The sequence below is a fragment of the Staurois parvus genome, unplaced genomic scaffold, assembly GCF_062004578.1.
Source record: "Staurois parvus isolate SC_StPar_1 unplaced genomic scaffold, SC_StPar_1.0 ptg000423l, whole genome shotgun sequence".
NCBI classification, from domain to species: Eukaryota; Metazoa; Chordata; class Amphibia; order Anura; family Ranidae; genus Staurois; species Staurois parvus.
In genome coordinates, this window is record NW_028318219.1 from 3,554,014 (window position 1) to 3,619,109 (window position 65,096).

The 65,096-nt window shown below is 44.8% G+C and overlaps 1 protein-coding gene across 1 annotated transcript; it reads right to left on the reverse strand.

Moving 5' to 3' along the window:
* Window positions 1-47,299: 47,299 nt before the first annotated feature.
* LOC149454577 (zinc finger protein 574-like) lies at window positions 47,300-59,247 on the reverse strand. Its single transcript, XM_089687355.1, has 3 exons — window positions 59,192-59,247; window positions 52,372-52,460; window positions 47,300-50,122 (listed from the first exon to the last, which is right to left on the reverse strand). The coding sequence occupies exon 3, from the start codon at window positions 50,103-50,105 to the stop codon at window positions 47,511-47,513; it is 2,595 nt and encodes an 864-aa protein (XP_089543481.1). The 5' UTR covers window positions 50,106-50,122; window positions 52,372-52,460; window positions 59,192-59,247; the 3' UTR covers window positions 47,300-47,510.
* Between the last annotated feature and the right edge of the window lie 5,849 nt (window positions 59,248-65,096).

The following is a 65,096-nucleotide window of genomic DNA, read 5'->3' on the forward strand; positions in this document are numbered from 1 at the left end:
TAAAAGATAAATAAAAATAATAAACCAGTGTCAATTTCCAAAGCAGTGTCCATATTCACCCTGAGTTCATCACAGAGGACAAGGGGGCACTCTTTACGTCTGGAGGAAAAGAGATTTAATCTCCAAACACGGAAAGGTTTCTTCACAGGTGGTTTTGGCCAGCTCAGTAGATTGCTTCAAAAAAAGTCTTGGATTCTTTCCTAGATACACAGAATATAACTGAATACTAACATTTATAGGTAAAGTAGATCCAGGGAATATCCGATTGCCTCTCGGGGATCAGGAAGGAATTTTTTCCCCTGCAGGAGAAAATTGGATCATGCTGTGCTGGGTTTTTTTGCCTTCCTCTGGATCAACTGTGGGTATAGGATTATAACCTTTTTTTTTTTTTTCTTCTTTTTTTTTTTTTATGGTTGAACTGGATGGACTTTTGTCTTTTTTTTCAGCCAGACTAACTTGTAACTATATAATTATCAAAAATTTCCATATATAAGATTTCTTCAGACTTGCATAGTTCTTTAAAATATAATAACCCGTTATTCTGAAATAAAATGTTTTGTGCGGAAAAACTTGCAAGGATGTGCTCCCCCACCGGTTGTGCTCTCACCTCAAGTATATGACCAAATCGTTAAGTAAAGGTCATCTAACGCTTGTGTCCCTTTAAATGGGTCAGAGTATGGATGAGATGATATCTTGCTGTTTGGGGTCCTTCTCCACTCCCATGATAATCTTCCCTTCCACGGTGGTTAATTAGAGGAATAGATCAAATCATAGTGTATTATCCTTTTTAAAAACCATTTTGTTAAAACAAGTAATGCACTCACATATACTCTGTATATAAACTGCTTTGTTCACAAAATGTGTCCTCCAGATCTTTTTTTTATGGTGAAAAACCTAAAAATTACCAGCTGGTGTCAGTATGGAACCATCGAGCGTCGTGACATCAGAGCCCCTCCACTACGCGTTACGCCACCGGTCACGTGGCTTCATCAGTGGGAAAATCTAGGCATAGATCACATGGTCTTTCTTGCTGTTTGTCTCCCTTGTGAGTGTTTCACATCATTAGAGATCCCTTGTGAGTGTTTCACATCATTAGAGACTGCAGATGGTCTGTTGTTTTGGAATTAGACAGAAGTGTCTCGTAGATTTAGAGCGGGGGTGCACCATCTTTTGAAGAGTGAGGGCCACTTAAGTGACTTGGTAATCAGTTGCTGGCCACAATGAAATGAAATGCTTCAGAATTTTTCAAAATTTTTAATTTTGAAGAGCATAATGAGCATTTTTCCTCTTGCAGCCGCTGAATGCCACCGGGAGGGAAAGGAGGAGAGGCCGACTTTCAGCGGTTTCAGGATGAAAATGGAGAAGATTGGTTCCTGTATATGCCACACCCGCTGCCCCTCCTATCCAAGTGAAAAAACAGAATGTCCCATATAGAAGAAAAATATATTTGAAAAATATTATTTCCAAATATATTGACATATATTTGAAATGCTACAATTTTGGCCATATTCAATATATTTCAATAAATATATATATATATATACATATACCAGATGCCGACCAGCCACAGTACATATACTGCGCCAGGGTGGCACCGCTGCGCAAAATCACATGTGTATATATATGTGATTTTGCATATCGGGTAGGGGGCGCGCGCAACCGCCCTACCCGCGCCGCTGATCACGGTGTCAATCACCGGGTCCCAGCTGGTCATTACCCACCGGGTCCCGTCGATTGCCGGCAAACAGTGACACAGAGCACAGCTGCATTGTTTTCAATGCAGCTCTGCTCCCAGTCAGTATCCAGCACAGTATTCCGGAGTGCAGAGCTTCTCTTTCTGGGACAGTCTGTAACCATGAAGTACACACCCCCTGCCTACTAGTAAAACACTCCCCTCACACAGTTAACCCTTTGATTGCCTAAAAAAAATTAACCCCTTCCTCCCCAGTGCCATTAGTACAATGATAGTGTTTTTTTGGTTTTTTTTGCACTGATCACTGTATTAGTGTCACTCGGGATGTCAGTGGCCCCAAGTCAGTTCCACCCCCAGTGACAGAATGTCTGCCATAAGTTGCTGATCGCCGCCATTATTAGCATAGAAGAAAAAAAAATTCCAGTATCTATACTGCCATTTGTAAACGCTATAACTTTCACGTAAACCAATTAATTTACACATAATGGAATTTTGACTGGCAAAGACATGTAGCGGAATACATTTTGGCTGAAATTTATGACGAAATTTGATTTTTAAATTTTTTTACTGGACATGTTTTATAGCAAAAAGTCCAAAATATTTTTTTTCTCAAAATTGTATTTTTTTTTTATAGTGCAAAAAATAAAAAATGCACAGGCGATCAAATACCACCGAAAGAAAGCTCAATTCATGGGGAAAAAAAGATGTAAATTTCATTTTGTTGCAGCATTGCACAACCGCGCAATTGTCAGTTAAATTAACACAGCGCCGTAACATAAACCGCTTCTGTAACCGCTTCCTGACTGCCCTATAGCAGAAATACTGCTACAGGGCGACACAGGTGTGCAAAATCACACATATATATATACGTGATTCGCGCTCCCATGGTTTTCACGCCCCTCCCAGATAGCGCCAGATTGCCCGTCAGTACAACAGTCATCACATTTACCCCCTTGATTGCCAGAAGGATGCTCATGCACAATAAACCTCCATTGCTAGTATAGTGTCTGTATCAATAGTAGTAGTTGTAGTAGATAGTATCAATATCTTTAATCCGATCAGCACTATACCAGCGTTCACATTAGTATAGCGTCCCCAAAAAATGCAGCATTAGCGGGATCAGCCCCTGCACCTGTCAGCACCTGCGTTTAGCCCCTACGCTTACCCCCCACTTCTCCCCCAACAAGTGCAGTGTCAGTAGGTCACTGTCACTTGATACATTGCACACAAAACCGCAATGTTGGCAGCATAGGGCCTGATCTCTGTTAGCACTTGCCGGTAAATTTTGATGACTCTCATATGCAGCAGAGTGCCAGTACTAGTGCTGCTCTACCTTTTGGTGAACTGGCGAGCACCAGCGGTCTAGTACATCCTGGTCTTTTACATACCTCTTAGATTGTAAGCTCCCAGGATCAGGCCCTCCTAACCCTCTTGTATTGAACTGTATTGTTCTGTATTGTCTCCCATTATATTGTAAAGCGCAGAGCAAACGGTTGGCTCTATATAAATCCTTCATAATAATAATAATACCAGCACTGCAGTATGATTTGGAGACGTGGCAAGTCCTATAAGTGTAGTACAAGCTGGTGCGGTGGTGAGCACAAGTATTGTTCGGATTTACGAGGTAAAAGATGATAGTCACGTGGCACCCCCTAGATGCCCAGACTACATGGGGAGTAGTGGCAAGATAGTTTAGGACTTGGTGTCATCCTTCTCCATATGGGGTACCACTTATACGTGGACAATTTTTATTCAAGCGTGCCACTATTTAGACATTTGTACAATCTTGGAACTGGCGCAGGTGGCAAAGTGTGACCTAATGTGTGCCCACCATTAGAAGTGGGTGGATGAATGGCAGTCTAATCTAATGGTGGGCATACCACACACTTTTTCTGGCAGAGATTTCTTTTTTTTTTTTTTCAAAAAAAGAACATATCATATACAGTAATATCTCGGTTTACGAATGCCTCTGTTAACGTAATTTTCGGTTTACAAATGAAAATCCATTGAAAATAATGCCTCAGTTTACCAATTTTTTACCAATTTTTTGCACAATACTAAGTGTATGTCAGTGCTGATTTTTAAATGCAATTGCCATCTTTTTTTTTTTTTTCTTCACTTTATCTCACAACATTAGCTGTCAGTTTCCCGGAGCTAAAGGATACTTTGTATCTTTTAAGAAACTGAAAGGAAACATTGTATCTTTTAACTTGGGGAAATAAACTAAGAGAAACTTTCTCTCTTTCAGCGGGAGGGGGAAAGTGACTGCTGAATTCCTGAACTACTGTATAGTGAAGGGAAAAAAAAAATAAAAACGGTAATTACATTTAAAAACTGGCACCTGACAGCTGAGTGAATTGCCTGCAATTTATTTATTTATTTATTTTAATTACCAGCAATTCTTTTACATTCAGCTGTCAGTGGGGAACCCCTCTGACAGCTGAAATATTAACACATGGTTGTCACTACTAAAATACCGCATGAGATAATAAAATAACTCATGCGGTATTTTAGTAGCGTTTACTCTTTTTCTGAGCTTCGGAATGCATTAATTGGTTTTCATTGCATTCCTATGGGAAACAGTGTTTCGGTTTACGAATTTTTCGCTATATGAAATGTCCTGCAGGACAAATTAAATTTGTAAACCTGGGTACTGTTACATCACTGGACTTTGAATGGTTATACCAGGATGATGCCTACAGCTGCAGCTGGCGATCGGCTTTCATGTAAAAGCAATCCTAGTGGCTAATTAGCTGCAGGATTGCTTTTACAAGCAACGGAAGATGATGCCCCCCTCCCCCACTGCCTTCCACGGCCTTCTCGGGCAGTCCCGTGCCATCAGGGGAACCTGATGTTCGGACAGATTTCAGTGAGTTATTCCTAAAAATTACAGGTCTACAATAAAAAAAATACATATTTCCATGCAAAAAAATGTGCCGCTTTCAGCACAGAAAAATGGACATAATCAGACCGCTAAGGAGGTTAAAAAGCAAATGAAATGATGAAGCACTTTCAAACAACATTTTGTCGAGTCATCAAATGTATTGAGAATGTTGGTATGTACATTTGTCCAAAAAATCTACATTTGATCTTAGCCAAAAGGCTGAGAAGTGATGTGCAAAAATCTGCTATTGTATGGCCAGCTTTAGTCTGCTACACTAGTTAACATAACACATTCATTTTTTGTACCAAAATGCGCGGTTTCAGTAACTATCGGTGTGTTCATGTTCAGTGACAGAATCAGCAGTGACAGTGACAGCAATACTAGAGAAGAGGGAAACATGGATACACAGCCTCCAGGCAATCGTGATTCATGAACTGTATGATTCTGCATGCATATATTCCAGGGAATCAAAAAAATGTGCAAATCATCAGCTTGCCTGGTTTTCAAGATGATTTACTTATCAGCAACCGCAGGTGAACAAAACCTGGAAAACGTGCAAAAAAGGACACGATCCCAGCTGATGATGAAAATCATTGTAAGACGGAGCAAAACAGGGAAAGCTTGTCAGCGACAGAAAAATGGAAAGTCACATATGGATGTTATGATATTGCGCTTTGACTGTCACAGGTTTTAATGAGATGAATAAGCAGTAAGTCAACACTTCCCTTTCCTGGAGAAAGTGCTGCTTCAGGTTCCCTTCAGTTCTGCTCATAGAAGCAGGGCAACAAGGCATTTGCCTAGGGTGGCATTTTTAAGGGGGGCAGCAGCCGCCCCCTGAAAGAAGGGATGGAAGAAGGGGGACACACAGCATGGGGACCAGGTGGGATCTAAAAGAGGCTGCGGGCTGCTTGATGGTGTATGCAGAGCCTGACTCTTGTTCCCGGGGATGTCTGGAGCTGTGAAGGTGAGTGTCTTATCTCTTCCTGGGGTGGGGGGTTGCCAGTGTATGGGGGGGCGGAGGTAGTGGAAGGCTCTCTCAGGTGGGGGGCTAGGGTGTTGTTGGTCATCTCAGGCTCTCTTCATGGGGGAGGGAGGTGTTGGTTGGTGTCAGGGTGTGTTGCCTAGGGCAGCACGAAACCTAAATACACCACTGCATGGAAGCCTAGGTATTTGGTATAACGCACACTGGGAGTTTTGATAATGCTGGTAACATTAGCTCTGTAAAGTGGTTTTAAAAATGTTTTCAGCTTTTTTTTTTTTTTTAGCGTTTTTTGCATTAGCGATTAGCGTCTTTTTTCCGCTTTTGCAGTTTTTAGCATTTTTTTTTTAGCGTTTTTCAAAAACACTAGTTTGCGGCAATTTACCACATTTTGCTGAAGTAGAGCATTTTTGCAGCTAAAAAACTCCTCTAGAAACCCACTAGTCCTGGGGGGGGTTTTCCAGTCAAAAAACATTGATTACAGTCTGTGCGCACGGACACATAGGAGAACATTAAATACATAAAAGTGCAGCACAAAAAGTTTTCTTTTCTTATGATTATTTGCAACTTTTTAAGCTCTGCACTTTTATGTATTTATTGTTGATTGCCTAGTATCAGGGTTTTTGTGTTCTTATTAGTGCAGGTCTCTCTCTCTCTCTCTCTCTCTCTCTCTCTCCCTCCCCCGCTCTCTCTCTCTCTCTCTCTCTCTCTCTCTCTCTCGCCCCCTCCCCCCCCCCTCTCTCCCCCCCTCTCCCCCTCTCTCTATCTAATTTTTTATTTTTTTTTTACCATAGGATAACATGCTGGGGGGTTTACTAGCTGTAGAAAAAAACCATCAAAAGCCAAAAAAAGCAGCTGTAAAAACATCAAGTGTGCATGAGGACTAATGATCTTTGCTGTAGGCGAGGTGCAATCAATGTGAACTCTCATTTTACTATTCAATGCTTCAGCTTTTGTACATGTCATCCGCGCTGGAGGAAACTTCAAGACATAGTCCACTTTTTGCAACAATGTAATAAATGCACCCACATTAATAAAATAAAAATTTACACCTATTAAAATGTTTGCAGAGCTTTGCAACTGTGAGCTTCATGCCATTGGAGGGTATCATCCCTTTTGAAACAATAATCGTAAGGAAACACCAAATGCTGGCACTTTAAATACCCCTCCAAGGGTCAAATATACACTTACCAACCTTATTACAAATATTGTACAGCACTTTGTTCCACTGATATGAAAACATGATTACATTAAAAATATTAGCAATATAGGATGTAGAAACTGTCCCTCATCTCCCACATATAGTGGTGGAGGGACTGTTACGTTGGAGTCCTATGGATATCTGTAGGTCGACGCATTTCGCGGGGTAATCCGCTTCCTCTGGAACTTAGATCTCAAAGAAGTAGGGTAATCACTACAATAATATTGAAAATATGAACAAATGAGATCATTCCAGTAATTACACACATAATGAACTTTATTACATAGCTAATCCCAAAAGAAAACAAGAAAGAAGGGAGTAAAAGGAGGGAGGGGGGGGGAGAGAGAAAAAATAGTTTATCCAACATTCTAACTGCTCTGTTAAGTATGTCCAGGCATTTCTTAAATGTCAATCAAGGCTTCCTACTCCCCATTATAGACTGTGTCTGTTATTTTTTGTTTTATTTATTTCACTAGCAAGAAACCGCTTTTATTTCTCCCTCTGTTGCCATTACCATACTTGTAAAACTCCTGCAGAGGCAGCTGCTGGGAGCTCATTTGCTAGGCACCTCCTTCCCCAGAACTATATCTCCCAAAAGCTCTTTACCTAACAGTGTGTGAGCAGGCTCTTGAGAGTCAGAGCAGTTGCATTATTTTGCAAGGAAAAAACTCAGTGGGATGGGTTTACCAAAGGCAAATAGACTGTGCACTTTGAAGTTGCTCAGGAGCTTAGTAAGAAGTTTTGCTGACTTCCATCATCTGATGTGCAAGCAAAAGTCCTGTTGTTTTTTTTTTGTTTTTTTTTAGTTTCCTTGCAAGTGATTAGGAGATGCTTCACTTAGCAAGTGCAGCTGATCCAAAACGTAGTAAATTGGGCATTCTTTGCAAAGTGCAAGTCTAATTGCCTTTAGTACATCAACCCCAATGCAATCATATGCAGTAGGAAACAGAGGGGTGGGAGATAGATGGAGTTCTGTAGTCCAGCTGACAACACTGCTTGGGATTTCAGTGCAGCAAAGGCAGTGTTCTCCCAAATAAGTTGAGAGCTGACTGGATTTCTAGCTAGATGAAGGCATTTTTCTGTATTTGCAGCACCTTTTAAGACATAAACATGGGGATATGTAGAAATGCCCTGCTGTTCATTTTAATGCTCACTTAAACCCTTTCGCTGACAATGACATGCACCAGACATCACTACAATGAAAGTGTTAGCCAAGGTTCCCATGCTCTCCTGCTCCCACTGGGAGTTCAGAACCAGAAAAAGAACTGTCATTGTATCCGTTTCGCAATGTAATTTGCAAAATGTGAACATGGAAGTGCTCAGCTTTGAGTACTTCCAGGTTCAGAGCTGTCACAATCCCAATGTAAACAGCAGATCAAGCACAACTGCTGCTCAGTCCTCTGGATCAGCAGACTGGGGAGACATTGGGATTTTTTTAGATCGCTGATGTCTCCATAAAAATATACCTGCCACCCACCCAATCCTGTTCACACAGCCCTTGCAGTAGGAATAAAGTATAGTAAAATAAAAAGCATTACAGAGTTAAAATAGACTAATATAAATACAAAATGTAAATACATTTAAAAGCACCCCTCACTACCCTGTGCAAACACATACAAATGTAAACTTGTACTTATACAAAGGATGGCTGCACAACTCAAATACCATGCATAATGGGGTCAGCCAGATAATTCTAGGCCCCTTCATTACTATGTAGTGTGAATATGCTGCATTCCCGAAATCCCAACATTGCAGTGTAGATGGAAAATGGCCTGAGCCTCGGTTCCGCCCAAGCCACACCCCTGGTGTATTTCGCTGTGCCTCTGGGGCTTAGTGATATGGATCATTCCCAGGGCGGGGTGAAACGCGTCAATGGACGTGGCTTGGGGGGAGCCAAGGCTGAGGCCATCTTCCATCTACACTACACTGTGGGCTGTCGGGAGTGCTGCGTCTTCGCACCACATAGATTCTTGTGACTCTTTGATGAATGTCATGGATGCCGGCACCCCTCATTAGCGTGGATCACCAGAGGCCATATGTAGGTGCTTTGAGCAGCGCTCTAAGCAATAGAACGGGTCCCTCCTTTACTCTGAACTCTAAACTGATACATTGTAAAGGCATTTCAACTTTGGGTTACGGAATTTTTCACCATTTTGCGGGTGTATGCAGTTTTTAGAGCAGCACTTCTTCACCTAATTCAGTCCAGGGCCCACTAGATTCTTTCAAAACCTTTTATACTCAGACAATAAAAGTATGGAATACAAAATATGTATTGAAGTTCTGAATGGGGCTGGGTGTTACAGTGGGGGGATGGGGGTTGTGAAGTCCCCTAGACTCTGCAGCAGACATGGTGCCCCATAAGAGATGAGGTTGCTTGAGGGAGTTGGGGGCAATTGTAGGATTTGTCTCTGGAAGGGGCTGGGGGTCTCTTTAAGAGGGTGCCGATTTTGTAGTGGCATTGTGCACCGGAACTGCGGGTATAAGATTATAACTTTTTTTTTTTTTTTTTTTTAATGGTTGAACTGGATGGACTTTTGTCTTTTTTTCAGCCAGACTAACTATGTAACTGTTGGAGGCTGGATGGCACAGCAGGGGCTGGGGAGCACTATGTGACACGCTTGGAGGTTAGGGCACTATGGGGGTCTGGAGGCTCTACTGCATGCTAGGGGGCTGTAGGGCACTGTGTATGAAGTCGGATGGCACTGTGCAGATTGAGGACTCAGAAGCCGCCTAGGGGCACTGTGGGAGGTTGAGTGGCACCATGGCCCACTATGGAAGGTCAGGGGCACCATGAAAGCGGGGAGGCACTATGGCGGGTTACAGGACCTGCAGCTGCCTTGAGGTTCGGAAAGAGGGAGGCCATGGCCCAGCAGTTGAGAACCCCCTGTTTAGAGACTTGACATTTGGTACCTCTTTATGGCCTTACAAACACATATCTTTTAAATTGTACAAATAAATTTGGGGAATATATAGTGGGGGTTTTTTGTGCATATCATTTTTTTTTTTTCTTGCTATAAACCTAATTTTTATAAGTCTTTTTATTGTGCAGGGGCTCCAGTTCCAGAAAATATGTTTTTGGGATTTACAGGTCCAAAATGCAAATTTTAACATGTATGCGATAAATGATAGAAATTGGTCTGGTATCAAAAATGTTATTGGTGGAAATCCTCATTAACGATTCCAATGAAAATCAAAGTAGTTAGCTGCAGAAAATGGTGTCCTCCTATGTAGCTAGTCAAATATTAGCATTTGTTTTCTAACATGTCTTAGGGAAATGTCAACCTGACTGGTAGATGAGCTTTTCTTCTTTTTTCAATTGTTTTTTTTACTTCAGCTTGGTCCCCAAATGTATTTTACATTCAGTGTACCAGATTATCAGTGTTGCTATGCAAAGCAGTCGGAAATCTCAGAGAGGTTTTCATTTGAACTAAAAATCCTTTAAAAAAATTGCAAACTACAAGTAAATACTAGACAATTACCGCCTGCGAAATCGCTGTGCCACAATTAGCTCGCATGTGCCATCATGTGGCCACATAAGGAAGTAACAGGCTCCTGTCTACAAGTTAATTGGCAATGACTTTTTTCATATATTTGTTCAGTACAAGTCATGCCTACAGCAAATAAAGATTTTTTTTTTTTCGCATAGAGCTGGACAAAGGCAATTGTGGACACCTGCAGGTTTATTGAATAAGATGGTGTAAAGAGCAGGAAGAAAGTTTAAAGTCCATTCAACAATCCTGAAACAAGTCTGCTATATCGGGGATTGATTTACTAAAACTGGAAAGTGCAGCTCTGCGTAGATACCAATCGGCTTCCAGGTTTTATGGTCATGGGCATAGCTCCCGACTGCTCCTCATTGGATTCTAAATCTATCATTCCTCCTCAGATGTCTCTCCTTTTTGTTCAGATGTAGATAGCTGTATAAAAAAATGTACCATTTGACTGCCAAAGTTGTTTCCATTACACCAAACTTTCCACAGTGTTGCAATGTTAGTATAAAGGAACGAAAAAAAATCCTCAGTAAACTGAAACGTCATGAAAGCAAACATTGTCAAAATACATTCATCATGTATATCCTTCCTTGAATCTTTGTGTTTTGAGTAGATCTTTGTAGCATTCCCTTCATTCAGTAGAGCTACAAACTGTGTTGGAGATTCAAGTCAAGGTCCGAAAGGCCAGGGAAGGTACAAGGCAGAAGGCAGAAAGTGAAGTCCAGGAGACAAGCAGGTCACAACAGGTAGGCAGAAAGTCCAAAAGCAGGTCGCAAGGCAAGCCGGGTCATACACGGGAAGGCAGAAGTAGCAGGTCAGATTACAGGTAAACAGAGCCTAGGTGAAGAACACTCTGCAATCTCCCCTTACAGTGCTACAGTTTATAGAAGTGCCAAGACCAGTTCACAAGTGCATGTGCACTAATGCTCACCCTGCAGATACACTATCTAAAGGGCCATGTATATGGCACCCCAATAGTATGCCTGCCAATTTCTGGCCTTTGGGGTACCAATTCTCCCACTAATACCAATGATAAGGCATAATTTTTTCCACTCACACAAACAGTGGGGCACTATTATTATTATTATTATAATACAGTATTTATAAAGCGCCAATAGTTCGCTCAGCGCTGTACATTACAATGGGGGACAGAACATGTGACAGAACAATACCAATACAATGCAAAACATGAGGGGATCGAGGGCCCTGCTCTTTCAAGCTTACAATCTAGGAGGGAGGGGATGGTGGCACAGGAGGAGATAGCTGTGGGGGATGGAGTGGTAGGAAGAGTGGAGGAGGTCGGCAAGTTAGCAGGGGGTGGGGTAGGCTTCCCTGAAGAGATGGGTTTTCAGGGTGCGCCTAAAGGAGAGGAGAGTAGGTGATAATCTGATGGGTTGGGGCAGGGAGTTCCAGAGGATGGGTGACACCCTGGAGAAGTCCTGGAGGCGGGCATGGGAGGAGGAGACCAGGGAACTAGAGAGAAGGAGGTCTTGTGAGGAGCGGAGTGTGCGTGCTGGGCGGTACTTGGATATTAGGTCAGTGATGTAGTTCGGGGCAGTATGGTGGACAGCTTTGTACGTCAGCGTTAGGATTTTGAATTTGATCCGTTGCGCAATCGGAAGCCAGTAGTGGGATTGGCAGAGGGGGGTGGCGGAGATGGAGCGGTTGGAAAGGTGAATGAGTCTGGCAGCTGTATTCAGGATCGACTGAAGCGGGGATAGCCAGCGGCGAGGCAGGCCAGTGAGGAGGGAGTTGCAGTAATCGAGTTGTGATATGATGAGGGAGTGGATGAGCTGTTTAGTGGTTTCTGGGGTTAGGAACGTGCAGATTTTGGCGATGTTGAGGAGGTGGAGTCTGCACGAGTTTGTTAAAGATTGGACTTGGGGTTGAAAGGATAGGTTGGAGTCCAGAATTACACCAAGTACTCTGGCCTGCAGGGCGGGTTTGATGGTACCGTTGTTGGATGTGATGGAGAAATCAATGGGGGCTGGTGTCCGGGCTGGGGGGAAGACAAGAAACCCGGTTTTGGAGAGGTTCAATTTAAGGAAGTGGAGTGACATCCAGTCTGATATGTCGCTCAGTAGGTGTGTGATTCGGGCTGAGACCAAGGGGGTGAGGTGGGGGGTTGAGAGATAGATTTGTGTGTCGTCGGCATAGAGGTGGTAGTTGAAGCCGTGAGAGTGTATGAGTTGGCCAAGGGAGGAGGTATAGATGGAGAAGAGAAGGGGCCCGAGGACAGAGCCTTGAGGGACCCCAACAGAGAGGGGGAGTGAGGGGGAGGTGGTAGCATTATAGGTAACGCTGAAGGAGCGTTGTGACAGGTAGGATGAGAGCGAGGAGAGAGCAGAATCTCTGAGGCCGAGGGAGTGTAGTATTTTGAGGAGGAGGGGGTGGTCGACTGTGTCGAAGGCAGCAGAGAGGTCAAGGAGTAGGAGCACTGAATAGTGGCCATTAGCTTTGGCGGTTAGCAGGTCGTTGGAGAGTTTGAGTAAGGCAGTTTCGGTGGAGTGTAGGGGACGGAAGCCGGACTGTAGGGGATCAAGGAGGTTGTTGTCATTGAGGTGAGAGCATAGGCGGGTGTAGACTAGGCGCTCGAGGAGTTTAGATGTAAATGGGAGCAGGGAGATGGGTCTGAGGTTGTTCGGGTCATTGGGGTCCAGGGAGAGCTTTTTAAGTATGGGGGTGATGTGTGCATGTTTCAGAGGGGAGGGGAAGTGCCGGAGGAGAGGGAGAGATTGAAGATGTGGGTGAGGGAGTGTAGGATGGAGGGGGAAGGAGGTCGTAGGAGTTGTGCGGGGATAGGATCGAGGGGGCAGGTGGTGAGGCGGGCATCAGAGAGGATCTTGGAGACTTCCTCGATGGTAGTAAGGTCAAAGGTGCGGAGTGTTGGGGGAGCTTCAGTATGAGGAATGTAGGGTGGGGTGGAAGAGGAGGTCAGAGCAGTGGTGGGGCCGTGGGAGAGGGGTGATGAGGGGGTAGCTGAGTGAGGGTGAAGGGGGTTGGAGAGAGTTTGAGCAGCGACGAAGTCTCTGCGGGTTATGTCGAGGAGGAGGGGGGATAAGGGGGTAGCTGTGTGAGAGGGGACGGGTTGAGAGGGTGTGTGAGTTGCGGCAATGTCCTTGCGAATTGTGTCAATCTTGTTTTTGAAGTGATTGGCAATCTCAAGGGCAGTGAGTGAGGTGCTGGGTGGAGGTGGGGGTGGAGAGAGTAGAGAGTTGAAGGTGGAGAAGAGTCGGCGAGGATTGGAGGAGAGGGCCTTGATGAGGGTCAAGAAGTAGGCCTGTTTGGCAGCATGGAGGGAGGAGGTGTAGGTGTGGAAGGCAGATTTGTAGCGGGTGAAGGCTTGTTGGGATTTGGTTTTGCACCATAGTCGCTCCAGGGCACGACTGTGTCGTTTGAGGGTTTTGGTGTGATCAGTCTGCCAGGGCTGGAGCGGTCGGGGTCTGATGTTGCGTGTGGTTAAAGGCGCTAGTGAGTCAAGGGCTGTTGAGAGCACGTTGTTGTAGGCAGTCATAGCCAAGTCAGGGCAGGACAGGTGGAGGATGCGGTCGTGGCGTTGATCAGCTGCAGAGTGGAGGGAGGCAGGGTTAAGGTTGCAGAGGTTACGGCTGGTAGTAGTGTGACATTTGGAGGGGTAGGCGTTGGAGGACGAGGAGATAGAGAAGGTGATCAGGTTGTGGTCAGAGAGAGGGAAGGGGGTGTTAGTGAGGTTGTGGGGAGCGCAGCGGTTGGAGAAGACGAGATCAAGGATATTCCCGTCGGAGTGGGTGGTGGATTGTATGCACTGTGCAAGTGTAAAGGAGGAGGTTAAGTGGAGGAGACGGGCTGTGTCCGGGTTGTCGAGGTTGACAGGGATGTTGAAATCCCCAAGGATGATGGTGGGTAGCTCAGAGGAGAGGAAGAAGGGTAGCCAGGAGGAGAAGTCATCCAGGAAGCGGGGTATGGATCCAGGAGGCCGGTATATCACAGCAATCTTCAGGGGGGTTGGGGAGAATAGTCGGAGGCAGTGGGCCTCGAAGGAGGAGAAGGATAGGGAGGGGGGGTTTGGGAGGACTCGGAAGGTGCTCTGCGGTGACAGGAGCAGACCAACCCCACCACCTTTACGACCGTTGGGCCTGGGTGAGTGGGTCCAGGTGAGACCTCCGTAGGAGAGTGCAGCAGGGGAGGTAGAGTCAGTGGGCTGGATCCAGGTTTCCGTGATCGCTAGGAGGTTGAGGGAGCGGGAAACAAAGAGGTCGTGGATGGCGGTAAGCTTGTTGCACACTGATCGGGCGTTCAGGAGTGCACATTAAAACAGGGGGGAGATTTTAGGGAGTGGGGGGACAGATACTAAGTTGCGGGGGTTGCGGCAGGACGTGGAGGCGGGAGGGTGTTGTGCGGTTGAGGGAGGTGGTGGAGGGCCAGGATTCGGGGAGATGTCCCCCGCGGTTATGAGGAGGAGAAGGGTGAGAAAGGTGGCATTGCTGCGGGATGTGCAGGAGCGTGAGAAACTACTAGTGGAGGTGTTCGGGTTAGTGGGAGAGTGGAGTAATAGGAGGAGGTGGTGGGTGCCGTAGAGGGGCGAAGGAAGCAGTGAGGACACAATATACAATTGTTTGGGAGGAGCAGAGGGATATAGTGAATGGATTTTGGGAACGGAGGAGAGGAAAATGAGAAGGAGGAGTGGAAGAGGCATTTTGGGGAGGTGAAGAGAGCAATAGTAGGGAGAGGATAGCAGTGAGGGGGAGATGTACAAGTTTTGGGGTGGAGCAGAGGGGTAAAGAAATGAGATTTGGGAATAGAGGATAGTAATGTGATAAGGAGAAGAGGGGTGTATTATATAAAGGTACACGGAGTGGGTCTCAGGCATGAAGAGATGTTTCCCAGGGTGTTTGCTTACAGTCTGTCCAGTGTGCAGTAGAGCTTCTTGTTGTTGTTGTGTCTTCCTGCTGCTTAAGTTCTCCTGCTTTAGTTCAACTGCTCCTATTCCTTCTATTGCCACCAATGATGAGGCACCATTCTTTCTATTGACACCAATAGTAGGACACTATTCCTCCCACTGACACCAATGATGTACCATGATTCCTTCCCCTGACACCAACAGTAGGGCACAATTTCTTCCCCTGACACCTACAGAGGGGCACAATTCCTTCCACTGGCACCAACAACAGGGCACTATTCCTCCCACTGCCACCAAAGATGAGGCACCATTCCTTCCACTGACACCAAGAGTGGGGCACCATTCCTTCCACTGACGCCAAGAGTGGGGCACCATTCCTTCCACTGACGCCAAGAGTGGGGCACCATTCCTTCCACTGACGCCAAGAGTGGGGCACCATTCCTTCCACTGACGCCAAGAGTGGGGCACCATTCCTTCCACTGACGCCAAGAGTGGGGCACCATTCCTCCCACTGACTCCAACAATGAGACACCATTCCTTCCACTGACTCCAACAATGAGGTACCATCCCTTCCACTCACACCAACAGTGGGGCACTATTCCTTCTATTGACACCAATGATGAGGCACCATTCTTTTCACGGACACCAACAGTGGGGCACCATTCCCTCATCTGACACCGACAGTGGGGCACAATTCCTTCCACTGACACCTACAATGAAGCACTATTCCTCCCACTGCCACCAACGATGAGGCACCAGTCCTTCCACTGACACTAACAGTGTGGCAATATACCTCCAACTGACACCAACGATATGACATCATTCCTTCCACTAACACCAACAGTGGGGCACCATTCCTTCCACTGGCACCAACAACGGCACACTAATCCCCTCACTGACACCAATGATGAGGAATATTTTATTCCACTGACACCAACAATGGGGCACTAATCCTCCCACTGTTACCAATGATGGGGAACCGTTCCTTCCACTGACATCATCAATGGGGTACTATTCCTTCCACTGAAACCAATGCTGTGGCACTATTCCTCCAAGTGACACCAATGATGAGGAACCATTCCTTCCACTGACACCAATTGTGGGGAACTATTCCACCCACTAGCAATGATGACGCACTATTCCTTCTCCTGACATAAACAGTGAGGCATAATCCCTCTCACTGATATAAACAATGGGGCACTATTCTTCCCTCTAATACCAACAATAGAGAGCTATTCCTCCTCCTACTGACCACGGGTTCTATGTAATTTCTTTCTACCCCCACTGACCACTAGGCCTGAGAATTTTCTACTCCCAGTGGCCACATTCAAGTTTGGACACCCCTGGACTAGAGTTACGGAGAGGATCCTTGGTGAGACTTCAAATATATTTGCAAATATAAGAGGAACTTATTAAAGTGAGGAAATATCCCCTGTTGCACAGCTGTTACCAGAACAGGTAACCCTACTGGAAGATTTCATCTCTATTGCTGTACTGGACTGGACTAGTACAACTGTACTTTCTCCTGCCCTGGTGACAGAAGTCTGCAGGCAAATGGGTGAAGGAAAAAAGATTTAACAAATATGGCGCTGCGACTTCAAAGCTTATTCATCCCAGACCATGGAAAGTCCATCATGGTTTGGTGAGCTAACTTGCTTTGTTATGGCCCCTCTCATGGAAGAGGGCTTCCCTGCAGCAGTACCCAGAAAGTGTCTCAAGTCATGTATAAGCACCAGACCAATGGGTGGAAGAGTCCAAAAGTACTTTAATTGTTCATAAAATGATCATACTACAGATAACGTGGAATTTGTTATTGACCAACACAAAGTGGTACATAATTGTGAAGTGGAAAATGATAAATGGTTTTCAAAATTTTTTACAAATAAATGTGAAAAGTGTGGCGTGCATTTGTATTCAGCCCTCCTGAGGAAATAGTTTGTAGAATCACCTTTCGCTGCAAGTCTTTTCGGGGATGTCTCTACCAGCTGTACACATCTAGAGAGTAACATTTTTCCCATTCTTCTTAGCATAATAGCTCAAGCTCTGTCAGATTGGATGGAGAGAGTCTGTGAACAGCAGTTTTCAAGTCTTGGCACAGATTCTCCATTGGATTTAGGTCTGGACTTTGAATGGGTTGTTCTAACACATGAATATGCTTTGATCTAAACCAAGATACTATGCTGGATATCTATACTGACATGGATGGGGTAATGTGTTAGGAACGTAAGGATGCCCCATTGTTTGATGGAAATGACAATTATCAACCTACAGAGGACTGAATTCAAAGACACCCCAAAAATCAAAGTGAAAAAATGATGCAGCAGGATACCATTTTGAGTTGCAATGAAATTTCAGAGAAATGGACTATTCAGTAATTTTGTATGGCCCCCACGTGCTTGTGTGCATGCCTGACAACATCGGGACATGCTCCTAATGAAAGGACGGATGGTGTCCTGGGGTATTTCCTCCCATATCTGGACCAGGGCATCACTGAGCTCCTGGACAGTCTGAGGTGCAACCTGGCGGTGTCGGATGGACCGAAACATGATATCCCAGAGGTGTTCTATTGGATTTAGGTCAGGAGAGCATGGGGGCCATTCAATTGTATCAATTCCTTCATCCTCCAGGAACTGCCTGCATATTCTTGCCACACGAGGCCGGGCATTGTCGTGTACCAAGAGGAACCCAGGACCCACTGCACCAGCATAGGATCTGACAACGATTCCAAGGATTTCATCCTGATACCTAATGTGGCAGTCAGGGTGCCATTGTCTTGCCTGTAGAGGTCTGTGCATCCCTCCATGGACATGAATCCCCAGACTATCACTGACCCACCACTAAAATGGTCATGCTGAACGATATTACAGACAGCAGAATATTCTCCACGGCTTCTCCTGACCCTTTCATGTCTGTCACATGTGCTCAGGGTGAACCTGCTCTCATCTGTGAAAAGCACAAGGCTCCAGTGGTGGACCTGCCAGTTCTGGTGTTCAATGGCAAATGCCAATCGAGCTCTATGGTGCCGGGCAGTGAGCACAGGGCCCACTAGAGGACGTCGGGCCCTCAGGCCGCCCTCATGAAGTCTGTTTCTGATTGTTTGGTCAGAGGCATTCACACCAGTGGCCTGCTGGAGGTCATTTTGTAGAGCTCTGGCAGTGCTCATCCTGTTCCTCCTTGCACAAAAGAACAGATACTGGTCCTGATGATGGGTTAAGGGCCTTCTATGGCCCTGTCCAGCTCTCCTGGAGTAACTGCCTGTCTCCTGGAATCTCCTCCATGCTCTTGAGACTGTGCTGGGAGACACAGCAAACCTTCTGGCAATGGCACGTATTGATGTGCCATCCTGGAGGAGTTGGACTGCCTGTGCAACCTCTGTAGGGTCCAGGTACAGCCTCATGCTACCAGTAGTGACACTGACCCTAGCCAAATGCAAAACTTGTGAAAAACAGTCAGAAAATATGAGTAGGGGAAAAACTGTCAGTGGTCTCCACCTGTAAAACCTTTCCTGTTTTGGGGGTCATCTTATTGTTGCCCATCTAGTGCACCTGTTGTAAATTTCATTAACACCAAAGCAGCTGAAACTGATTAACAACCCCCTCTGCTACTTCACTGACCAGATCAATATCCCAGGAGTTTCAGTGACTTGACGCTAGACTCTGATTAAAAAGTGTTCCTTTAATTTTTTTGGAGGTGTGTGTGTGTATTTGCATTGTTCTAGTTTTAGGCATTACCGTATATACTCGAGTATAAGCCGAGTTTTTCAGCACATTTTTTGTGCTGAAAAACGGCCCCCTCGGCTTATACTCGAGTCAACGTCTGCAGATGTCTAGCAGGGGGCGCTGCTTCTAAAGCAGCGGTTCTCAACCTGTGGGTTGCGACCCCTTTGAGGGTCGAATGACACTTTCACAGGGGTCGCCTAAGACCATCGGAAAACACATATTTCCGATTGCCTTAGGAACCGAGACACCGCTCCTCTATCCGTCTCCAGGTGTGGGCGGGATGACATGCCGTCCCTGTCATCTGGACACACCCCCGGGATCAATCCTGGCCGGTGATTGGCCGCCGGAACTGTAGCTCAGGAGAGGCACACAGGCGCCCAATCACCGGCGAGGAGGTGGAGCTTGGAGAGGAGCCGAGCGGCACCGCGAAGATCGAGCGAGTGAAGAGGAGAGCGGCCGGAGAAGGAAGACATCTGACCGGTAAGTGTGTACCATGGGAGAGGGAGGGAGCGAGCGAGCCCAGGCTGGAGCAGGGGTCAGCAAGGTAAGTATCATTGGTGTCAGTGGGAGGAATAGTGCCCAATCATTGGTGTCACTAATACCAACGATGGGGCACTATTCCTCCCCCCACTGACACCAACGATGGAGCACTATTCCTCCCCCCACTGACACCAACGATGGGGCACTATTCCTCCCCCCACTGACACCAACGATGGGGCACTATTCCTCCCCCCACTAACACCAACGAATGGGCACTATTCCTCCCCCCACTGACACCACCGGCTTATACTCGAGTCAATAGTTTTTCCCAGTTTTTTGTGGTAAAATTAGGTACCTCGGCTTATATTCGGGTCGGCTTATACTCGAGTATATACGGTATATGATTTATAAACTTATGAACAAGTTATGAATTTATACACTATTCCACCATTGGTCTGCCACATGTGCAAAGTCATTCACCTGGTCCGTTCCATCAAATTTGGTTTACTAAGTTAATCCTAAAAGATGTGACCGTCCCCTTTATCTGTGGAAAGTATAAAGGTGTACAAAGACCATTCATTCTCCAGTGGGGAAGCCTTCATACTTTACCAGATGTAACTGTGAAAGTACCTGTATGAAAGATATCTCCATGGACAATCCCCAGTGTACATTCCTTTCAGTCATTGGTGGTGTAACAGCAATGGAACTGGGGTGAAGGTCTTCTAGGAGGCAGAGCTGGATAGTTTACTGGGCAACCTAAGCAGGAGTCTAGGGCCTGGTGGATGTCCTACAATAAAACAGGAGGATTGTGCAATTGGTCAAAATTGTGTACCCGCTTGTCACTTCATAAGATAGAATGTACTTGTTGGCATCTAATGGAGAGGACAATGGCAGTAAAGGCAGTGAGCAGCTTCACTGTGCCTATTGCAATTCCTAACAGACTCAATGGAAGGGATTTGGGGTCAAAGTTGCTACTTCTCCATTCTGCCGACCCTTGGTACACACTAATGCAAGCTGTGCGACCCCTGTTCATTTGAATGGACTGCTGTGCCCACGTTTCACACAAGGAAAAGGTGCATGCACCTTTTCCAAAACACATCCGCACAGAAACCACATGTTTTTTTTGACCATGCGGTTTCCACACCTGCAATCGCACTGCAGGATCAGCTGTGGGGGGAATCAATTCTCACACCCACAACCATCCCACAGCAAGCTGGCTAGTGTGAATCTAGCCTAAAGCAGTATTAAACTCAAAACCATAACTGTAACATATTGTAGTTTACCAATCATTATATGTGGTGGCTGCATTACTTTTATCTTCTTGGCTTTTTTCCCCTCTGTTTTCACCTGGTGATCTGGCCAGTAACACACCATCTGTGTTAGTCCTCATGCACACTGGATGTTTTTACAGCGGCTGTTTTTGGCTTTTGATGGTTTTTTCTACAATCAGTAACCCCCCCCCCCGCATGTTATCCTATGTGTCCATGCACACATAGACTGTAATCAATGTTTTTTTGGCTGGGACATTTTTTTGGCTAGAAAAACCCCCCAGAACTAGTGGGTTTCTAGAGTTTTTTTTAGCTGTAAAAACGCTCTAACGCTGCAAAACGCCGCAAACCAGTGTTTAGCGACGTTTTTTGGCATTTGAGTTTAGCTTTTTTTGGGTCCAAAAAAAGTCTACAAACACCAATGCAATAAGGCAAAAAATGCTGAAAAACTCACGTTTTTAATGTGACTTTACACAGCTAACATTACCAGCGTTATCAAAATGTCCCGTGTGCATGAGGACTTGGAGAGCCTCCACTCTGGATGAAGGAGCACAGGGGCGCACCTATGGACAGCAGCACTGCCAGCCCGGGGGGGGGGGGAGTGTAAGAAGTTACTGGCAGATTTGGATACCCTAACAAATCGAAGTTGAACTCCAGCTCACACATTATAAGCTGTTACAGCAATCGTTTTGTTCCTTTTGGCATAAAGGTTTTGCATAAATAAAAGCTGAGCATTGTAAGCACCCCCGTCAGTGGATAATGGTTTGTCCAAACTCTGTATCTGAAACTTTCTGCTAGAGAGCTTGCTCTTGTTGAAAAACAACAGACTTACTTGCCAGATCACCAGATGAAAATAAAAGAAAGAAATCTTTAAATAATTCAGACATCACACCTAAGAATTGGTAAGCTGCAATATAATAGTTTGTTTTTGGGTGTAGTACTGCTCTAATCCATATCTGCTAGGAGGATACACATACTGCATTGTATATTTTGCTTCTTCTAATGCATATGAATATTTCCCATTTTCCAGCAGGTGATGAACTCCAAGCAGAACTATCTACATGCACGGGTGTCAAACTGGTGGCCCTCCAGCTGTTGCCAAACTACAAGTCCCATGAGGCAATGCAAGATTGACAGTTACATGTGTGACTCCAAAAGGCAGAGGCATGATGGGACTTGTAGTTTCCCAGCAGCTGTAGGGCCGCCAGTTTGACATCTCTGCTCTACAGCCTGAAAACCTACAACTGTTATGAAACAGATCTGAACAGCAAGAGAGATCAGACAGCAGAAGCTGCTGGATGACTCAATAGAGCAGGACTGTCAGGCTTAGGCTCCATGTACACGGGACACTTCTGAACGATGGAAACTGACTGCTGGAAAACGTAGGTTAAAAAACATCTGTTTAGCTGTGTTTGCATACCGCGTTTATGAGCGTTTGCGTTTTTTAGAAGTGTTTTTTAAAGATAACCTCAGGCGACCTTCCAAAATGCCCAGAATGCACTGAAAAACAGTAAAAAATTAACTATTTCAGACATTTTGAGAGAAATAGAGAGAGCAGAAGCAGAGAGAGCAGTATTTGTGGTGAGATTAGCTGTTTCGTTTTTGTGGTGTTTGGATGTGTTTCAGCTCATTTCTGTGCAGAAATTATTGCAGCAATGTCTAACATATTTTGTTTCATGCGAAACCTCAAAGTATTGTGTACCGGGTCCATTTGAGTACCGGAAAAATGCTTTGCATGCATTTTTCATGATGAAAAAAGGCTCTGGACAGCATCTGGAAATGGAAGAGTTAAAAAAAATTGCAAACACTTATAAACGTGGTTAGCCGCGTTTACAAGCCTTTGGCGCTTTGAAACGCTGGTAAAATCTACTCCTGAACGCATGTTTGGTGCATTAAAAAAAAAACGACTGTAAACACAACTGCCTGTAAACGACGGTAAATGGCGATGTGTACATGGGCACATAGGAAAACATTAGGGAGAGTTCAGTGGCTGCTGAAAAAAAAAAAAAACGCAGAAAAGCTCCTAAACGTGAGTTTATCAGCTGAAGTGTACACGGAGCCTTATGTGAATGCTGCCAACATATGGAAGTAGTGCTAGACTTTCTTATTTGAAAACCATGCTGGGCTTTCTAACTGTCTGTGCTTTGTACAGCGCTTTGTACTTGAGCAAGGAAATCACCAGGTAAATGGTGCTGGAGGAATGTGCACATTCCCTTGCTCAGTACTTCAAATGTAACACAGAATCTAAAGCATCTTTGCAGGGGATTGAAGTGACATTTCAGTGAGTAGAAGGTAAAGTAGACAGAATCTGTTAACTTTGCCCAGTATGTGTAAAGTATAGTTTCACTTTAAACTGATCACCTGTATAAAAGATAAAAAGTCAAAAAGTACCGGTAATAAAAAGTTTGTGTTTCCCTTCAACGTCTACTGTCACATTGTGAAGTTCTGACAGTAATCCCAGAGAAACTGCGTTCTCGCTAACGATGTAAACGCAGAGTTCTAACACGACCACAGCATAAGCAGCCACCGGGGTATTGCCGTACCGGAATGAGAACACCCACAATAGGCTCTGTTCCTGGAAGATATTCTCCAGATAGACGATGAGAGAACACAGTCACAGACACTGACACGTGCGTTGTAGCACTCTCTATGAAGATACTGCATGTGCTGTCTGGGGGACACCTGGGATGGTAGCTAATGTCAGATATACATGTAAGTTATATGCTGACTATTTAGAATTTTAGCATTCATTTGGAATTTTCAAATTTTAATATTTTTTTAGGGCCCATTTTTACATTTTATTGCATGCATTCCAACACACTAAGGCTGGCCATACATTTTACAATTTTCTTGAGAATTTTGCTTTAGATTGACCAAAAACCATATAATATGCATGCAGTCAAACCTAAACAACACTTTCAATTGTATCCAATCAGGCAGGCCCTTGCACTACATAGTTGAAGGTAAATCTAAAGGAAATTGGGCAGAAATTGAACAGAAAATTGTACAATGTATGACTAGCCTTAAACATTATTATTATTTATTATTATTATTATTACTACTACTATTATTATACAGGATTTATATAGCACCAACAGTTTGCTCAGCGCTTTACAATATAATGGGAGACAATACAGCAACAATACAGTTCAATACAAGAGGGATAGGAGGGCCCTGCTCCTTGGAGCTTACAATCTAAGAGGGAGGGGCTGGTGGTACAAAAGGTAGTAACTGTGGGGGATGGACTGGTAGGAGGAATAGAAGATTCTGTTATTAGCTGAAGGCAGGATAGGCTTCCCTGAAGAGATAAGTTTTCAGAGATCGCCTAAAGGTGCGCAGAGTAGGCAACAGTCGGATAGATTGGGGTAGAAAGTTCCAGAGGATGGGGAAGGCATTTTTTTCTGCCTTTTAGTGCATTGGGAAGCTTATAAAAGTCAATGGCAGCAAATCAAAACACATTTTGATGCGTTTTCTAGATATGAACAAGCCTCGGTCAATGGCCCTTAACGAAAGTACAAAAGCTTGGGTTAGTTCCCACAAGGACTGTGATTACTGGTTTTCTCTGTGGTTTGCCTGGACTAAAATAATATGTAGTTAATGACGCCTTAAGAGGGAATCCTGGAGCAGTGGAATATTAGGGAACTATTTGAATCCTAAAAAAAAAAAGAAAAGCTGCATGTACTATTCATCACCTTGCCAACAAACATGCATTACAGTGCACCAAAATGTATGGTAACGCCCCACTATGTGTCCTGATGCACTGTAATGCATGTTCGTTGGCAAGGTGATTTGGGTGCCATTAAGAATGAATAGCATTATGGGACACAACGCGTTCTGCATGTTGGTTCGCAGCAGTTTGAACCCAGCCAGACAGGTCTCCAGACTGCATGTGGATGGTTCTACCCCAATGTTCCTGGTGTTCCCACAACAGCTTTGAAGGCCCACACTTGGCTTTTTCATTGACCTAAGGCCTGATGTTGGACTTAAAGCGGAGTTCCACCTGAAAAAAGAAAAAATAAGTCAGCAGCTACAAAAACTGTAGTTGCTGACTTTTAAAATACAGCCACTTACCTGTCCCTCGGTCCAGCGGTGTCCTCACCACGTCTTGTTTAACTGGCCGTCTTCTGTCCCTGGAGCATGCATGAGAAGCGCTGCGCTTTATGAATGGCCCCGTAGTCTTCTGGGACCTGTCGCATGTCCCAGAAGACTACGGGGAGGGACAACTTCCGCTTCCGATTGCCTTAGGTGATCGCAAAGGTGCCAATCCTTAATGGGGAGCAGGAGGACAAAGACTTAAAGTGGAACTTCCCCTTTTGGATGGAGCTCTGCTTTAAAGGCACCCCATTGACCATTTATTTCAGAAACCATCTTCCCATACAAATATAATTTTATCTATTTTTTTCTATTCATATTACCTGTAAAATCTCCCCTTTTATAGATATCAAAAAGGCCTGATATTCCTGCAGGGTGCTGGCATCTTGATTGACAGCAACAGTCAGCAATCATTCATACACATGCTCTAAAGCTTCTGCTGGCCAGCTCGTTGGGGCCCAATACCTTGTGTAGGAGATCTCACAGTAGTGTCCCTTTTTAAAGTTCCTGCGTAAAATGATAAAGTGTTCCTTGCCAGGAAATCTGTCCCTCTACTAGTAACTGCAGTGCATGATTGGCCAGCAGACACTCATCAGTCCTGTGTACACAGAGGCTTACAGACTAAAATCCCAGGCAAAGGGGTTCCTCTTTCTCTGACACTGTTCTCAGCATCCACTCTTTAGCTGCACAGCAGGCTCCCCACAGATCAGGTCACACTTCAAGGCTCCAGAATAGCGTCTGCTCCACCTCCACTGCTCTCAAGTGGGTTGCAGTCAGTGTCAGCCCTGGTCTCTCTGTAGTAATAAAAAAAAAAAAAAAAGCCTCTCTGAGCCCAGACAAACTATTCCAGCTGTTCCCCCTTTAATGTCCCTCTCTTGTTAGTTGAAATTTTCACCCATCTTGTGGCAATAGCTCAGTCTCTTCATAAAACTATACTCCCCACAATCCACATTTTTTTTTCTTCAGAGTCTCTTGTAATCTATATCCCCTGGGCACCCTCTAGTGGATGGAGGATGCAACACTGGCTTTAACAGTTGCACAGTAAGAGTTTCTGTTATGACTGTGTCTGTGTAGAAATCCTTTGTGGGCATACATAGAAACTGCAGCAGACAGATTGCAACTGCAGCTGCTTCTCGTTTGCCAGTTAAGTACCGCCTTTGATCTGTGCATGTGACACTCTATCCTTCTTCCTCAAGTTTCTCAACAACAGAATTTATGGCTTCATCTGAAAGACACCAATTTGTTCTCCCTGGTACCTATCAAGTAGTTCCACCCCATTGGGACAGACAAGTTATATGGAATATGATTATGAAAGTCATCACAGTGATTAATGTGTACACACTGACTCCCATGGTTAATCCCAGCGCACAACTTCCTTCAAAAAATGTGAGGAAGAATCTAATATTTGACTATTTCCATAGGTTGTTGGAATACAGCAGTCTGTTACTAGCCACTCAAATATTTTCTTTCCTTTCTCCCTCCCTTCTTTCCTAACTTCCTTCCTTTACTCCCTCTGTTCTCTCATTTATTCCATACTTCCTTTCTTGCCTCCCTTCCTTTCCCCCCTTCTCTCCTTTCTACCTTCCTCTCTTCCCTTCTCTCCTTCCTCTCTTCCCCTCTCTCCTTCCTCTCTTCCCCTCTCTCCTTCCTCTCTTCCCTTCTCTCCTTCCTTCCTTTCATCCCTTCTCTCCTTGCTTCCCTTCATCCCTTCTCTCCTTGCTTCCCTTCATCCCTTCTCTCCTTGCTTCCCTTCTCTCCTTGCTTCCCTTCTCTCCTTCCTTCCCTTCTCTCCTTCCTTCCTTTCATACCTTCTCTCCTTGCTTCCCTTCTCTCATCCCTTCTCTCCTTCCTTCCTTTCATCCCTTCTCTTCTTGCTTTCCTTCTCTCCTTCCTTTCATTCCTTCTCTCCTTCCTTCCTTTCATTCCTTCTCTCCTTCCTTCCTTTCATCCCTTCTCTCCTTCCTTCCTTTCATTCCTTCTCTCCTTCCTTCCTTTCATCCCTTCTCTCCTTCCTTCCTTTCATCCCTTCTCTCCTTCCTTCCTTTCATCCCTTCTCTCCTTGCTTCCCTTCTCTCCTTCCTTCCTTTCATCCCTTCTCTCCTTGCTTCCCTTCTCTCCCCCTCTCTCCCCTTCTCTCCTTCCTTCCTTTCATCCATTCTCTCCTTGCTTTCCTTCTCTCCTTCCTTTCATCCCTTCTCTTCTTGCTTTCCTTCTCTCCTTCCTTTCATCCCTTCTCTCCTTCCTCCCTTCCTTCCCTCCCTTTCCTCCTTCCTTTCATGTCTTCCTCTCTTTTGCCTCATTTCTTCTTCCCTTCCTGCCTTTTGCCTCATTTCCTTTCCTCCCTTCTCTCTTTCCTTTCCTTCCTTCCCCTGACCCTTAAAGTGGAAGAGATGATGTCATACGAGGGGAGAAGAGGTTTTCTCAGCTAAGCACATGCTCCTGCCCACATGCCTGAGTTAAGGGCAGATGGATTCCAGGAAGTAAATGCTACAGGAATCATCTGGATGGGGGAGTTTGCTTTGAATGTTAAAAATGAATTAAATAGCGTTTTTGGTTTGTGGTGCTCAGATGCAGTGTAGTTCCTCTTTAACAACTTGTCCTACACATTTTTCCTTCTCATACCCATTTCAGCTATTTGTGATGCTGTTCTGTAGAGGCATTGTTCTGTAAGGTGCTGCAGCTACTGATACATTTATATTGCTAGGCATATAAAACCCTCGTGCCAACCATGCAGCCTGCAGGCCAGATGTTGCCCACCGGCTCTCAGTATGCTGTCCAAGGCTGGGTCCGCCATCTGTTGGATACCTGTGTGTTTGCAGAGCTGGGGCTTATTTTTGTAGTCACTGACACCAGTACTGGCAGTTATTTTTGCAGTCACTGACACCGATGCTGGTGGTTATAATAATCACCAGAATTGGTGTCTGTGAGTGCAAAAATAACCCCCATCACTGGTGTCAGTGACTGTCACAATACCAATGGTGGGGGTTATTACTGCAGTCAAAACACCAATGCAGGGGATTATATTTGTAGTCACTGACACTAATGCTGGGGAGGTATTGCTGCAGTCACAACACCAATGCAGGCAATTTATTTTGCAGTCACAACCCCAGTGCTGGGTGCTGTTTTTGCAGTCACTGACACCAACGCTGTTTTTTTTTGCAGTCACTGACACCAACGCTGTTTTTTTTTGCCATTGACACCAGTACTGGATGTTAATATTGCCGGCAATGACACCGGGGATTATTATTGTTCACTGACACAAATGCTTGAAGCATTCTCTTCAGTGTGCATTTAGATAAAAAAAAAAAAAGCAGTAAAACTGAAATATGAGATATGTGGCACGTTACATTCCATTTACTTTGAATTGGCTGCCTAACCTAACACAATGCAATGGGTGGTCATAGAGGCAGTGATTGATAAAAACATACTCTGCCCACTCTAACACTTGCTCTGTAAGTATGGATGAGAGATGTGGCATGTCGTTGACCACAGTATTCTAGCTCATGTGGGGCTTTTGAACAAAGTGGTCACATACACTCCCCACTGTCATGCCATGGGCAGTTAATAGTGGAAACTGCCAATGAAACCAAGCCCTGAAACTGACACATTTCATAATATAACCCAACATCACAAGATAAATACAACTTTATTAGGGAGAGCACTGATCAGATTTAATTTTTGCCCAATACTCCACTGTTCTGTTATCCCAGAGGTCTTGCCATTGCTGAGTTGCAGTCATCTTCAGAACAGACCAAGCTAAACAAGCAATTTCTTCATCCAAACTATTCGAAAGGCATTTTGTTACGGTGAAATCCTGGTAGAAGCCGAGTCAGAAATCAATAGGGTGCAATTGATGTGTGAATAATGGAGTTCTTTGATTGTAACTTCCTCATTTTGTATGTTGAGTACAAAGAAAATTATCGGGCACAAAATGTTCTAGTCTCATTCCTAAAATCTAATGATCGTCGCTGCAGCCTTTTTCTTTTAACCACAGAGAATGGCAGAGCGTGTCAAGGGCCCCCAGGACTCATCTACTCCCGAGATGAATAACTTGTCAATAGTTAAAGGTGCACCGTGACCCCAATAAAGCCTTGATGTGTAAAAAGAACAATGTACACCTGCTTAGGGCTTCAGGTTTTTTCCCCCGACCATTACCATAGGATCTTGTAGTGTAGAAGTTGAGCACGTCTGCTTCCTAACCTGTTGAAGCCTGGTTGGGTGATCCCCGTGGCACACTGGATTCCCCTAGCTTGGGGCTCCCACCCTGAGAACAACCCAGCCTGGCATGACTAAGGCCCCAGTGCCCTATTCCAACCTGCTGCAGACCTTGCCTGTCAACATACCCCACAAGGCTCTTGTGCACAGAGCTGTTTTCAGGAGAGGCTTCCATGTAAGTTAAAGGAAGGTGCAGCATACACAAGAAGTCTCTTTTCATGGACTTATAAAATAAACAAGTGCAAGGTACTGTAATGGCAACTTTGAGAATTCCAGGATAACTCTGGACACGAACTTGAGGAAAACAAGCCTTTTATTTAACAGCTGGTTTACCGAGCCAGACTAGTGTCTGCAAGCTAAGTGCCTTGAAAAGCATCTTACATGGTGTGTATATGAACAATTATGTCACAATGCATATATTTCCTCTTTACTTTTTGCGCCTTTAAAATACATTCTGAGAAGTTCGGGATCTAGCCTTTGCGTTTTCACATTTAGAAAAAATATCACCAACTGAAAGTTAGGGTGTCAGCTGCTAGACTGGAACACATTGTTCCATAGGAAATGAGGGGGACGAAGCGAGCTGATGACCTTGTTCTGCAAACAGGTGCTTTTAGAAATGTTAAAGCTTAAAGGGGAACTCTGCAATATTTGGGTGCTGCTACAGTACAAGTCAGCACTCAGCTCTTAGCAGGATGTTAGTGGTATGCAGATAGAGCAATGCAGCTAGGCAAATTGGAGATAAGAGAGTCCAAAGAGTAGAGACAAAAAGATCTACAGTACCTACAGGAGGCCTGTCCCAGAGTCCAGCATCCCCCAAGGCGAATGCCAGTAGTCCTATTAAATTCAAGTCTTCCAGCTAGCCCCAGCTTCCCTCTTAGAGCAGAAAGCTACTGATATAAGCCTCCTGCCAACATGCTGGTCCATACTGTTCTAGCCACAGATAAAACCACTAACAACTTCCCTCCCTAGCAACAAACCCTTGTTGCTCCCTAGCAACAAATCCTTATATAACCTCACCCAGGGTGCCCCTCCCTTAGCAGAAGCCCAAGTGGCTCCTAGGCTGAATCCCATTCTTAAGTTATGGGGGCATCTAGTGACCAAAACAGAGAACTACAACAGGCCACATATGTGCACTAACTTACACTACCAGTTCACTCTATTGGGTTTTGTTAATAGCCTGATGACCTTTTAGTTTACCCCTTTGTAATGCAGGACAGGCAATCCAATACAAGCCCACTGCAGGTTCCTCTTTACCTCTCACATACATGATATATCTATGTGATGTATAACACCTCACAACACAGCTACCAAATAATTATTCACCTTCCTTGTGGCAACTCTGCTAGTAGGGAGGCGTCAGGACCCTGAACTTGGTTGCTGCTCTCACAAAGGGGTTCAGCTGCCCTTACTATTGTTTTTGCCACTGAGCTTTGAGTAATTTACCAAAAAAAAGCAAGTAAGAAAGTCAAGGCCCCCATAGGTGGCTCAAATTGTGGCCAGCAGGAATGCTGAAACGTCCAAAATTTGAGCTGTAGATGGTCTTGCATGCAACACCCAGCTTGAAAATAGTCGATTTGAAAATTGACTGAGCCAGGCGAATATCAACACCTAAACAGTGACTGCATCCTATCAGAACAGTCACTACTCAGCAGAGCCATTGCATTCCGGCAGCTGTGGGCGCTGTGGATAAATGAATACAGCAGTATTCCCTACACTTTTCTTCCTCCTGGTCCCCCCAGGTGACAAAGTATCATCTGTTTCTGGTCTTTCTAGCTCTACTCATTGTTGAGATATGTGATTGACAATGGGACCCCACTCTCCACCAACCGCTTTCTGGTAGAATAATATTTACCTATTACTCACAGCACTTGTCCGGTGAACCAGGTTCTGTCCTGAGACAATCCGCTTAACTAAGTATGCAGAGGGCATGTAAGTTCCCCTTTTACCTACTTTGTCTCTTTATTGGTCACTGGGACACAAGAAGCCCCTGCTGCACATCATACTTGGTTGCTAGCACGCAGGCAGCGACCTGCACCATACCAACGAAATTATACTATGCGGTCCAGATGCCTGCATCCTAGCTACTAGGGACACTATACAGCAGAGGCCACCTGCATCCTAGCAACAAAGGACGCTAGGTTGTAGGATCTGCCTGCATCTTAGCAAGTGAGGTTGCTAGGTGGAAGGGACACCTGCATCCTAACAAACAAAGACACTAGGTAGAAGGGGCTACCTGCATCCTAGCAACTAGGTAGAAGGGGCTACCTGCATCCTAGCAACTGATAACACTAGGCAGCGGGGGGGGGGGGGGCTTGGGCTGTATCTTAGCAACCAAGAGTGCTAGGCAGCAGGGGCCATCTTCATCCTAACAACCAATGAAGAGGGGGAAATTGGGTGGGAGTCCCCTAGCTGACATGCCCCCTGCCCAAACATGCTCAGTTCTGACTGAGTTCAACCCACAAATCTGGCTTCTATCAGGGCAGGAGTAGAGAATGTGGAAAGCAAGGAATAATTGAGGGGATTTCTTCACATTTCAATTCTCTTTCATTGGATAAGTGAATGCGGCTATGTAGAAATGATTATATGGACCTGTATTTAATTTTTTTTTTAATGCTTGTGCATTTTCTTCTTTAAAGCAGTATTAAACCCAAAAATGTAATATATTGCAGCTTACCAATTATTAGATATGGTGGCTGCATTAATTTTCTTTTTTAGGCTTTTTCCCCCCGTTTTCACCTGATGATCTGGCCAGTGACACACCTCCTCTATTAGAGCCCCTCCACTCTGGATGAATGAGCACAGGGGGCACAACAGACAACTGCATTGTGAGTCTGGGGGAGGGGAGTGTAGGAAGTACTATCAGATTCAAATACACTAACAAATTGAAGCTAAACTCCAGCTCACGCTGTAGTTACACAAGCAGTTACAGCAACATTTTTTTTTTTTTCTTTTGGGATAAAGGTTTTACATGAATAAATAAGAGTTGGTCTCAGTGGTGAAAACGAAATGTCAATCAGCAGAACTTTGCTGGCCTCTGTAATAAGCAGGTATGATGCTTGATTGCTTTCTAATTGTTGTAGCATCAAATGGGTTATTAATTAAACACTGTGCCTTGGTCAAGGTTGTCGTCACGTGAAAGCTTATTGAACTGGTCTGGAGTGACAAAGTGTTTCACAGAAAAAAAAAAAAAAGAGCAGCTCAGCTCTGGAACAGAGCCAGAAACCGCAAACACGGCCAAGATGCCAAAACTTGGATACACTTCACTGCGGAAGAAGATGCCCTGTTTGCAGAAAGTAGATTTAATAGTGCACAGCACATTACCGCCAAGTTAAATGCCCTGGAACTTGTTCTTGGTGAGAACTCCTGTTGTTAAACATATAAATATAGATCTCCTAAATTCATTGTGAAGTCAAGTCAGTGGACAATTTAAAAATGGTTCATTTATTAACAAGCCATCATGGGTCAGCTAGTTTGGATAAAAGTATTAATGTAGCCCTAATTTGGGCAGCAAGTGGAATTAATTAAGAAATACTGCAACTGTGATAAAGTCAGTGCAGAGTTTATACAATCCAGTTGGATTCAGCAGGCTTTTCCCAATGCTCCAAGCCAGGATTATGGCTTTTTAAGATGTGATTATACAGTGGGGCAAAAAAGTATTTAGTCAGCCACCAGTTGTGCAAGTTCTCCCACTTAAAAAGATGAGAGAGGCCTGTAATTGGCATCATAGGTAGACCTAAACCATTCTTGGATGGTTCTTGGGTTCTTTCTAAATCAGCCAATGTGATTGTCTGGATTTTTTCTTCTCATTTTGTCTCCCATAGTTGAGGTCTACCTATGATGCCAATTACAGGCCTCTCTCATCTTTTTAAGTGGAAGAACTTGCACAATTGGTGGCTGACTAAATACTTTTTTGCCCCACTGTATATGGTTCACACTTTCTCTTTAAAGGCTAGAAAAGGAGATCTGATGGCACCCAAATCTATCTCTCCGCTCCCCAGCTCACCCCCTCAATCTCCTCACGTATCACAAATCTACTAAGCGACATATCAGCATGGATGTCACTTCACTACCTCAAACTCCATCTTTCAAAAACTGAGCTTGTAATATTTCCTCCCCCCGATCCCCCACTCATGACTTTACCATTAAGATCAACAGCACAACCATTGGTCCTTCCCCTCATGGCAGGGTGCTAGGCGTAATCCTAGACTCTGACCTCTCCTTTGGGCCCCACATCCACTCACTGGCTAAATCCTGCCGCCTCAACCTCCGGAACATTTCCAAAATCCGCCCCTTCCTGACCAATGACACCACAAAACAACTCATCCACGCCTTGGTTATATCCCGCCTCGATTACTGCAACTCCCTCCTCATTGGTCTACCGTTACACAGGCTATCCCCCCTTCAGTCTATTATGACTGCTGCTGCTAGACTCATACACCTTACCAACCAATCAGCGACTGCTGCCCCTCTCTGCCAATCCCTCCACTGGCTTCCACTAAACCAATGTATAAAATTCAAAATACTAACCACAGTTTACAAAGCCATCCACAACACTGCCCCTAGCTACATCACCAACCTCATCCACAGATACCACCCAAATCGCCCACTCCGCTCCTCCCATGATATCCTCCTCTCTAGCTCCCTCATCACCTCCTCCCATGCTCAAAACAACTTATCCATGCCTTGGTTATAGCCCACCTCGATTACTGCAACTCCCTCCTCACTGGACTTCTCCAGAGCCTCTCCCATCCTCTGGAACTCCCTACCACAGCATGTCCAGTCAGCCCCCACCCTGTCTGCCTTTAGGCGATCTTTGAAAACTCACTTCTTCAGGGAAGCCTACCCCACCTCCACCTAAGAACTGTACTTGAATCACCTCCGCCAGATCATCCTCCGCAGTTATCACCTTTTGTATCACCTCCCCCTTCCTTTAGATTGTAAGCTCCACGAGCCGGGCCCTCCTATTCCTTCTGTTCTGAAATGTATTGTAATTGTACTTTCTCCCTTATATTGTAAAGCGCTGCGTAAACTGTTGGCGCTATATAAATCCTGTATAATAATAATCTTGAAATACTTGCAGTTTCACAACCATCCGGTGATCAAGGAGAGGAGGACTTTACTGAGTAGCGTAGTTGTGTGTAATGGCCAGATGGGGTCACGACCACACAGAGAGAGGGGAAACAACCTTTATTCCCGGTACAAGTCCCAAACTGCAATGACAGTAGTTTAAAGGGATAGTCCACCTTATGGAAAAAAATAAATGCAGTCGGATAATTTAAAAAATGTGCAATTATTATTTTGCATTGGAGCCTGCAGAGAATTGCAACCACAATAAATCCACCGCAGGTACAATGCAAAAGGTTTCTGTTGACTCTTCCCCCAGCCCCAGGTCCGTAAAGAAGTACAGACCAACCGTTACAGGGCGGAGCAAGTAATCAATGGACTATGACTGCGGTGATGTCACCGCACTTGTAAACTCCATTGTGATTGGTGTCCCTCTGCTGCAGTGGAAGATGGGACTTGTAGTCTTTCCATTCACAGATCTCTGTGAATGGATGAGGCAGCTGTGCAAATGGTACCACAAGCAGCCATACTGAAATCAAAGCAAAACGGTGTAGAGAGAAGTACACAATGATTCAGGTTACTAAAGGGGCTGTTTGAGGGTAGGGGTTTGGGGAATGGGCAGCACAGTGGCTAAATGGTTAGCCCTCCCGCCTGGCAGTACTAGGGTCGTTGGTTTGAATCCCAACCACGGCACCACCTGCCTGGAGTTTGCATGCTCTCCCTGTGCCTGTGTGTGTTTCCTCCGGGTACTCCGGTTTCCTCCCACACTCCAAGGACATGCTGGTAGGTTAATTGGATCCTGTCTAAATTGGCCCTAGTATGTACGAATGTAAGTTAGGGACCTGAGATTGTACGCCCCTTGAGGGTTAGGGACAGATGTGAATGTACAATATATATGTAAAGTGCTACATAAATTGATGGCGCTATACAAGTACCTGTAATAATAATGTGACCACATTTCATGTTGCACTATGGGTGTAACATGAAATATGGTCCCCAAGCTGTACTAATGGCCATGGATGGATTGAAATTCAGCCAGTTGTCAACTATTGTATTCAGAAAGTTGTTACCTGTATAAATCAGAATAATAATGAGTGCAGTTGATTGGGAAAAAGACAGGCAAACAGTAACTGCAGCCAAAGTTTGTCATCCTGGGTGGTGTCAAGATGGCTACCCACAACTCGAATTTTAACCGATTCACAGGAATCAGCCACAATGCGAGCCATGTATGGCCAGCTTAAGGTGGTTAAGCAAAAGACCACTGGGCAGGGCTGATACCACTCAGCCCATTAAAATGCTGTTTTGCTGAGCCACAAAGTCAGCACAAGAAGCAAATGCACAAGCCTCATGCCTTAAATGATCATTTACTAGAGTAGAGCTTAAAAACATTTACATGTAAATACCTGAGCTTCTGCACATCAAAGGCAGGCAATCAAGGACGTCCAGAGGTCTCCTATAAAGTGGATCCCTCATTGCAAGGGTGCTACTGTTGGCAACTGCTTCTACGTCACAGCCCTGTAACTGGCAATGGTTTGTGGGGCTCCACTCCCTGATTGAGGTTACCCACCTGTGTTTTCAAAGCTGAACTCCAAGAACAAAGATTTGCATTCAAATGGGTTCCTCAGGATCTGAATACACTTTGTGTGCACCAAATGCCTTTCAAACCAAGATATTACCTTCTAAACGTAGCAGTGACATCATCACTGTCCTGTACATAGCCTGTGCAGGGAGTAGAGCTGTGGGAGGAACCCAGCAGGCTCCACCCACAATAGGCCACTTGCAGAAAACTACAGGAGGGGCGGAGACAAGATCAGTCACCCTGCAGAAGAAGAGAGGGCAGCGTTGACCGGAGGAAGGAAATGTTTCACTCTGGATTACTGCACAGGTCTGGAAGAAATGAAGCACACCAACATTCAAGGAAGAACACACTATAGTTATTTATCCCAGAGTTCATCTTTAACCCCCTTTGCACTGCCACCTCCCAGCCCTTTAAGAGTTTCAGAAGCCAGGTGGTGGGGCGGGGTTTTAGGGTCATGTGACCATGATTCTCTGTCACATGATCGGAAAAGGTCCTGATCGCAAGGGGAGATCGGGACCTTTCCGTGAGTCACGGACACATGTGCTAGGAGCGCGCAGGGCACGCGCTCTCAGCACATATGTATTTTCAAATGGTATGCAAATATGCAGCCACTCGGCGTCAAGGACCAGACACCAAGAGGCCACATATTTGCATGCACTCGGCATCTAGGGGTTAAAGGTAAAGTTCACCTTTTGGACAAAAATAATAAATCCACATTTTTTTGCAGGTTAAAAAAAAAAAGTGCATTTATTATTTTTGTCTGCAGGAGCCTGGAAAGCATTGCACCAGTGATCAGTAGATCACTGGTGCCATGTAGGTCTCCTGCAGACCTGTCAGAATATCTGCTTGCTGTACGGGATGTACGAGCAAAGAGATATTCTAACAGGAAGCTTCAGGGCCAGTTCGCACTATAAAAATTCATTCCGGATACGTTTTTGTTTACAGCACACACATCAGGTGCAGTTTTCGATGCAGATTGCCATGTTCCAGTATGGTTCTGTGCAGAAAAATGAAACACGTTCTACTTTTTTTTTTATCTGCACAGGGAACTGACTGTACTAGTGTGAACCAAGGCCATTGGAATACATGTAAAACACTGTGCATGCTTTTTTGATGCAGAAAAAAAAAAGCGCACTGAACTGCATCTAGTGTGAACTAGCCCTCAATGAACTACTATGGCACGCCACAGTGCCATGGATAGTTCATTGAAAACTACAAGCCGACAGCTGCCAAGGCTGCTGGGACTTGTAGGCACTCATTCACAGAACTGGGCATGGCTATGCTGTTTTCAAATCTGACAGATAGTACAGGGAAAATTATTCCCGTATTATCTGTCTGAGGGGGGAGGGGGGAGCTATGGAAACATGTTACATACTGCACCCTAAAAATGGGTGGAGCATGTAACATGCGCCAAAGGTGAACTTGTCCTTTAAACTTAAATCTGGCCATACATTACTTTATATGATATGGTTTTGGTAAATCCAAAGAAAAACTGTATATATCCTAGATTGTAAGCTCTGATGAGCCGGGCCCTCTGTTTCCTCTTGTATCCAAATTATATTGTAACTGTAATGTCTGCCTTCATTTTGTAAAGCGTTGAGCAAACTTTCGTCGCTATATAAATCCTGAATGATAATAATGTGTGGTCAGCCTTACACCAATCAATCATTTTTCAATGCACGAGGCTTGGACCCTTTCTTCTTGTTTTGTGTCAGTGCCGGATCATCCTGATCTTCAGGAGCTGCATCCCAAAGTGTATTTCTATCATCTCCCTCCCTACCTGGAACTGTTCATTGTGGACTTTTAATGGACTACAATTTAAGAGTTTGAATATACTACATAATGCACTGCTATTTACTGTTTTTTATCTGCACTTACAGAGTCTTTAAAGAAATAAATCATGGGGAAATATGCATATGTTGCAGAGATAAACTTTTTTTTTTTGGCCCCAACTTTACACTTTAAAAAAAAAATTGCTTTTAGTTGTACTTTAGAGTGGATATGGATTACAACCCCTGTCAGTTTTTATTGCTGTCTGTGCCCCCATTAAAAAGATTCCCCCTCTCTATTTGTCCTCTTTACCTTTATTGTTTAAAGTGAAAGTAAAAGAAAACCCCAAATTTTGGGTTGTCCCCAGAAAAGTAATAAAGGAAAAAGGTTCCAATGGGGACCTGGTGACCTGGGGGGGCCCCAAGAGATCGCCTTAATTTGCAGGGATTTTCTTTCACTTCCTGTTTGGCTGTAGGACATCTCCAGAAATGGGAGACAGATAGCAAAAAATAAACTGACAGGGATTATAACCCTCCCTTACTCTGTCCAAAATGGAAAAAAGTTTAACCTGTAGTTTGACTTTAATTACTACTCCTCACCTAAGGTCTCCTCTTCCCTCCTGTCTTTGTACTGCAGCCCTGCCTACTCTTGCCTTCTTTCCATACATTGATGGCTTGTGTCATAGCTCTTCATGCTGCCAATGGGAGTGTTCTTAACCACTTGCCTACTGGGCACTTATACCCCCTTCTTTACCAGGCCAATTTTCAGCTTTCAGCGCTGTCACACTTTGATTGACAATTGTGCAGTCATGCAAGGTTGTACTCATATAAACTTTTTATCATTTTTTTCTCACAAATAGAGCTTTCTTTTAGTGGTATTTAGTCACCGCTGGGCGCTTTACTCTTTGCGCTATAAACAAAAAAGTTGAAAAAAAAATTTAAAAAAAAATTTTCTTTGTTTCTATTATAAAATTTTTCAAACAGGTAATTTTTCTCCTTCACTGATGTGCGTTGATGAGGCAGCACAGATGGGCACTGCTAGGCGGCACTGATAGGCAGCACTAATGAGGTGGCATGGATAGGCGGCACTGATAGGCAGCACTGATGATGGGTACTGATAGACAGCACTGACTGGCAGCACTGCTCGGCATTGACTGGCACAACCGCTGGGCACTGACTGGCAGCACTGCATTGATGGGCACTGGTGGGTGGCACTACTGGGTGGCACTGCTGGGCACAGGTGGGTGCACTGCTGGGTACAGGTAGGCAGAACTCATGGGTGGCACTGCTGGGCACCACTCATCAGGGCACTGATCATCAGTGCCAATCCCTGCTCTGACAACTGCCGGTTCTCGGCAGTACTTTCCTCACGCTCTGACAGTGTGAGGAAAGTGCAGCAGAGAACCAGCAATTGCATTTCCCTGTGATCAGCGTGTCATTGGACACGGCTGATCATGTGGTAAAAGGCCGATGTGATTGGCCTTTTACCACATCACGTGATCAGCTGTGTCCGTAGGACACAACGATCACGGAGATCGCCGGGTGTGTGCCCCCAGGGGCGTGCAGGAGAGTGCGTTCTGGGAGGACGTCATATGACGCCCTCCCAGAACTGGCCGGCCGCAGTGTAGCCGTCATTCGGCTATCTGCGGTTGGCAAGTAGTTAAATCAAGCCTTGTACTGTGACAGAGGCTAGCCTGTACCCAGAAGCGTGAAGGTGCCGCATACATACTATACCATTGTATACTGGCTCTGCACAACAAACCTTTTATTTCAGGAGGCAAACACACCGGGCAGCACAGTGGTTTGGTGGTTAGCACGTGTGCCTTGCAGCGCTGGGCCATCAATTTGAATTCTGGCCCAGGACACTACCTGCGCAGAGCTTGTATGGGTTTCCTCCTACACTCCATAGACATACTCATGGGTTTGGCTCCAATTTAAACTGGTCCTAGTATGTACAGTATTTATGCATGTGAGACAGGAACCTGGGATGGTGAGCTCCTTGAGGGCAGAGACTGATAAATGTACATTTTTTTTTTAAATCGCTGCATAAATTGTCAGAATTATATCAATATCACTGATCACACTATATCCAATAATACTAGATCAGGTTCAGTGTTGGGACCCTTACTTTTTAATATATTTATAAACAATATAGAGTCTGGCAATAAAAATCCCATTTCAGTCTTTGCAGATGACACCAAGCTGTGCCGTGGAATAACGTCCTCACAGGATGTCTCCAATTTACAAGCCGACCTCAGTGCTCTGTTTAATTGGGCAACTATGTGGCAAATGAGGTTTAATGTTGATAAATGTAAGGTTCTGCACTTGGGGGCTAAGAATATGCATGCATTATACATACTAGGGGGGGGGTACAACTGGGGGGGTCAATGGTGGAGAAGGATCTGGGGGTTCTGGTAGATCACAAGCTTAATAATGGCATTCAATGCCAAGCTGCGGTTCTAAAGCGAACAAAATCCTCTCTTGTATTAAAAGAGGCATAGACTCCAGAGAGAGAGATATCATTTCCCCCGGTACAAATCATTAATATACCTCATCTGGAATATGCAGTTCAGTTTTGGGCACCAATTCACAAAAAGAACATTGGGGAACTGGAGAAAGTACAGAGAAGGGCAACTAAACTGATAAGAGGCATGGAGGAGCTCAGCTATGAAGAAAGATTAGAGGAACTGAATTTATTCTTTCTTGAGAAGAGGAGATTAAGGGAGGGATATGATCAACATGTATAATACATAAGGGGGGATATGATCTCCATGTATAATACATAAGGGGGGATATAATCTCCATGTATAATACATAAGGGGGATATGATCTCCATGTATAATACATAAGGGGGGGATATGATCTCCATGTATAATACATAAGGGGGGATATGATCTCCATGTAGAATACATAAGGGGGGATATGATCTCCATGTATAATACATAAGGGGGGGATATGATCTCCATGTATAATACATAAGGGGGGATATGATCTCCATGTATAATACATAAGGGGGGATATGATCTCCATGTATAATACATAAGGGGGGATATGATCTCCATGTATAATACATAAGGGGGGATATGAACACCATGTATAATACATAAGGGGGGATATGATCTCCATGTATAATACATAAGGAGGGATATGATCTCCATGTATAATACATAAGGGGGATATGATCTCCATGTATAATACATAAGGGGGGATATGATCTCCATGTATAATACATAAGGGGGGGATATGATCTCCATGTATAATACATAAGGGGGGATATGATCTCCATGTATAATACATAAGGGGGATATGATCTCCATGTATAATACATAAGGGGGATATGATCTTCATGTATAATACATAAGGGGGGATATGATCACCATGTATAATACATAAGGGGGGATATGATCACCATGTATAATACATAAGGGGGGTATGATCTCCATGTATAATACATAAGGGGGGGATATGATCTCCATGTATAATACATAAGGGGGATATGATCTCCATGTATAATACATAAGGGGGATATGATCTCCATGTATAATACATAAGGGGGGGATATGATCTCCATGTATAATACATAAGGGGGGGATATGATCTCCATGTATAATACATAAGGGGGGATATGATCTCCATGTATAATACATAAGGGGGGATATGATCACCATGTATAATACATAAGGGGGGATATGATCACCATGTATAATACATAAGGGGGGATATGATCTTCATGTATAATACATAAGGGGGGATATGATCTTCATGTATAATACATAAGGGGGGATATGATCTTCATGTATAATACATAAGGGGGGTATGATCTCCATGTATAATACATAAGGAGGGATATGATCAACATGTATAATACATAAGGAGGGATATGATCTTCATGTATAATACATAAGGGGGATATGATCTTCATGTATAATACATAAGGGGGATATGAGCTCCATGTATAATACATAAGGGGGGATATGATCTCCATGTATAATACATAAGGGGGGGGATATGACCTCCATGTATAATACATAAGGGGGATATGATCTCCATGTATAATACATAAGGGGGGGATATGATCACCATGTATAATACATAAGGGGGGATATGATCTCCATGTATAATACATAAGGGGGGGTATGATCTCCATGTATAATACATAAGGGGGGGTATGATCTCCATGTATAATACATAAGGGGGGATATGATCTCCATGTATAATACATAAGGGGGGATATGATCTCCATGTATAATACATAAGGGGGATATGATCTCCATGTATAATACATAAGGGGGGATATGATCTCCATGTATAATACATAAGGGGGGATATGATCTCCATGTATAATACATAAGGGGGGATATGATCTCCACGTATAATACATAAGGGGGGGATATGATCACCGTAATCCTGAAGACATTGTAGACTGATTACCACAGTGTAGAGTTATTCACCCTGAGGTCATCACAGAGGACAAGGGGGCACTCTTTATGTCTGGAGGAAAAGAAATGTAATCTCCAAACACGGAAAGGTTTCTTCACAGTGAGAGCTGTGAAAATGTGGAATAGACTCCCTCAAGAGTTGGTTCTGGCCAGCTCAGTTGATTGCTTGAAAAAAGTCCTGGATTCTTTTCTAGATACACAGAATATAACTGGATACTAACATTTATAGGTAAAGTTGATCCAGAAAATATCCGATAGCCTCTCGGGAGATCAGGAAGGATTTTTTCCCCTGCAGGTGAAAATTGGTTCATGCTATGCTGGGGGGGGGGGGGGGGGGGTTTGCCTTCCCCTGGATCAACTGGGTATAGGATTATAACTTTTTCTTTTTTTTTTAATGGTTGAAGTGGATGGACTTTTGTCTTTTTTTCAGCCAGACTGACTATATGTAACTATGTCAATACCTGTAATAATAAAAGATACCCTGTTCAAAGTGCTGTAATACAGAGCAACCATTTAGAATTCTTATGTCAATCTGTATTCTGTTACCTGAAATCTGCTGGCTGCTGTTGGTAACTGCATCTTACACTCCATTTGTTCCCTTTTCACAACCTCTGCTTTTTCAGTAAATTGTATTCCATTATTTGAAGTGTAGAAGAAAAGGGTCACTATAAGGCTTGTTTCACACAGGTCTCACCTTGTATAAAAGCACTGTGAACCACAAGCTTTTATGATGCTTTCAGCAAGCTTCTAGCAGCTTTCTCTAAGCCTTTAAAGTGCCCTTCAGCTCCTGTTTGGAAATATTATATATGGATCCTAATGGGAGTGCTGATGGTCACTTTAAACAAGTTGCTAGCAGGCTTTCAACAAGCTTCAAGTAGTGCTGAAGCCTTCTAGCAGCTTGTTTAAAGTGCAAAATCAAAAAATAAAACCACCTGCTCTTGTGTAGCTCAAAAAACTTTTGTTTTCAATGGTAGCTGCTGTTATAATGTGTCTAAAACACTTACCTCAGGAATATATCAACGTAAACACTGTGTAATCAATCATATATAAATGAATATAAAGAAGTCCACACTAAAAAAAGGTGTGCTAAATGTGCCACTCCAAACGACATCCAATCAAGTGTGGTAAGTAATTCAAATAAAGTGCGTTGCAATTGCATTCCTCCAGATACTCTCACTGTGACCCCACACAAAGAAATTAAAGTGTTACTAAACCCACAACAGTAAAATCAGTCTGTATATGCAGTAAAACATGCTTGCTATACTCACTGTGGAACCTAAGGGGATATTCTTCTGTATTGTGTAAAAAGGCTGTTTGATCCGGTCTTCTCTGATTCTCCCCTTCTTCTACTGTCCCCAATCCATCTGCTGATAGAACAGAGCCTTGGGAGCACGCTGCACATGCTCAGTTTGGTGTGTATCACTAGTTTTTTTTGTTGTTGTTGGAAGAGTGCATGTGATCAGCATAGGGTCAATCAGCACTGTCCACTCCAGAGGGTCAGGGGTTATGTAGCTTCATAGGATAATCAGGGGAGAATGAAAACTCCTCCTACAAGCTTTAACCAGTGCTTTGCTGGACACTGATAGTGTCTTGTGAAGTCACAAGACTGCTCTAACTGCTGATGAGAAAAGGTATTTAGCAGTTTATATTTACTAAAATAATTGCATTTCCATGTTCTGTGTACTGTGAGAAACCAGATATAGTGAATGTAGGGTGTCGCTTCAGGCTCTAATAGGTCCTTATATGCTGAGAACCACTGAGAGTGCTGGCAGGGAAAGCGCTTTCTCAGCTCCATAGAAGTCAATGAGGAAGGAAAAGAAGTCGCACACCACACAAAACCCTTGTGTGAACAGTGGAAGCAGTCTCAGCCTAGACTGTCCAAGCCACATCCCTGACATGTTCCACTCAGCCCCTATGACTACACCCTGTGGGCGGGCAAAACATGTCAGAGTGCCCTAGATAACCACCACACTTATTGGATTGTTCTGACCCCTTGTATTAGTTTGGGGTTTGAACGCTAGATGGCGATATACGCAGTATTGTGTGGGTGCTTGACATTGGGTGCTATTGACATGAATGCCCAAATGCCAGTAAATATGGATCAGAAAGTGGCACATAATAGGCTGTTATGATTGTAATTGTTTAGAGTAATAATATGGCGAATTGGGTGCAGGAGACAGTTTTCTGTTCATATGGTCGGACACAGCAACCGGAAGCCCTTTCTCCTGAAGACATTGCAGACTGATGATGACACACGTAGGCTGGGCTGATGTCATATCCACAGAAGCATGATGGCCATATTAGATACTGGCTTTTCCTTTGCATACACGCAGTTGTGATGTTTTATGTAAGTGCATGACTATTCACCCTGAGGTCATCACAGAGGACAAGGGAGCACTCTTTAAGTCTGGAGGAAAAGAAATGTAATCTCCAAACCCGGAAAGGTTTCTTCACAGTGAGAGCTGTGAAAATGTGGAATAGACTCCCTCAAGAGTTGGTTCTGGCCAGCTCAGTAGATTGCTTCAAAAAAGTCCTGGATTGTTTCTTGGATACACAGAATATAACTGGATACTAACATTTATAGGTAAAGTTGATCCAGGGAATATCGGATTGCCTCTCATGGGATCAGGAAGGAATTTTTTTCCCAGCAGGAGCAAATTGAATCGTGCTTTGCTGGGTTTCTTTTTGCCTTCCTCTGGATCAACTGTGGGTATAGGATTATAACTTTTTTTTTTTCTATGGTTGAACTGGATAGACTTTTGTCTTTTTTCAGCCAGACTATGTAACTATGTCTTTAATTTAAAAAAGCATTCTACACTATATGGGGATCTCCTCACCCTCCTTGTATGATGGCTTTGAGATACCTTCCTGGGACAAGCGAAGACACAGCAGAGAAGATTTCTACGAGCTGGATGATGATTAAGGGTCTGAAGTACTCTGATCACTAGACCACCTTAGGCGCTGATTGATTCACTTGGTAATACGAGTCAAAACAATCCGGTGAGTGTGCTGTGTATCTGGGGCACCAACAGGGTTGCCACCTTATCCCTTTAAAACCTAACATATTAAATTACCCAGGTTCTGTGGCTGATTAACCCCTTGACGCCGACGTAACACAAATATGCGGCCTCATATTTGCATATTTGCGTACCTGTCTTTGTGCTGGGAGCGCGCCGCTCGGCCCGCTCCCAGCACCAAGACCGCGGTGTCACTGAGAGCCCCGGGTCCCGTTCTAACGATCGGGACCCGGGACTCCCGATTCCGGGTCACGTGATCGCTGTGATAGCCTCTGATTGGCTATCACAGTGATCAATCACTGTGCAGCCCGGCCCCCTTGTTTTCTCTCTCTCTATGAATGGAGAAGAGAGATACATTGTATCTCTCGAACTCCTGACACAGAGAGAGAAAAAAAAGTTTGTAAAAAAAAAAAAAAAGATAAATAAATATTAAAAAATAAAAGAAAAAATAAAGAAAAATACCTAGATCAAGGTTTGATCTAGTTCAGTACCAGGGTTAGTGTTTGGGTCAAGGTCAGGGTCAAAGGTCAGGATTAAAAAAAAAAATTGGTGTTAGTGTTAATGTCAATGTCAGTGACAGTGTGTTTTATATATAAAAAAAAAAGACAAAAACAAAATGCGCACTGTTGTTTCTGGACTGTACTACGGGTACAAACAACAAATAACATACACATATATGGTATCGCTGTGATCGTCAAGAACTGGAGAATGTATTTTGAGTTGTTCTTTGGTGCTAGGTTATGGTCGTAACAAGAAACACACAGTTAAATTTAAAAAAATGATTTTTTTTACTATTTTGGCCCAGTTTTCCTTTAATAATAAAAAAAAATTAGGAGCTATCCATGACCATTTACCACCAAATGAAAGCCCAATTTGTCCTGAAAAAAACAAGGTATAATCCACCTGGATGTACAAAGTAGTTGTGCCGATATGTACGGTTTTACTAACACGTCAACGTTGCAGAATTGTGCTTAGGCATTTAGATTTGTTTACCCTTAGGCGTGAAGGGGTTAAGGTGGTATTTAAACTCACTTGGTACCTTATCTGCATTAAATTATCCTCTGAACCTGTGTTATGTTCAGTTTTAAGGCCTAGTTCATACCTATATGTTTAGGAGTATCTTTTGCAGAAACTCACTGCAGTCCATTTAACATGGTTTCCTATGGGACACATTCACATCTATGCATTGTTGGATAGGGTCCATGACTTATTTTTTTCCCGCAGCAGATTGCAACACAGGTGTGAATCAGGCCTAAAGGGATGAGGTGGCAACCCCAGGCACCAAGGGTCTATCTAGAGGTATCCCATAACAGGGCACTTTTATTTGACCTACTTGACTGGGTCACTTTAGCACGATTTGAACTTTTTTTATACACTTTTTATAAGTGATGGGGCAGCACACTGGCTAAATGGTTAGCATTTCCGCCTGGCAGTACTAGGGATCGTTGGTTCGAATCCCAACCACGGCACCACCTGCCTGGAGTTTACATGTTCTTTCTGTGCCTGCGTGGGTTTCCTCCAGGTACTCCGGTTTCCTCCTACACTCCAAAGACATGCTGGTAGGTGAATTGGCTCCTGTCTAAATTGTCCCTAGTATGTGTATGTATGAATGTGAGTTAGGGACCTTAGATTGTACACCCCTTGAGGGTTAGGGACTGATGTGAATGTACAATATATATCTAAAGCGCTGCGTAAATTGACGGCGCTATACAAGTACCTGAAATAAATAAATTACACTTTGTTTACATTAATAGATTGTCTGAAGAGCAGCTCTGCTTCAAAAAATAAAAAATTATTTTTTGGCTTTTTTATACAGATTTTTAAAGTACCAATATATTTAGGAGTAGTTAGTGGAAATTCAGTCTTTCAATCAACATTGACCTTTTTCTTTTCTTTATTCTAATGCTGATAGCTTCAATAGATAGATAGGAACTTAAATCATATTTGCTTGCTTTAAGCCTCTTTTTTCTTTTAATTTCTTCAGTTGCTTCCTGGTTTTCAGACCTAGGCAGATGATGTCATAAATGCCAGGAGTCTTCAGGAAGGGTTTTCTTAGGTAAGCACACCTTCTTGCCTGCATGCTTGAGCTAAGGGCAGATGGATTCACGGAAGTACCTGCTACATGAATCGTCTGCCCTTACTCAAGATGGTTACAGCCAGAAATGCTAGAGGGGAGTTTTTCAAAGTGATTGCTCAGCAAAATAAAGCATGGAGACATGGATGGATGGGGGAGTTCGCGGAGAATTATAAAGAGCATTTTTGGTTTGTGGTGCTCAGATGCAGTGCAGTTCAGTTTTAGGTTCTCTTCCACTGTAAGAGCATAAACACACGAGGATAGGTTTGACTTTTAGTTTATATGGCAGGTTTGCTTTAAGGGACTTCGGATATGAAGTATGCACAGAAGAAAAAGAAAAAAAAAGAAAGCAGGTGATGTTGACATGCAGATGTCGCCATGTTTGCACATTTCTTATGAGCTGAAAAAAAAAAAAAAAAAAAAAAACAAACACATAGGACTGTCCAAAGCCACTAGTAAAAGGTAAATAACTAGAGGGTTTAATTAAAATATGCATTTCAACAACATGTTATACTGAAAGGACATAATTAAAGCAGATTTCAACAGCGAAGGCTTGTCCGTGCGGCATCAGCAAAATGGGTAGCACACCACACCGCTCCGAATAGATACCTCTGATCTGTAGCTCCAGTGACTCACATGCTGTTCCTGACTTTTTAGTAGACTTGATTCACAAAGTACCAATCTGAATGTTTCCCAAGTGTATATTCTCCACCTGCAAAGTCTCAAACTGGATATCCTGTACATTTATGGCGCTGCCTTCTGGGAAAATTTCTACAGTCTCTATAATGGGAATGGTTTCTACAGTCTCTACTATTGCCACAGTGTTAGAGAGGTCAGTGGCATGGGTCTCTTGATCCTGCAGCGGTACAGCCTGCTCGCGGTGCAATTTCCGGTGCTTCCAAAGGTTGGAAAAGGAACGATACGCACGTCCACATTCTGGGCAGGCGTGGGGTCGCTCACCTGTATGAATACGCTTGTGCTCAGCTAGACGCACTGCAATGGTGAAAGCTTTGCCACAAACATCACATTTGAAGGGTTTCTCCCCTGTGTGAAGGCGGATGTGGTCCTTGAGGTGGGTGGATTGGCGGAAGGCTTTGCCGCAAACTTGACATGGGTAAGGCCGCTCCCCAGTATGAATTCGGCGGTGAACTTGCAAAGATGTTTCTGTGCTGAAGGTCTTATGGCAGTCCAGGCACTCCTGGCTTCTGGGGCTTACCTTTGGTTTATTCCGTGCTGGCAGGGGTTGTTTACTCTTACCTGGGCACCCAGCACTTCCTGTGCTACCATGCTGAGTTGAAATGTGGGCATTAAGCTGAGCATCAGAATTCATTTTCTTACCACAAACTGGGCACTCCAACTTATCTCCCGGTCCAACTCCAGTCCGGTTACAACGATGATCTTTTAAACGCTGAGAAGATGGGTAACTGGCACCACAGTCTGCACATCTGAAAGGCTGTTCACCACGGTGGCTAAGTTCATGGACCTCCAGTAATCTCTTGAGCAGGAAAGAAAGGCCACAAACTTGGCACTTGTAGGGGTATTCCCCGGTATGGTGATATTGGTGCATGAGGAGGCGGTAAGGACGGTGAAAGCTAACCCCGCACTCTGTGCATTTGTATGGGTAGGTTTGGCTGTGCACGACCAGATGCTGCTGGAGTGTTGAAGACTGGCTGAATGCCTTGCCACACAGCTGACACTTGTGTGGCTTCTCCCCTGTATGTGTAAGCTTGTGCCGGAGCAGATTGGCCTGAGCGTTGAACGATTTACTGCAGACGCTGCAAGAAAACGGCCGCTCCCCTGTATGAGTCAGCATGTGGTTGCGAAGATGTGAGCGCTTCTTAAACGGCTTGCTGCAGGTCGGGCATTTGTGCCTTTTTTCCATTGCATGCACAAAACGCTGGTGGCGCAACAGCTGAGACATCAGAGGAAATGATTTACCGCAAGTTGAGCACACAAAGCCCCCGGCAGTACTGGGGAAAGTGTTGTCTGATTTCTTTTCTTCCTCTTGTACAGGTTCTTGAGTTTTGGTGCTGTGCATTCGGCGGTGGTACAGAAATTTTGTCATGTTGATAAAGGTCTGGCCACATTCACAGGAGTACAGAGGGTTGGTCTGGTGGGTCCGGCGATGATTAACCAGGACAGATTCACTGGCGAAGCCCAAGCCACAGTCCACACAAAGAAAATGATGTTCACCTTGATGTGACTTAAGGTGCTCTTCTACCTCTGGGTGTGTAGGGAACACTTTACTACATAGAGGACAGTTAAAGGGACCGGTCTTATGAGATAACAAGTGTGTTTTAAGTTCTTTGTCGCTCTTAAAAGATGCTTTACATGTAGCACAAGACAGTGTAGCATTGTTCAGAGCCAGTACTTGTTTCACTACTGGAGGAGCTGCGACACCTCCACTCTTCTGTCCAGAATGGTGAGGGGGAGGGGGAGCACTCTCTTTTACTAGCTGTTCAACTATCTGTTCATTAGCCAAAGGCTGTGCTGCCACATTTGACTGACTGCTAGCCTCTGGGGTATTATCCTGGCCTTGAAAATGGGTGGCTTGGTGCTCCAGGAACTCCCCGGGAGATTGGAAAAGCTGAGTGCACTCAGAACACTTATAAAACAAAACTTCCACCGCACACTCCTCCGCTACACCCTCATTCTTTTTATAGGAATGCTCCAGGTCCACCAACACTTGTGTATGGGAGACTGCAGCGGGTGATGAGGTTGGGACATGAAAATGCTGCGGACCGGCAACAAGGTGGACCTCACCAGGTGTAGAAGGGTCACACATGAGCTGTATAGAGTCCTCCACAACGTGGTCCTCTGTCTGTAACAGCACCTTGGACTGTGGCACATTTTGGGGTTCCATGTGAGTGTATCTATGGGCCAGCCACATATCCTGGCTGTTGAACAAAGCTTTGCATTCCTGGCATTCATAGTGAATTTCACTGCGAGATGTGCGTTTGGCTTTTAGGCTTTCTGGCTTTGGAGGATTTTGGAGTAACCTTATATGCATTTCTTGGTGGGCAAGCAAGTCACCTGGTGTCAGCAGCAGCTGTCCACATTCTAGGCATTGGTACTGGTTCTCATGGGAGCCAAGGTCCAGGACCTGGTATTGGGCTTCTGGTACAGGACCTGTATGGCTTTGTTGGTGCACAACAGCATCTTCCAAGTTGGGGAACTCCACTCCACACTCTGAGCACACATAACGGTGCTCTATAAACAGGACAGTTTCTTCTGACTCCGTCATTGCAGCATCTCCACTCATCCAGATCCAAGACTTAACTGCCAAGAGAAAATTACTGTCATTTCAATACATCCCGTACCCAGCCACACACAAAACTAACAAGTATCATGAGGTGTTGCAGTTAATGCATCAGTCCTCCCCTGTAAGTGAAAAATCTCTCGGGGACTCTATTGATCTCTGTTCTCTAAAGATCTATGTAATAAGTTTCTAGATCTGACATCTGCTGTGGGCATTATGAGGGGCTCCAACTCTCCCTGCTGATTTTCCATTTATTTGATGTTGTAGAGGATGGAACATGAAGAGCTGGAACACGCAATAGTGGCTGAAATAACCAGGACTCCCAGGTGCACAGAAAGTATGGCAGGGAGATTTCACTGCAGCAACAGGAAAATAGAAGTATCCGACACGCTAAAGTGTCAGGCGGTTCTCATTTTTGAGGTGCCTATAACTGAACAGGTGAAGCCCAACTCTGGCAATGACCTTTGGAGCAGCCCCCCACCCCCATTAACACTGCAAGGGTTAAATGCTCAACATGTTTAGGGGTGGAGGATTAAGATGCAATACTTGTATTTTGCTGCAGGAAGCTTTCACACTTTCCTATTCTCCCCGATGCTAGAGGCTGTGTATGGTCCCCTCTGTGTCCTCATGTACAATGCAGGACTACTGATCCCGCAGTTTACTTAATGATGTCAGCATGCAACTGGAGTGTCTTTGAAAAGGAGCTTCAGGGGAACCATTCACAGAGATGGAGAAAGCCTGCAAGTATTACACCTCATTCCTCATCCCCTAGACTTAACATGCTGCAGCAGCACATGGTAGTGCACCACGCAGTGTCTGATGCATTGATGTAAGAGCCTATTCATTTGATTGAACTGCCTAATGCAATGTGTCTCAATGCACAAAATGTGTTGATTTGAATGGGCCCCAATTACAGCTGTGTTAATTGTTAAAATGACAGCATTAGGTATTATGACTGGGTCTCTTTAAAACATTCAGTTAAACTAAACCTATCTTGGCAGGAAATCCTACTAAACAAAATGCCAGGTTTCACGTGATCTGGCACCTGCACAGCCCTTTAGATAGCAGTTGGAGCACCAACAAACCTCAACATCGTTTTAAAAATTTTCACTTAATATCAGCAAATCAATTCTCTTTAGCAGGGAACTACAGCAGGGGGCTACTACCAGAGAAACATACAGCGATGGTCAACTTTCTTGATATGGGGGGCCTCAAAGGCGGCCTTCAACACCACCAAAGGGCCGCACATAAAATTCAGTGAATATTCAGTGTCAAAAACAGAAGACACCAGGATATAGTCAATGACTGCGGACATGATATAAGAGATGGCCAGACTTCAGATATAACAAAAGAGATGGAAATAAAATGCAACAGAATACACGAGACGGTCAGAGACTGCAGACGTGATACACGAGACGGTCAGAGAATGCAGACGTGATACACGAGACGGTGAGAGAATGCAGACGTGATACACGAGACGGTCAGAGAATGCAGACGTGATACACGAGACGGTCAGAGACTGCAGACGTGATACACGAGACGGTCAGAGACTGCAGACGTGATACACGAGACGGTCAGAGACTGCAGACGTGATACACGAGACGGTCAGAGACTGCAGACGTGATACACGAGACGGTCAGAGAATGCAGACGTGATACAAGAGATGGTCAGAGAATGCAGACGTGATACAAGAGACGGTCAGAGACTGCAGACGTGATACAAGAGACGGTCAGAGAATGCAGACGTGATACAAGAGATGGTCAGAGAATGCAGACATGCTGCTGAAGACTGAAAGACTGTAAACATGCTATAGGGATTGTTGGAGATCAGAGACATGCTTCAGGAGACAGTCAAAGACTGGAGAAATATTACACGTTACACAAAAAGTTGTAAAGGGGTGCATGTTGTCTCCAGGCCATAGGATGGACACCATGGATATAGAGTGAGCAGGATAATCCACTGGACAGTGGCCACCCATAGATGAAAATCACTTCTGGATGAAACTTCCAGATTCCGCTACCAATGATTTCTTCTTTAAGAAAACAGCCAAGACAGATTTGTAAGCGCAATATCACTTGCATCGCATACTACAAATCTCACGGATGTCTGTGCTGTTTTAGGACTGCCCTGTGTAGTGTAACAGTATAGAAGTAACACTAGATGCAACAAACAGTTCTACCATATGCATGTCAATGTCCTGATAAATGAAATTACTCTAAAAAAAAGGTCTTCTGAGTCCAACTAATGCAGATATGAGAGTATCACCTACCTGACTTCAATCCGGGCTAATCAAGGAGGCTGATCAAGGAGGCTAACCAAGGAGGCTCATCAATGAGGTGGTGTGTTCATAAAAGTAACCTACAAAAAGTATAACTTCAGGTTAGATATTGTATAATAATAATCATAAGCTGAGACATTGACAGCACATTCGTCCTCATATCAGCACAAGGCATCTCCTCAACTACCAATATGAATAGATAGATTATTAAACATTTGTGATTATAATGATTCCAACTTAAAAGTCCTTGATGTGTGATTATATCCACGCCTCTATGATTAATTCCCAAACAGGTGCTCTTTATTGCTTATATCCACATATATTCCTATAGGTGCTCCTCCACCAGAGACGTATATACTCTCACCTCCTTATATGACCCAAATTGCATAACTCAAATACCGCCTTTCCCCTTTAACCCGAGTAGGTATACTGTATGGATGGCTCCACTTTCCTCCTCACTCTGCTGCAAACGGTCTCATCTCCTCTTTATCCCACAAATCCTCCGCATATGTAAACAGAAACGTTTGCCATAGTGTAGTACTTAAATATAGTGTGATTTATTAAAAAACAAAGTGCACTCACATGTAAAAGTGTCCTGCTGGGACAAAACAGTAAAAAAATCCTTGTTACAATGTAATTCCAATGTGTTCAGGAATTTCCAAGATGGCGGCTCGTTAACTCGTATAGGGTGGGCCGATGACGTCAAGCCGCTAAACCGGAAGTTCACGAGCCGCCATCTTGGAAATTCCTGAACACATTGTAACAAGTTTTTAATACTGTGTTGTCCCAGCAGGACACTTTTAAATGTGAGTGCATTTTGTTTTTTTTAATAAATGACACTATATTTAAGTACTACACTATGGCAAGCGTTTGTTTACATGTGGAGGATGTGGAGGATATGTGGGATAAAGAGGAGACGAGACCGTTTGCAGCAGAGTGAGGAGGAAAGTGGAGCCAGCCATACAGTATACCTACCCGGGTTAAAAGGGAAAGGCGGTATTTGAGTTAGGCAATTTGGGTCATATAAGGAGGTGAGAGTATATATATATATATATATATATCTCTGGTGGAGGAGCACCTATAGGAATATATGTGGCTATAAGCAATAAAGAGCACCTGTTTGGGAATTAATCATTGAGGCGCGGATATAATCACACATCAAAGACTTTTAAGTTGGAATCATTATATTCACAAACGTTTAATAATCACATGGTCTGGATGTTTTGATGTATATAAGGATATATGCGCAGCACTAATATATGATATACCTATCTGTGTGTGGAAATGCATGCAAGTGTCAGCAGCACTGGTATACACAGGAGGTTGGGGAGTTTTTTGTTGCGCTGAAGTTTTATTTGTACACATGAATATATAGATGGCAACTTTCTAGAACCTCCACCTACTGCAGCTGCAGGCATCATCCTGCTGTAACCACTCAAAGTCCAGAAATGTATGGGTACGTCACTGGTCTGGAAGTGGTTAATAGAGAAAACCAGTGTAGTCAAATCTGGCCACACAGGTTACAATCAGATTACAATTGTAAGCTCGAAAAAGCAGGGCCCTCAATCCCCTCATGTTTTGCATTGTATTGGTATTGTTCTGTCACATGTTCTGTCCCCCTTTGTAATGTACAGCGCTGAGCAAACTATTGGCGCTTTATAAATACTGTATAATAATAATAATTGTGTAACATTAAGGCCTAAATAAACAACCGTTTTATTTTATATCCAATCAGCAGGCCATTGAACGGCATAGCTGTTGGTAACACATGCATTTCGTACCTGGCATTGGCCGATACAACAGAAACTGATCGACATTCAGCCCATGTGTATACCAGCCTGACAGGCTTCTGGTAAACGGGAATGCTGGAAAACCAGCATCTGATCAGTAATGGCAGCCAATGACGGGGGGGTGCTCAGGGGAATGCAGTCTCCCTGTCAGAACACAATAGCTCAGCGGAGAGATCTCTGTACTAACATTGCATAGTTAGTACAGGATCTCCTCCTGAACTTTTTTTTTTTGTTCAGCCCACTGGATTGAACGAAAAAAGACTGATGGTGTGTGTCCAGCATTACAGTCCCTGTACAGCAAGGCTCAAGTGTCAAGAAGTAGCAGCATAATGAGCTAGACAGATCCATGTGATCACAAGTAACATGGTGATAGGAGGAGAAAGATGTTTGACAGAGGGATGAGCTCCTCCATTCACTGTCTGAAGGCGGGTCCAGGACAGCCTGGGCTCAGAGGACATTGGTTGAATGAAGTTAGCCAACACACTAAGGACATCTAATGGCAGGGAAAGAAAAAAAAAAAAAAGTACAGAGGTGCTTACTCTTGATTTTTTCTGCAAAATTCACCATCAATCCAGTTTTAATATTTTTTCTAAATTAATTACATCCTAGGTTTGCCTGCAGTTCTGCTTTAAAGGGGGAATTGCACTTTTGTGGCAAATAAAAAAATAATAATATGCCATACACAATTGCTACAGAAGCCATATTGTAACTGAATGTTATTTAAAAATTACATTTCCATTTTAATCTGCAGTCACTGGAATTTTCAAATGTAAAATTCAATGCAACATGGCTACATGGAGGTGTTCTGTAGACAGCCCCCCACAGTATGAGCTCAGCTCACTGTAGAAATTGGGCACATCTGAATCTGAATAACCTCCCACACATGGGCAGGTGTGACATCATCTCCTCCCAGCCAATGAAAGTGACTGGCGATCGAGACCCGGAAGCTGGCCGCCGCCAAAAACATGTCAGTAGTTGGGCAGGGAGCTCAGGGACACTGCATGGCTGGAGATGAAGTTTGTATAGTTCTGCTTTAATCTCAGGAGGCAGGACGCACTTCCCAATCACTGTGACTGGATGTCTCGGTGGTCATATAGCCAAGCGTCCTTCCCATTGGCTCCCGTTCACAGACGGAGAGCGGGAACTGGGATTACACTCACAGTATAGAAACCTCAGACTGCCATGGAAGCATATGTACAGCACATAGGCATGAAGGCCCACCCTCCCCACACAGTTGCCAAGAGGGTAACCCCTTTATGACCACCCAACACATACAGTATCTCCCAGATGTGAGTACACCCCTAAGTGAAAATGTCCAAATTGGGTCCAATTAGCCATTTTCCCTACCCGGTGTCTTGTGACTCGTTAGTGTTACAAGGTCTCAGGTGTGAATGGGTAGCAGGTGTGTTAAATTTGGTGTTATGGCTCTCATACTGGTCACTGGAAGTTCAACATGGCACCCCATGGCAAAGAACTCTCTGAGGATCTGAAAAAAAGAATTGTTACTCTACATAGAGATGGCCTAGGCTATAAGAAGATTGCCAAGACCCTGAAACTGAGCTGCAGCACGTTGGCCAAGACCATACAGCAATTTAACAGGATAGGTTCCACTCAGAACAGACCTCGCCATGGTCGACCAAAAAGGTTGAGTGCACGAGCTCAGGTTGTCTTTGGGAAATAGACGTATGAGAGCTGCCAGCATTGCTGCAGAAGTTGAAGGGGTGGGGAGGTCAGCCTGTCAGTGCTCAGACCATACGCCGCACACTGCATCAAATTGGTCTGCATGGCTGTCGTCTCAGAAGGAAGCCTCTTCTAAAGATGATGCACAAGAGCCCGCAAACAATTTGCTGAAGACAAGCAGACTAAGGACATGGATTACTGGAACCATGTCCTGTGGTCTGATGACACCAAGATAAACGGATTTGGTTCAGATGGTGTCAAGCGTGTGTGGTGGCAACCAGGTGAGGGGTACAAAGACAAGTGTGTCTTGCCTACAGTCAAGCATGGTGGTGGGAGTGTCATGGTCTGGGGCTGCATGAGTGCTGCCGGCACTGGGGAGCTACAGTTCATTGAGGGAACCATGAATGCCAACATGTACTGTGATATACTGAAGCAGAGTATGATCCCCTCCCTTCAGAGACTGGGCTGCAGGGCAGTGTTCCAACATGATAACGACCCCAAACACACCTCCAAGATGACCACTGCCTTGCTAAAGAAGCTGAGGGTAAAGGTGATGGACTGGCCAAGCATGTCTCCAGACCTAAACCCTATTGAGCATCTGTGGGGCATCCTCAAACAGAAGGTGGAGGAGCGCAAGGTCTCTAACATCCACCAGCTCCGTGATGTCGTCATGGAGGAGTGGAAGAGGACTCCAGTGGCATCCTGTGAAGCTCTGGTGAACTCCATGCCCAAGAGGGTTAAGGCAGTGCTGGAAAATAATGGTGGCCACACAAAATATTGACACTTTGGGCCCAATTTGGACATTGTCACTTCGGGGTGTACTCACTTTTGTTGCCAGCAGTTTAGACATTAATGGTGGTGTGTTGAGTTATTTTGAGGGGACAGCAAATTTACATGTTATACAAGCTGTACACTGACTACGTCACATTGTAGCAAAGTGTCATTTCTTCAGTGTTGTCACATGAAAAGATAGAATAAAATATTTACAAAAAATATGAGAGGTGTACTCACTTCTGTGAGATACTGTGTGTGCAGTGGAAAAAAGGTGGGCTTTACTGTCCACACGGCACACATATGCTTTGCTGGGTGGATGTTTATGTGATGAGAGCATGCTCACTGCATAAAGACAGCTCTCCAGCAGGACCAGCTTCTGATCATGTGACCACTGTGACAGTGTTCACAACCGACGATTCTTCCTGCCCCCTGGGGCATTCAGTACTATTTATATGGGTGCTGGGGAGGTAAGGGGTTAAACAGCCTGTCATAATAACCACTCCTCCAGCAGCCAATTTACTAAAATGCAGGATGATTACCTGATATTGTGGTGAGTGGGCAGTCACACAGAGCTGCTGCCCTTATGCGTCCCTGGGGGGCAGCTCTCTGTACCGAGCACACTCACTGCATAGTGCCCAACCTGTGGCTCTCGGAGCCCTCTGATGCGACACGCGACCTCAAACCACGGAAGCGCACTTCTATTATATCCTGTAGGTGTGTTGCACTTTCAGAAAAAGATATAATAGAAGTCTATGGCAAAGTGCAGCTAACCTGCAGGAAAGGAAAACTGTGCTGAAAACAGCCTTAAAAAGGGACTCAGGACAGTAAGGGCTCTTTTACATTTGCGGTTTGTTGGGCAGTAAAATCCCATAGTTGAGACATGTTTTTACTACACCACTTCAACCACTGGTGTAGCAGCACCAGTGATCGCAACGGTGACCCCACCCCATGCTCCAGGGGGCCCGTGCAGCCTCCGTGTCACATTCGGTTTTACACTTGGACAGTACGGGCAGCATATACAGGTCCCAATCCTCTCCATTGGTCTGTCTGCAAATGCTTAGGCCAGGGGTGCTCAACCTTTTGAAGCTGGTTTCTCCTCCTCCTCCTCCTCCCGCCAGAATTCAGCTGCTGCAGGAGGAAAATGTTCATTATGCTATTCAACATAAAAAATTTGAAATTCTGCACAGTTTCATTGTGGCCCGCAACCGGTTACCCAATCACTTAAAGCGGAGCTCCACCCAAAAGGGGAAGTTCTGCTTTAAAGACTGCTCCCCTTTGGGGGGCGGGAGTGGGTACCCGAATTTGACAGGTACCCACTCCCACTTCCGGTCTGATCGCCGAGGCGATCGGAAGCGGAAGGTATCCTCACTCCCTGTTGCCTTTTGGGACACGTGACAGGTCCCAGAAGACTACAGGACCATTCATGGAGTGCAGCGCTACTCGCGCATGCGCAGTGGGTACCTGGCTGTGAACCTGCAAGCAGTCACAGCTGGGTGCCCACACTGAAGATGCCGGCCTCCTGAAATACAGAACAGTCGGTGAAACGGGCTGCGGGGGACACACCACGGGACCGAGAGACAGGCAAGTGGCTGTTTTTTTAAAAGTCAGCAGCTACAGTTTTTGTAGGTGCTGACTTTTATTTTTTGACAGGGTAAGTGGAACTCTTTGAGTGGCCCGCAAACTGTTACCCAATCACTTCAGTGGCCCGCAACCTGTTACCCAATCACTTCAGTGGCCCGCAACCTGTTACCCAATCACTTCAGTGGCCCGCAACCTGTTACCCATTTATTTCAGTGGCCCTCGCTCTTCAAAAGGTTGAGCACCCGTGGTCTAAGCTTTTGCAGACAGATCATTGGTTATGATCAGGTGCTTCCGATCAGGCAACAGCCAATCACAGCTCTCACAAAGCCCGCCTTCTGGCATGCAGATCCTCTTAAAGGGCCAGAGGGTGGTGGAAAAGAATTTAAAAAAAAAAGCTGAACCCCCCCCCCCCCATCCCAGGCCGCCATTACGGTCCTCTATCCGTCATCCATACTGATCCTCCGTCTGTAACACTCTCTGATCCCCAGGGACTGGAACAAGCACACCAATCAGGAGCTCCAACTTCACCGCCTCACATTACAGAAGCCAAAAGGATCAACATGACAGGGGGCGGGCCTGAATGACAGTGTGTCACATGACAGGGGACTCCCAGTACGAACACAGAGATGTACTGCGCCTTGTACATGTGCTGCCATACTACAGGGTCCTGAGATACACCGAGGGGGGCACAATGGCACCAAATGTCCCAAATATATATACAATTAGATGAAACGAACAGAAAAGTCTCATGTTGTATATAAAAATGGGCTCTGGTGGCTGTACAGTGAAGAGGCCTCACCAAATACCCCGACACAAGTGTGACTGACTCCACATACAGGAGAACCCCCCCAACCCTAAGTAATACGAGGGAATGTCCCTTTAAATTGCTGGCTGGTGTAGGCCTGACAGCCCTCGGTAGAGTCAGAGTGTCAGCTCTGCGGGTCACAGGCCCGCTGTCCCCCCTCTTCCCCCCCTGTACACCTCACCTCTTCTCACCCACACACCGCGCCGCACTCTGCACGCGATTACAAGGCGGTTTCCCGTTGGCTGGCCTCGGGAGACAGCGAACCAACCAGAAATGTCCTTCTTCGAGGCGTTTTTAGGAAGCGACGGCGGAGACGTGACACTGCCAGCGCCATGTTTATTGTGGGCGAAACATCCCAAAAAGTTTGTTCTTTCATTTTCTAGGTAGTGACCATGGCTGCGTGTTCTTCTTAATCCTCTATGAGGTTCACAGCCGGTGTATATAAGTGTTGTTTTCTTTCCTATTGAATGAGTTGTTATGGAAGCATGACAGGTATATGATCATGAACAGGGGCGGACTGACAACTGATGGGGCCCCCGGGCAATAGGGGATCATGGGGCCCCTGTGTCCTTGCCCAAACTCAAAAAAGCCTATGAAAAAGGTACCAGGGGCATCTCATGGGGCCCCCTACTGACCCCGGGCCCTCGGACAGCGCCCGAGTTTCCAAATGGTCAGTCCGCCCCTGATCATGAAAATGGTTGCCATTTAGATCCCCTTTTAAAGTAGAACTAAAGGCAATTTTTTTTATTTTAATTTTGAATGAGTAAAAAAGGATTATAAATCCTGTCAGGTTTTTCCTTCTGTGTGCCATTGTGGAGAATTCCCTTCATTTCCTGTTCCGTAGCCAAAACAGGAAGTGAGGGGGAATCCCTCCAAAGTGAGGGAATCCCTATCACTAGAACTAGTGTCCCCATTGGAAGGTTTCCCCTCTGTTCTGGTGACAAGTCAAAAAATTGGATTTTCCTTCACACAGACAGGAATAAAAGCCTGACAAGGGTTCTAATCCACTAAGAAAATTGCCTTTAAGTATAACTAAAGGAACAACTTTTGGATGGTGTGGAGAGGGATTAGTACACCCGTCAATTTTTATTCATGTCTGTGTCCCCATTAGGGAGATTCCCCCTCTCTATTTGTCCTGTTTACTATTATCACTGAAAGTAAAAGAAAATCTAAAATTTTGGGTTGTCCCCAGAAAAGTAATAGAGGGAAATTCTTCCAATCAGGACACTAGTTTTGTGACCTGGGGGGCCCCAAGGAATTCCTTTAATTTGCAGGGATTTCCTCTCACTTCCTGTTTGGCTATAGGACATGAAGTGAAGGGAAATCTCCCCAATGGGACAGAGATGGCAAAAAATAAACCGATGGGGTTATAACCCTCCCTTACTCTATCTAAAAATGAGAAAAAAAAGTTCTACTTTGACCAGTTCCACCATGTCCTATAGCAGAAATACTGCTACAGGGCGGCACAGATGCGCAAAATCACATATATATATATATATGTGTTTGCCATTCGCGGCCTCCGCTTTCAATCACCAGGTCCTGGTCGGTGATTCCCCACTGGCACCTGGCCGGCGATCTCCGAGAATTACGAAAGGGGGAAAGACCTGTGTATAAACAACACAGATCTCTCTCCTGTCAGCTCCTGCACACTGCTTTGTATGGCTCTGCATAGCAGAGCCATACAAAGCAGTGTGCTTACAGTGAAACACACACACAGCCCACGTAGTAAAACAGCACACAGTTAACCCTTTGATTGCCCCAGATGTTAACCCCTTCCTGCCCAGTGCCAGTACAGTGTCAGTGGGTTTTTTTAGCACTGTTCACTGTATTGGTGTCACTGGGGATGTCAGTAGCATATATGAAATTTCATATATTTTTAGTTTATGTATTTATGCCTTAAAAGTCCCATTTAACCTAGGGGGTCCCTCCTGTATATTTATGCCATATAAATGAATGGCTGTATTCTTGTAGACACCATTGCTTCTGTACCAGGGGCGGACTGACCATTCGAGCACTCGGGCACTGCCCGAGGGCCCAGGGTCAGTAGGGGGCCCCCATGAGATGCCCCTGATACCTTTCATAGGCTTTTTTTGGGTGTGGTTTGAGTGTTGGCGAGGACACAGGGGCCCCATGATTTCCTATGAGTTGTCAGTCCGCCCCTGTTCTGTACATTAGGCCTCATGCACACTGGATATTTTTGATGCTGCTTTTAGGAACATCTGGCCTTTTTTTTCTACCTCTGCATGTTAGCCTATGTGTCCATGCACACATAGGGATTTAGAGGAGTTTAGGTGCAGGGCATTTAGAGGTAGAAAAAAAAAACTCTGCGAGCATATACAGGAGCAGTGGCGCTTTGGCAGGAAAAAAATTATTGAATAGCCAAAACAAGTGTAAACACACATTTAGCACTTGAGCAATAATTCATTTCAATGGCCAGAATAAATTACTATTCTGTTTAAGAAATGAATTAAACACCCAAGAAAATGACATGCCTAAACGTGTTACACGTTTACAGGGGAAAAGCACTTTCTCTGCCAAAACGCCGCTGCCAGGATGGAAGGCGTGTAGGCAGCGGTGTATTTACTGCGAGGCAAACAAGGCATTTGTCTAGGGCGGCAATTTTCAGAGGGGTGACGCCACCCTGCAGAAGAAGGGAAACAAGTGGCAGGGATTGTGACCTGGTCAGCTCCGCCGTGAGATCCAGAGGAGGCTGCGTGCTGCTGGAGGGTGTAGGGATAGCCAGCTCCTTCTTTCATTGCGGATGTTAAGGTTAGTGAATTGGTAAATCTGATGGTCGCGGCGGGGGGGCATATGTGTTGGGTGGTGGTGATGGGGTGCTGGTGTGGTGCGCCTGATTATAGTGTTGCCTAGGGCAGCATCTGAACTAAATACACTACTGCATCTAGGAGAGATGGCCAAAGCATCCAGTGTGCATGAGGCCTTAGTGTTTCCGTACATATTATATACATAGGGCGTATTTACCTAAACTTAAACCTCAGTGCTCAGGAAATACGTCCTACTAAGGCAACGTGAATGCACAACTCCCTCCTCCAATTGGCCAATGGGATGACTGCATCCGGGGCGGACTGATCATTTGGAAACTCGGGCACTGCCCGAGGGCCCGGGGTCAGTAGGGGGCCCCATGAGATGCCCCTGGTACCTTTTTCATAAGCTTTTTTGAGTTTGGGCAAGGACACAGCGGTCCCTTGATCCCTTATTGCCTGGGGGCCCCATGAGTTGTCAGTCCGCCCCTGGCTGCATCCAAGAAGATTAGAGAATGCTCCTGAGCCGGGGATGTGGTATGAAGGGAATACTTAAAGGGGGGACACCACCTTTATTCAGGTACGGTTTGCAGTCTCCTAAAAATGGGAATGGTCCCCAGAAACTGGGGATATCTGGTCACCCTATCCTACCTGCATTCATAGGGAAATGCTGATGCACAGATGCAATAACATTTACTGTACAAGAGTACAGTCACATACAACCAATCACTTGTATGGCAGGCTGTATGTCGCACCTGTTGATCCCCTGGAATTTTGCACTGGGCATATATTCGCTTTTCATGGCCTAGGGCCTATGGAACTGGTTTTAAAGCAGCAGTAAGATTTTGCCATGACCATACCTTAAAAACAAAAAATGCACAGTGCTGTGGTTTACGCATGTGTTTACAAGCTTTCTGTGCTTCAGGACTCCAAATAAAATGAAGCCCTATTTATACCCAAAGAATGGGTAAAAATCTGGAACAAGCAAAGAAGGTCCTATGATCTGTTAAAGTCATGTGATCTGGATCACCACCAAATTAGAGCGCTCTTTGTGTCATTTTGCAGCGAGCACTCTGAAGGATACTTTAGGACAGGGGCGGACTGACCATTTGGAAACTTGGGCACTGCCCGAGGGCCCGGGGTCAGTAGGGGGCCCCATGAGATGCCCCTGGTATCTTTTTCATAGGCTTTTGGAGTTTGGGCAAGGACACAGGGGCCCCATGATCCCCTATTGCCCCGGGGCCCCATGAGTTGTCAGTCCGCCCCTGCTTTAGGCTCCACACACCACAACCTGAGTTTTCTGAATGAGTCAGTGCAGAGTAGTCATGGCTGTGTCCAGCCGAGATCCATTAATAAATAAGGCCTCATGCACACTGGCGCATTATAAGTTGCGGGTGTATCTCAATGCTCTGGAGACACAGCTGACCAAAGAAATGTTTAGGCAGGTGTAGCCTGGCCTCCATCTAGTAGGTGGTACTGTGTCACTATACAGCTGGAGCACAGCTTGCTGAAGGAAATTGTTCCTTCAGAGACTCCGTAGTTATCACAGAGGTTACAGCTGTCTGGTTGGATGCTGCAACTTCTGATTACCTCTGGCAGCCATCTTGGTGTGGGACTGCATAGACTAGGGTGTGTGTGCACCATTCTGGAGTGCCTGGAGCATTTGATAGACCGGGACTCCTATTTGTCAGGGAGAGTAATCAGCACAGCAACACCTCTTGTTCTTAGCAGACAATACAGTAAAGTGAATTCAATTAATGCAGCCTGTTCATGTGAATGAGCTGCCCATTGCACCAGAAAAGATGCATGTACCATTGCTGAACATATGACCATGCATGCTAATGTATTATCACGTGCTGCACTACACTGCACCTCCAGTCGGCAAGGTGCCTTGGGTTCCATTCGGAATATTGTAGCCCCTTCTCCACATTCGGGGCTTAAACAATGTGCCTGGTCCTCCTACAAAAATTTGCAAGTCTTTCTATTGCAGGGGTTGTATTGGTTCTACTATGCATGCATGTATCCCAATGAAGTGTTCCATGAAAATACAAGGTCTACTTGTTGCAGTCCCCCCACCCTCTGAATATAAATTCCTATTTTTACACATTACTAAAATACAAAACATTGGAAGAAAACTTTAAAAAATAGTCAGTAGGCCTGGCTAGGGGAAGGTAACATTGCTGAGCCTTCTCCCAGGATTCAGGGAAAGCTGAGGATCCCAAATCTCACAAGGTTGTGCTGCTGCATAGTACTGGAGGGTCTTTTGCCAGATTTAGGATCCTTCATTTTCGCAGGATCCCGAGGTGGGCAAAGTGACGTTACTGGTGCCAACAGAAAGTGTCCGGAAGTCAGAGGTATATGGTTATTTTTTTTTCACGTTTTGTTTGATTTCTTTAAAGTATCATCTCTTATTTATTACAGTGGCTTGTTCCTCAGGGACAACATACATGTAGTACTTTGTCCTCTCTTCCTATATGCTATAGAAAGCAAGCTATGTGATTAGACAGGAAATTCTCCCTTCCCTACCCCATACCACAGCTGTCTGACAATGCAGCTAGCAAGAGGATGGCTGCATTGATAGCCGGCGCTTTTCTGCAGCTCCAAGTACTTTCCTGGGACAACCGATGGCAAGAGGAATGCAGAGAGATGGGAGGTTAACAAACCACCCTATGCATTCCTCTTTTGTCCTGGGCAAGTGCTTGGAGCAGGAGATAGGCACCAACTATCAGCACAGCCATCTCCTTGCTAGTTGCATTGTTTGACAGCCATGGTGGGGGGAGTGAGGGAGCAGAGAGAGATCTCCATAGGGCAACAAAGGCCCCATGCCATGGCCTGCATTTTCTGAACAGGCCGTAAAATGCAGACCAGAGTATGCAGCAGTAACGAGAAGCATAACGTACAGAGGATAGCAATGTCTGGATCCCTTAATTTGCTAAAGCACTGTTTATCCTAGGAAATTGCCATTTTTTTTTTCATAAAACTGTTTTCACCTTTTTTTTACTCCTTTTTTTGAATCTCATTGCTGCTGATCTTCTCCAGCATTATTGCTCTGGACTGGCTTCCTGAGAGCGGTAATGGTGGACCACGTCTGGCCTTGTTGTCTCCACTTGAGCTGCGTGTGACCGGGTGACAGCAAAAGAGCACAATTGTGAGAGAGTTTTCACCTCCTAACTGGAAGTGCCTGAACATGGACCTTCATGGCAGGATAACCAGGTAATCTTTTAATGAAAGCTATAGCCACTTACTCGTCACGTGCCTTCTAGTGATGGTTGTATGGCATTTCTCCCTGATTGGGACAACAGTGGAATAGGACTGCGTACAGCC

Excerpts from the sequence above, each read along its gene's own strand:
- LOC149454577 (XM_089687355.1), bottom strand. The coding sequence starts at position 50,105 with ATGAGTGGAGATGCTGCAATGACGGAGTCAGAAGAAACTGTCCTGTTT.